The sequence below is a fragment of the Ascaphus truei genome, chromosome 4, assembly GCF_040206685.1.
Source record: "Ascaphus truei isolate aAscTru1 chromosome 4, aAscTru1.hap1, whole genome shotgun sequence".
NCBI classification, from domain to species: Eukaryota; Metazoa; Chordata; class Amphibia; order Anura; family Ascaphidae; genus Ascaphus; species Ascaphus truei.
The window spans coordinates 184,034,617-184,100,221 of NC_134486.1; positions in this window are offsets into that span (position 1 = coordinate 184,034,617).

Consider the following 65,605-nt stretch of genomic DNA (forward strand, 5'->3'; position numbering starts at 1 on the left):
CAGTCAGTCTCTTTCTCAGTCAGTCAGTCAGTAAGTCTCTCTCTAGTCAGTCAGTCACTCTCTCAGACAGTCAGTCAGTCAGTCTCTCTCTCTCAGTCAGTCAGTCAGTCACTCTCTAGTCAGTCAGTCACTCTCTCAGACAGTCAGTCAGTCAGTCTCTCTCAGTCAGTCAGTCAGTCTCTCTCTTAGTCAGTCTCTCTCTCAGTCAGTCAGACTCTCTCTCATTCAGTCAGTCAGTCAGTCAGTCACTCTCTCAGTCAGTCAGTTAGTCTGTCAGTCTCTCTCTCAGTCAGTCAGTCATTCAGTTTCTCTCTCATTCAGTCAGTAAGTCTCTCTCTCAGTCAGTCAGTCAGTCTCTCTCAGTCAGACAGTCAGTCAGTCTCTCTCTCAGTCAGTCAGTCTCTCTCTCATTCAGTCAGTCAGTCTCTCTCTCAGTCAGTCAGTCAGTCTCTCTCTCAGTCAGTCAGTCTCTCTCTCAGTCAGTCAGTCAGTCTCTCTCTCAGTCAGTCAGTCAGTCAGTCTCTCTCTAGTCAGTCAGTCACTCTCTCAGACAGTCAGTCAATCTCTCTCTCTCAGTCAGTCAGTCTCTCTCTAGTCAGTCAGTCACTCTGTCAGACAGTCAGTCAGTAAGTCTCTCTCTCAGTCAGTCAGTCAGTCTCCCTCTCAGTCAGTCAGTCTCTCTCTCAGTCAGTCTCTCTCTTAGTCAGTCAGTCTCCCTCTCATTGAGTCAGTCAGTCAGTCTCTCTCTCAGTCAGTCAGTCAGTCAGTCTCTCTGTCAGTCAGTCAGTCTCTCTCTCAGTCAGTCAGTCAGTCTCTCTCTCAGTCAGTCAGTCAGTCAGTCAGTCTCACTCTCAGTCAGTCAGTCTCTCTCTCATTCAGTCAGTCAGTCAGTCTCTCTTTCAGTCAGTCAGTCAGTCAGTCAGTCAGTATCTCTCTCATTCAGTCAGTCAGTCAGTCAGCCTCTCTCTCAGTAAGTCAGTCAGTCTCTCTCTCAGTCAGTCAATCTTTCAGTCTCTCTCTCAGTCAGTCAGTCAGTCAGTCTCTCTCTCAGTCAGTCAGTCTCTCTCTCAGTCTGTCAGTCAGTCAGTCAGACTCTCTCTCAGTTAGTAAGTCAGTCTCTCTCTCAGTCAGTCAGTCAGTCTGTCTCTCTCTCAGTCAGTCTGTCAGTCAGTCAGTCTCTCTCTCTCAGTCAGTCTCTCTCTCAGTCAGTCAGTCTCTCTCTCAGTCAGTCAGTCTATCTCTCAGTCAGTCAGTCTCTCTCTCAGTCAGTCAGTCATTTAGTCACTCTCTCAGTCTGTCAGTCTCTCCGTCTGTCAGTCAGTCTCTCTCTCAGTCAGTTAGTCAGTCAGTTAGTCTCTCTCTAGTCAGTCAGTCACTCTCTCAGACAGTCAGTCAGTCTCTCTCTCAGTCAGTCAGTCTCTCTCTCAGTCAGTCAGTCTCTCTCTCAGTCAGTCTCTCTCTTAGTCAGTCAGTCAGTCAGTCTCCCTCTCAGTCAGTTTGTCAGTCTCTCTCTCAGTCAGTCAGTCTTTCTCTCATTCAGTCAGTCAGTCAGTCTCTCTCTCAGTCAGTCAGTCTCTCACTCCATCAGTCAGTCAGTCAGTCAGAACGTCAGTCTCTCTCTCAGTCAGTCAGTCAGTCAGTCAGTCAGTCAGTCAGTCTCTCTTTAGTCAGTCAGTCACTCTCTCAGACAGTCAGTCAATCAGTCACTCTCTCAGTCAGTCAGTCAGTTAGTCAGTCAGTCTCTCAGTCAGTCAGTCTCTCTCTCAGTCAGTCAGTCTCTCTCTCTCAGTCAGTCAGTCATTATCTCTCAGTCAGTCAGTTAGTCTCTCTCTCAATCAGTCAGTCAGTCTGTCTCTCTCTCAGTCAGTCAGTCAGTCACTCTCTCAGCCAATCAGCCAGTCAGTCTCTCTCTCAGTCAGTCAGTCACTCTCTCAGTCAGTAAGTCAGTCAGTCAGTCAGTCTCTCTCTCAGTCAGTCAGTCAGTCTTTCTCTCTCTCAGTCAGTCAGTCAGTCTCTCTCTCAATCAGTCAGTCAGTCAGTCAGTCAGTCAGTCTCTCTCTAGTCAGTCAGTCACTCTCTCAGACAGTCAGTCAGTCAGTCTCTCTCTCAGTCAGTCAGTCAGTCACTCTCTAGTCAGTCAGTCTCTCTCTCATTCAGTCAGTCAGTCAGTCAGTCTCTCTCTCAGTCAGTCAGTCAGTCTCTCAGTCAGTCAGTCAGTCTCTCACTTATTTTGTCAGTCAGTCTCTCTCTCAGTCAGTCAGTCAGTCTCTCTCTCAGTCAGTCAGTCAGTCTCTCTCTCAGTCAGTCAGTCAGTCAGTCAGTCAGTCTCTCTCTCAGTCAGTCAGTCTCTCTCTCATTCAGTCAGTCAGTCAGTCTCACTCTCAGTCAGTCAGTCAGTCAGTCAGTCTCTCTCTCAGTCAGTCAGTCAGCCTCTCTCTCAGTCAGTCAGTCAGTCTCTCTCTCAGTCAGTCAGTCTGTCACTCTCTGTCTCAGACAGTCAGTCAGACTCTCTCTCAGTCAGTCAGTCTCTCTCTCAGTCAGTCAGTCAATCAGTCACTCTCTCAGTCAGTCAGTCAGTCAGTCAGTCTCTCAGTCAGTCAGTCTCTCTCTCAGTCAGTCAGTCTCTCTCTCTCAGTCAGTCAGTCATTATCTCTCAGTCAGTCAGTTAGTCTCTCTCTCAATCAGTCAGTCAGTCTGTCTCTCTCTCAGTCAGTCAGTCAGTCACTCTCTCAGCCAATCAGCCAGTCAGTCTCTCTCTCAGTCAGTCAGTCACTCTCACAGTCAGTAAGTCAGTCAGTCAGTCAGTCTCTCTCTCAATCAGTCAGTCAGTCTGTCTCTCTCTCAGTCAGTCAGTCAGTCTCTCTCTCAGTCAGTCAGTCAGTCAGTCTCTCTCTAGTCAGTCAGTCACTCTCTCAGACAGTCAGTAAGTCAGTCTCTCTCTCAGTCAGTCAGTCAGTCACTCTCTAGTCAGTCAGTCACTCTCTCAGACAGTCAGTCAGTCAGTCTCTCTCAGTCAGTCAGTCAGTCAGTCTTTCTCTCAGTCAGTCAGTCTCTCTCTCAGTCAGTCTCTCTCTCAGTCAGTCAGACTCTCTCTCATTCAGTCAGTCAGTCACTCTCTCAGTCAGTCAGTCATTCAGTCTCTCTCTCATTCAGTCAGTAAGTCTCTCTCTCAGTCAGTCAGTCAGTCTCTCTCAGTCAGACAGTCAGTCAGTCTCTCTCTCAGTCAGTCTCTCTCTCATTCAGTCAGTCAGTCTCTCTATCAGTCAGTCAGTCTCTCTCTCAGTCAGTCAGTCAGTCACTCTCTCAGTCAGTCAGTCAGTCAGTCTCTCAGTCAGTCAGTCTCTCTCTCAGTCAGTCAGTCTCTCTCTCAGTCAGTCAGTCATTATCTCTCTGTCAGTCAGTTAGTCTCTCTCTCAATCAGTCAGTCAGTCTGTCTCTCTCTCAGTCAGTCAGTCAGTCACTCTCTCAGCCAATCAGCCAGTCAGTCTCTCTCTCAGTCAGTCAGTCAGTCTCTCTCTCAGTCAGTCAGTCAGTCTGTCTCTCTCTCAGTCAGTCAGTCAGTCAGTCAGTCTCTCTCTCAGTCAGTCAGTCAGTCAGTCAGTCTCTCTCTAGTCAGTCAGTCACTCTCTCAGACAGTCAGTCAGTCAGTCTCTCTCTCAGTCAGTCAGTCACTCTCTAGTCAGTCAGTCACTCTCTCAGACAGTCAGTCAGTCAGTCTCTCTCAGTCAGTCAGTCAGTCTCTCTCTCAGTCAGTCAGTCTCTCTCTCAGTCAGTCTCTCTCTCAGTCAGTCAGACTCTCTCTCTTTCAGTCAGTCAGTCAGTCAGTCAGTCACTCTCTCAGTCAGTCAGTTAGTCTGTCAGTCTCTCTCTCAGTCAGTCAGTCAGTCATTCAGTCTCTCTCTCATTCAGTCAGTAAGTCTCTCTCTCAGTCAGTCAGTCAGTCTCTCTCAGTCAGACAGTCAGTCAGTCTCTCTCTCAATCAGTCAGTCAGTCTCTCTCTCATTCAGTCAGTCAGTCTCTCTCTCAGTCAGTCAGTCAGTCTCTCTCTCAGTCAGTCAGTCAGTCTCTCTCTCAGTCAGTCAGTCAGTCTCTCTCTCAGTCAGTCAGTCAGTCAGTCAGTCTCTCTCTAGTCAGTCAGTCACTCTCTCAGACAGTCAGTCAGTCTCTCTCTCAGTCAGTCAGTCAGTCAGTCAGTCAGTCTCTCTCTCTCAGTCAGTCTCTCTCTCAGTCAGTCAGTCTCTCTCTCAGTCAGTCAGTCTCTCTCTCTGTCAATCTCTCTCTCAGTCAGTCAGTCACTCTCTCAGTCAGTCAGTCAGTCAGTCTGTCAGTCTCTCAGTCAGTCAGTCTCTCTCTCAGTCATTCAGTCTCTCTCTCTCAGTCAGTCAGTCATTATCTCTCAGTCAGTCAGTTAGTCTCTCTCTCAATCAGTCAGTCAGTCTGTCTCTCTCTCAGTCAGTCAGTCAGTCAGTCAGTCAGTCACTCTCTCAGCCAATCAGCCAGTCAGTCTCTCTCTCAGTCAGTCAGTCACTCTCTCAGTCAGTAAGTCAGTCAATCAGTCAGTCTCTCTCTCAGTAAGTCAGTCTGTCTCTCTCTCAGTCAGTCAGTCAGTCAGTCAGTCTCTCTCTCAGTCAGTCAGTCAGTCAGTCAGTCTCTCTCTAGTCAGTCAGTCACTCTCTCAGACAGTCAGTCAGTGAGTCTCTCTCTCAGTCAGTCAGTCAGTCACACTCTAGTCAGTCAGTCACTCTCCCAGACAGTCAGTCAGTCAGTCTCTCTCAGTCAGTCAGTCAGTCAGTCTCTCTCTCTCTCAATCAGTCAGTCTCTCTCTCAGTCAGTCTCTCTCTCAGTCAGTCAGACTCACTCTCATTCAGTCAGTCAGTCAGTCAGTCAGTCACTCTCTCAGTCAGTCAGTTAGTCTGTCAGTCTCTCTCTCAGTCAGTCAGTCAGTCATTCAGTCTCTCTCTCATTCAGTCAGTAAGTCTCTCTCTCAGTCAGTCAGTCAGTCTCTCTCAGTCAGACAGTCAGTCAGTCTCTCTCTCATTCAGTCAGTCAGTCTCTCTCTCAGTCAGTCAGTCTCTTTCTCAGTCAGTCTCTCTCTCAGTCAGTCAGTCTCTCTCTCTCATTCAGTCAGTCAGTCAGTCAGTCAGTCTCTCTCTCAGTCAGTCTCTCTCAGTCAGTCAGTCTCTCACTTATTTAGTCAGTCAGTCTCTCTCTCAGTCAGTCAGTCAGTCTCTCTCTCAGTCAGTCAGTCAGTCTCTCTCTCAGTCAGTCAGTCAGTCAGTCAGTCTCACTCTCAGTCAGTCAGTCAGTCAGTCTCTCTCTCAGTCAATCAGTCAGCCTCTCTCTCAGTCAGTCAGTCAGTCTCTCTCTCAGTCAGTCAGTCTGTCAGTCTCTGTCTCAGTCAGTCAGTCAGACTCTCTCTCAGTCAGTCAGTCTCTCTCTCAGTCAGTCAGTCAATCAGTCACTCTCTCAGTCAGTCAGTCAGTCAGTCAGTCTCTCAGTCAGTCAGTCTCTCTCTCAGTCAGTCAGTCTCTCTCTCTCAGTCAGTCAGTCATTATCTCTCAGTCAGTCAGTTAGTCTCTCTCTCAATCAGTCAGTCAGTCTGTCTCTCTCTCAGTCAGTCAGTCAGTCACTCTCTCAGCCAATCAGCCAGTCAGTCTCTCTCTCAGTCAGTCAGTCACTCTCTCAGTCAGTAAGTCAGTCAGTCAGTCAGCCTCTCTCTCAGTCAGTCAGTCAGTCAGTCAGTCAGTCTCTCTCTCAGTCAGTCAGTCAGTAAGTCTCTCTCTAGTCAGTCAGTCACTCTCTCAGACAGTCAGTCAGTCAGTCTCTCTCTCAGTCAGTCAGTCAGTCAGTCACTCTCTAGTTAGTCAGTCACTCTCTCAGACAGTCAGTCAGTCAGTCTCTCTCAGTCAGTCAGTCAGTCTCTCTCTCAGTCAGTCTCACTCTCAGTCAGTCAGACTCTCTCTCATTCAGTCAGTCAGTCTGTCAGTCACTCTCTCAGTCAGTCAGTTAGTCTGTCAGTCTCTCTCTCAGTCAGTCAGTCATTCAGTTTCTCTCTCATTCAGTCAGTAAGTCTCTCTCAGTCAGTCAGTCAGTCTCTCTCAGTCAGACAGTCAGTCAGTCTCTCTCTCAGTCAGTCAGTCAGTCTCTCTCTCATTCAGTCAGTCAGTCTCTCTCTCAGTCAGTCAGTCACTCTCTCAGTCAGTAAGTCAGTCAGTCAGTCAGTCTCTCTCTCAGTCAGTCAGTCTGTCTCTCTCTCAGTCAGTCAGTCAGTCAGTCAGTCTCTCTCTCAGTCAGTCAGTCAGTCAGTCTCTCTCTAGTCAGTCAGTCACTCTCTCAGACAGTCAGTCAGTCAGTCTCTCTCTCAGTCAGTCAGTCACTCTCTAGTCAGTCAGTCACTCTCTCAGACAGTCAGTCAGTCAGTCTCTCTCAGTCAGTCAGTCAGTCTCTCTCTCAGTCAGTCAGTCTCTCTCTCAGTCAGTCTCTCTCTCAGTCAGTCAGACTCTCTCTCTTTCAGTCAGTCAGTCAGTCAGTCACTCTCTCAGTCAGTCAGTTAGTCTGTCAGTCTCTCTCTCAGTCAGTCAGTCAGTCATTCAGTCTCTCTCTCATTCAGTCAGTAAGTCTCTCTCTCAGTCAGTCAGTCAGTCTCTCTCAGTCAGACAGTCAGTCAGTCTCTCTCTCAATCAGTCAGTCAGTCTCTCTCTCATTCAGTCAGTCAGTCTCTCTCTCAGTCAGTCAGTCAGTCTCTCTCTCAGTCAGTCAGTCAGTCTCTCTCTCAGTCAGTCAGTCAGTCTCTCTCTCAGTCAGTCAGTCAGTCAGTCTCTCTCTAGTCAGTCAGTCACTCTCTAAGACAGTCAGTCAGTCTCTCTCTCTCAGTCAGTCAGTCAGTCAGTCAGTCTCTCTCTCTCAGTCAGTCTCTCTTTCAGTCAGTCAGTCTCTCTCTCAGTCAGTCAGTCTCTCTCTCTGTCAATCTCTCTCTCAGTCAGTCAGTCACTCTCTCAGTCAGTCAGTCAGTCAGTCAGTCAGTCAGTCTCTCAGTCAGTCAGTCTCTCTCTCAGTCAGTCAGTCTCTCTCTCTCAGTCAGTCAGTCATTATCTCTCAGTCAGTCAGTTAGTCTCTCTCTCAATCAGTCAGTCAGTCTGTCTCTCTCTCAGTCAGTCAGTCAGTCAGTCAGTCACTCTCTCAGCCAATCAGCCAGTCAGTCTCTCTCTCAGTCAGTCAGTCACTCTCTCAGTCAGTAAGTCAGTCAGTCAGTCTCTCTCTCAGTCAGTCAGTCTGTCTCTCTCTCAGTCAGTCAGTCAGTCAGTCAGTCTCTCTCTCAGTCAGTCAGTCAGTCAGTCAGTCAGTCAGTCAGTCTCTCTCTAGTCAGTCAGTCACTCTCTCAGACAGTCAGTCAGTGAGTCTCTCTCTCAGTCAGTCAGTCAGTCACACTCTAGTCAGTCAGTCACTCTCCCAGACAGTCAGTCAGTCAGTCTCTCTCAGTCAGTCAGTCAGTCAGTCAGTCAGTCTCTCTCTCTCTCAGTCAGTCAGTCTCTCTCTCAGTCAGTCTCTCTCTCAGTCAGTCAGACTCTCTCTCATTCAGTCAGTCAGTCAGTCAGTCAGTCAGTCAGTCACTCTCTCAGTCAATCAGTTAGTCTGTCAGTCTCTCTCTCAGTCAGTCAGTCAGTCATTCAGTCTCTCTCTCATTCAGTCAGTAAGTCTCTCTCTCAGTCAGTCAGTCAGTCTCTCTCAGTCAGACAGTCAGTCAGTCTCTCTCTCAATCAGTCAGTCAGTCTCTCTCTCATTCAGTCAGTCAGTCTCTCTCTCAGTCAGTCAGTCTCTTTCTCAGTCAGTCTCTCTCTCAGTCAGTCAGTCAGTCTCTCTCTCTCATTCAGTCAGTCAGTCAGTCAGTCAGTCTCTCTCTCAGTCAGTCTCTCTCAGTCAGTCAGTCTCTCACTTATTTAGTCAGTCAGTCTCTCTCTCAGTCAGTCAGTCTCTCTCTCAGTCAGTCAGTCAGTCTCTCTCTCAGTCAGTCAGTCAGTCAGTCAGTCAGTCAGTCTCACTCTCAGTCAGTCAGTCAGTCAGTCAGTCAGTCTCTCTCTCAGTCAATCAGTCAGCCTCTCTCTCAGTCAGTCAGTCAGTCTCTCTCTCAGTCAGTCAGTCTGTCAGTCTCTGTCTCAGTCAGTCAGTCAGACTCTCTCTCAGTCAGTCAGTCTCTCTCTCAGTCAGTCAGTCAATCAGTCACTCTCTCAGTCAGTAAGTCAGTCAGTCAGTCTCTCAGTCAGTCAGTCTCTCTCTCAGTCAGTCAGTCTCTCTCTCTCAGTCAGTCAGTCATTATCTCTCAGTCAGTCAGTTAGTCTCTCTCTCAATCAGTCAGTCAGTCTGTCTCTCTCTCAGTCAGTCAGTCAGTCACTCTCTCAGCCAATCAGCCAGTCAGTCTCTCTCTCAGTCAGTCAGTCACTCTCTCAGTCAGTAAGTCAGTCAGTCAGTCAGTCTCTCTCTCAGTCAGTCAGTCTGTCTCTCTCTCAGTCAGTCAGTCAGTCAGTCAGTCAGTCAGTCAGTCTCTCTCTCAGTCAGTCAGTCAGTCAGTCAGTCTCTCTCTAGTCAGTCAGTCACTCTCTCAGACAGTCAGTCAGTGAGTCTCTCTCTCAGTCAGTCAATCAGTCACACTCTAGTCAGTCAGTCACTCTCCCAGACAGTCAGTCAGTCAGTCTCTCTCAGTCAGTCAGTCATTCAGTCAGTCTCTCTCTCTCTCAGTCAGTCAGTCTCTCTCTCAGTCAGTCTCTCTCTCAGTCAGTCAGACTCTCTCTCATTCAGTCAGTCAGTCAGTCAGTCAGTCACTCTCTCAGTCAGTCAGTTAGTCTGTCAGTCTCTCTCTCAGTCAGTCAGTCAGTCATTCAGTCTCTCTCTCATTCAGTCAGTAAGTCTCTCTCTCAGTCAGTCAGTCAGTCTCTCTCAGTCAGACAGTCAGTCAGTCTCTCTCTCAATCAGTCAGTCAGTCTCTCTCTCATTCAGTCAGTCAGTCTCTCTCTCAGTCAGTCAGTCTCTTTCTCAGTCAGTCTCTCTCTCAGTCAGTCAGTCTCTCTCTCTCATTCAGTCAGTCAGTCAGTCAGTCAGTCTCTCTCTCAGTCAGTCTCTCTCAGTCAGTCAGTCTCTCACTTATTTAGTCAGTCAGTCTCTCTCTCAGTCAGTCAGTCAGTCTCTCTCTCAGTCAGTCAGTCAGTCTCTCTCTCAGTCAGTCAGTCAGTCAGTCAGTCAGTCAGTCTCACTCTCAGTCAGTCAGTCAGTCAGTCAGTCTCTCTCTCAGTCAATCAGTCAGCCTCTCCCTCAGTCAGTCAGTCAGTCTCTCTCTCAGTCAGTCAGTCTGTCAGTCTCTGTCTCAGTCAGTCAGTCAGACTCTCTCTCAGTCAGTCAGTCTCTCTCTCAGTCAGTCAGTCAATCAGTCACTCTCTCAGTCAGTCAGTCAGTCAGTCAGTCAGTCAGTCTCTCAGTCAGTCAGTCTCTCTCTCAGTCAGTCAGTCTCTCTCAGTCAGTCAGTCATTATCTCTCAGTCAGTCAGTTAGTCTCTCTCTCAATCAGTCAGTCAGTCTGTCTCTCTCTCAGTCAGTCAGTCAGTCACTCTCTCAGCCAATCAGCCAGTCAGTCTCTCTCTCAGTCAGTCAGTCACTCTCTCAGTCAGTAAGTCAGTCAGTCAGTCAGTCTCTCTCTCAGTCAGTCAGTCAGTCAGTCAGTCTCTCTCTCAGTCAGTCAGTCAGTAAGTTTCTCTCTAGTCAGTCAGTCACTCTCTCAGACAGTCAGTCAGTCAGTCTCTCTCTCTCAGTCAGTCAGTCAGTCACTCTCTAGTCAGTCAGTCACTCTCTGACAGTCAGTCAGTCAGTCTCTCTCAGTCAGTCAGTCAGTCTCTCTCTTAGTCAGTCTCTCTCTCAGTCAGTCAGACTCTCTCTCATTCAGTCAGTCAGTCAGTCAGTCACTCTCTCAGTCAGTCAGTTAGTCTGTCAGTCTCTCTCTCAGTCAGTCAGTCATTCAGTTTCTCTCTCATTCAGTCAGTAAGTCTCTCTCTCAGTCAGTCAGTCAGTCTCTCTCAGTCAGACAGTCAGTCAGTCTCTCTCTCAGTCAGTCAGTCTCTCTCTCATTCAGTCAGTCAGTCTCTCTCTCAGTCAGTCAGTCAGTCTCTCTCTCAGTCAGTCAGTCTCTCTCTCAGTCAGTCAGTCAGTCTCTCTCTCAGTCAGTCAGTCAGTCAGTCAGTCTCTCTCTAGTCAGTCAGTCACTCTCTCAGACAGTCAGTCAATCTCTCTCTCTCAGTCAGTCAGTCTCTCTCTAGTCAGTCAGTCACTCTGTCAGACAGTCAGTCAGTAAGTCTCTCTCTCAGTCAGTCAGTCAGTCTCCCTCTCAGTCAGTCAGTCTCTCTCTCAGTCAGTCTCTCTCTTAGTCAGTCAGTCTCCCTCTCATTCAGTCAGTCAGTCTCTCTCTCTCTCAGTCAGTCAGTCTCTCTCTCAGTCAGTCTCTCTCTCAGTCAGTCAGACTCTCTCTCATTCAGTCAGTCAGTCAGTCAGTCAGTCAGTCACTCTCTCAGTCAGTCAGTTAGTCTGTCAGTCTCTCTCTCAGTCAGTCAGTCAGTCATTCAGTCTCTCTCTCATTCAGTCAGTAAGTCTCTCTCTCAGTCAGTCAGTCAGTCTCTCTCAGTCAGACAGTCAGTCAGTCTCTCTCTCAATCAGTCAGTCAGTCTCTCTCTCATTCAGTCAGTCAGTCTCTCTCTCAGTCAGTCAGTCTCTTTCTCAGTCAGTCTCTCTCTCAGTCAGTCAGTCAGTCTCTCTCTCTCATTCAGTCAGTCAGTCAGTCAGTCTCTCTCTCAGTCAGTCTCTCTCAGTCAGTCAGTCTCTCACTTATTTAGTCAGTCAGTCTCTCTCTCAGTCAGTCAGTCAGTCTCTCTCTCAGTCAGTCAGTCAGTCTCTCTCTCAGTCAGTCAGTCAGTCAGTCAGTCAGTCTCACTCTCAGTCAGTCAGTCAGTCAGTCAGTCTCTCTCTCAGTCAATCAGTCAGCCTCTCTCTCAGTCAGTCAGTCAGTCTCTCTCTCAGTCAGTCAGTCTGTCAGTCTCTGTCTCAGTCAGTCAGTCAGACTCTCTCTCAGTCAGTCAGTCTCTCTCTCAGTCAGTCAGTCAATCAGTCACTCTCTCAGTCAGTAAGTCAGTCAGTCAGTCTCTCAGTCAGTCAGTCTCTCTCTCAGTCAGTCAGTCTCTCTCTCTCAGTCAGTCAGTCATTATCTCTCAGTCAGTCAGTTAGTCTCTCTCTCAATCAGTCAGTCAGTCTGTCTCTCTCTCAGTCAGTCAGTCAGTCACTCTCTCAGCCAATCAGCCAGTCAGTCTCTCTCTCAGTCAGTCAGTCACTCTCTCAGTCAGTAAGTCAGTCAGTCAGTCAGTCTCTCTCTCAGTCAGTCAGTCTGTCTCTCTCTCAGTCAGTCAGTCAGTCAGTCAGTCAGTCTCTCTCTCAGTCAGTCAGTCAGTCAGTCAGTCAGTCAGTCTCTCTCTAGTCAGTCAGTCACTCTCTCAGACAGTCAGTCAGTGAGTCTCTCTCTCAGTCAGTCAGTCAGTCACACTCTAGTCAGTCAGTCACTCTCCCAGACAGTCAGTCAGTCAGTCTCTCTCAGTCAGTCAGTCATTCAGTCAGTCTCTCTCTCTCTCAGTCAGTCAGTCTCTCTCTCAGTCAGTCTCTCTCTCAGTCAGTCAGACTCTCTCTCATTCAGTCAGTCAGTCAGTCAGTCAGTCAGTCACTCTCTCAGTCAGTCAGTTAGTCTGTCAGTCTCTCTCTCAGTCAGTCAGTCAGTCATTCAGTCTCTCTCTCATTCAGTCAGTAAGTCTCTCTCTCAGTCAGTCAGTCAGTCTCTCTCAGTCAGACAGTCAGTCAGTCTCTCTCTCAATCAGTCAGTCAGTCTCTCTCTCATTCAGTCAGTCAGTCTCTCTCTCAGTCAGTCAGTCTCTTTCTCAGTCAGTCTCTCTCAGTCAGTCAGTCTCTCACTTATTTAGTCAGTCAGTCTCTCTCTCAGTCAGTCAGTCAGTCTCTCTCTCAGTCAGTCAGTCAGTCTCTCTCTCAGTCAGTCAGTCAGTCAGTCAGTCAGTCAGTCAGTCTCACTCTCAGTCAGTCAGTCAGTCAGTCAGTCTCTCTCTCAGTCAATCAGTCAGCCTCTCTCTCAGTCAGTCAGTCAGTCTCTCTCTCTCATTCAGTCAGTCAGTCAGTCAGTCTCTCTCTCAGTCAGTCTCTCTCAGTCAGTCAGTCTCTCACTTATTTAGTCAGTCAGTCTCTCTCTCAGTCAGTCAGTCAGTCTCTCTCTCAGTCAGTCAGTCAGTCTCTCTCTCAGTCAGTCAGTCAGTCAGTCAGTCAGTCAGTCTCACTCTCAGTCAGTCAGTCAGTCAGTCAGTCTCTCTCTCAGTCAATCAGTCAGCCTCTCTCTCAGTCAGTCAGTCAGTCTCTCTCTCAGTCAGTCAGTCTGTCAGTCTCTGTCTCAGTCAGTCAGTCAGACTCTCTCTCAGTCAGTCAGTCTCTCTCTCAGTCAGTCAGTCAATCAGTCACTCTCTCAGTCAGTCAGTCAGTCAGTCAGTCAGTCTCTCAGTCAGTCAGTCTCTCTCTCAGTCAGTCAGTCTCTCTCAGTCAGTCAGTCATTATCTCTCAGTCAGTCAGTTAGTCTCTCTCTCAATCAGTCAGTCAGTCTGTCTCTCTCTCAGTCAGTCAGTCAGTCACTCTCTCAGCCAATCAGCCAGTCAGTCTCTCTCTCAGTCAGTCAGTCACTCTCTCAGTCAGTAAGTCAGTCAGTCAGTCAGTCTCTCTCTCAGTCAGTCAGTCAGTCAGTCAGTCTCTCTCTCAGTCAGTCAGTCAGTAAGTCTCTCTCTAGTCAGTCAGTCACTCTCTCAGACAGTCAGTCAGTCAGTCTCTCTCTCTCAGTCAGTCAGTCAGTCACTCTCTAGTCAGTCAGTCACTCTCTCAGACAGTCAGTCAGTCAGTCTCTCTCAGTCAGTCAGTCAGTCTCTCTCTTAGTCAGTCTCTCTCTCAGTCAGTCAGACTCTCTCTCATTCAGTCAGTCAGTCAGTCAGTCACTCTCTCAGTCAGTCAGTTAGTCTGTCAGTCTCTCTCTCAGTCAGTCAGTCATTCAGTTTCTCTCTCATTCAGTCAGTAAGTCTCTCTCTCAGTCAGTCAGTCAGTCTCTCTCAGTCAGACAGTCAGTCAGTCTCTCTCTCAGTCAGTCAGTCTCTCTCTCATTCAGTCAGTCAGTCTCTCTCTCAGTCAGTCAGTCAGTCTCTCTCTCAGTCAGTCAGTCTCTCTCTCAGTCAGTCAGTCAGTCTCTCTCTCAGTCAGTCAGTCAGTCAGTCAGTCTCTCTCTAGTCAGTCAGTCACTCTCTCAGACAGTCAGTCAATCTCTCTCTCTCAGTCAGTCAGTCTCTCTCTAGTCAGTCAGTCACTCTGTCAGACAGTCAGTCAGTAAGTCTCTCTCTCAGTCAGTCAGTCAGTCTCCCTCTCAGTCAGTCAGTCTCTCTCTCAGTCAGTCTCTCTCTTAGTCAGTCAGTCTCCCTCTCATTCAGTCAGTCAGTCTCTCTCTCTCTCAGTCAGTCAGTCTCTCTCTCAGTCAGTCTCTCTCTCAGTCAGTCAGACTCTCTCTCATTCAGTCAGTCAGTCAGTCAGTCAGTCAGTCACTCTCTCAGTCAGTCAGTTAGTCTGTCAGTCTCTCTCTCAGTCAGTCAGTCAGTCATTCAGTCTCTCTCTCATTCAGTCAGTAAGTCTCTCTCTCAGTCAGTCAGTCAGTCTCTCTCAGTCAGACAGTCAGTCAGTCTCTCTCTCAATCAGTCAGTCAGTCTCTCTCTCATTCAGTCAGTCAGTCTCTCTCTCAGTCAGTCAGTCTCTTTCTCAGTCAGTCTCTCTCTCAGTCAGTCAGTCAGTCTCTCTCTCTCATTCAGTCAGTCAGTCAGTCAGTCTCTCTCTCAGTCAGTCTCTCTCAGTCAGTCAGTCTCTCACTTATTTAGTCAGTCAGTCTCTCTCTCAGTCAGTCAGTCAGTCTCTCTCTCAGTCAGTCAGTCAGTCTCTCTCTCAGTCAGTCAGTCAGTCAGTCAGTCTCACTCTCAGTCAGTCAGTCAGTCAGTCAGTCTCTCTCTCAGTCAATCAGTCAGCCTCTCTCTCAGTCAGTCAGTCAGTCTCTCTCTCAGTCAGTCAGTCTGTCAGTCTCTGTCTCAGTCAGTCAGTCAGACTCTCTCTCAGTCAGTCAGTCTCTCTCTCAGTCAGTCAGTCAATCAGTCACTCTCTCAGTCAGTAAGTCAGTCAGTCAGTCTCTCAGTCAGTCAGTCTCTCTCTCAGTCAGTCAGTCTCTCTCTCTCAGTCAGTCAGTCATTATCTCTCAGTCAGTCAGTTAGTCTCTCTCTCAATCAGTCAGTCAGTCTGTCTCTCTCTCAGTCAGTCAGTCAGTCACTCTCTCAGCCAATCAGCCAGTCAGTCTCTCTCTCAGTCAGTCAGTCACTCTCTCAGTCAGTAAGTCAGTCAGTCAGTCAGTCTCTCTCTCAGTCAGTCAGTCTGTCTCTCTCTCAGTCAGTCAGTCAGTCAGTCAGTCAGTCTCTCTCTCAGTCAGTCAGTCAGTCAGTCAGTCAGTCAGTCAGTCTCTCTCTAGTCAGTCAGTCACTCTCTCAGACAGTCAGTCAGTGAGTCTCTCTCTCAGTCAGTCAGTCAGTCACACTCTAGTCAGTCAGTCACTCTCCCAGACAGTCAGTCAGTCAGTCTCTCTCAGTCAGTCAGTCATTCAGTCAGTCTCTCTCTCTCTCAGTCAGTCAGTCTCTCTCTCAGTCAGTCTCTCTCTCAGTCAGTCAGACTCTCTCTCATTCAGTCAGTCAGTCAGTCAGTCAGTCACTCTCTCAGTCAGTCAGTTAGTCTGTCAGTCTCTCTCTCAGTCAGTCAGTCAGTCATTCAGTCTCTCTCTCATTCAGTCAGTAAGTCTCTCTCTCAGTCAGTCAGTCAGTCTCTCTCAGTCAGACAGTCAGTCAGTCTCTCTCTCAATCAGTCAGTCAGTCTCTCTCTCATTCAGTCAGTCAGTCTCTCTCTCAGTCAGTCAGTCTCTTTCTCAGTCAGTCTCTCTCTCTCTCAGTCAGTCAGTCTCTCTCTCTCATTCAGTCAGTCAGTCAGTCAGTCTCTCTCTCAGTCAGTCTCTCTCAGTCAGTCAGTCTCTCACTTATTTAGTCAGTCAGTCTCTCTCTCAGTCAGTCAGTCAGTCTCTCTCTCAGTCAGTCAGTCAGTCTCTCTCTCAGTCAGTCAGTCAGTCAGTCAGTCAGTCAGTCTCACTCTCAGTCAGTCAGTCAGTCAGTCAGTCTCTCTCTCAGTCAATCAGTCAGCCTCTCTCTCAGTCAGTCAGTCAGTCTCTCTCTCAGTCAGTCAGTCTGTCAGTCTCTGTCTCAGTCAGTCAGTCAGACTCTCTCTCAGTCAGTCAGTCTCTCTCTCAGTCAGTCAGTCAATCAGTCACTCTCTCAGTCAGTAAGTCAGTCAGTCAGTCTCTCAGTCAGTCAGTCTCTCTCTCAGTCAGTCAGTCTCTCTCAGTCAGTCAGTCATTATCTCTCAGTCAGTCAGTTAGTCTCTCTCTCAATCAGTCAGTCAGTCTGTCTCTCTCTCAGTCAGTCAGTCAGTCACTCTCTCAGCCAATCAGCCAGTCAGTCTCTCTCTCAGTCAGTCAGTCACTCTCTCAGTCAGTAAGTCAGTCAGTCAGTCAGTCTCTCTCTCAGTCAGTCAGTCAGTCAGTCAGTCTCTCTCTCAGTCAGTCAGTCAGTAAGTCTCTCTCTAGTCAGTCAGTCACTCTCTCAGACAGTCAGTCAGTCAGTCTCTCTCTCTCAGTCAGTCAGTCAGTCACTCTCTAGTCAGTCAGTCACTCTCTCAGACAGTCAGTCAGTCAGTCTCTCTCAGTCAGTCAGTCAGTCTCTCTCTTAGTCAGTCTCTCTCTCAGTCAGTCAGACTCTCTCTCATTCAGTCAGTCAGTCAGTCAGTCACTCTCTCAGTCAGTCAGTTAGTCTGTCAGTCTCTCTCTCAGTCAGTCAGTCATTCAGTTTCTCTCTCATTCAGTCAGTAAGTCACTCTCTCAGTCAGTCAGTCAGTCTCTCTCAGTCAGACAGTCAGTCAGTCTCACTCTCAGTCAGTCAGTCAGTCAGTCAGTCTCTCTCTCAGTCAATCAGTCAGCCTCTCTCTCAGTCAGTCAGTCAGTCTCTCTCTCAGTCAGTCAGTCTGTCAGTCTCTGTCTCAGTCAGTCAGTCAGACTCTCTCTCAGTCAGTCAGTCTCTCTCTCAGTCAGTCAGTCAATCAGTCACTCTCTCAGTCAGTAAGTCAGTCAGTCAGTCTCTCAGTCAGTCAGTCTCTCTCTCAGTCAGTCAGTCTCTCTCTCTCAGTCAGTCAGTCATTATCTCTCAGTCAGTCAGTTAGTCTCTCTCTCAATCAGTCAGTCAGTCTGTCTCTCTCTCAGTCAGTCAGTCAGTCACTCTCTCAGCCAATCAGCCAGTCAGTCTCTCTCTCAGTCAGTCAGTCACTCTCTCAGTCAGTAAGTCAGTCAGTCAGTCAGTCTCTCTCTCAGTCAGTCAGTCTGTCTCTCTCTCAGTCAGTCAGTCAGTCAGTCAGTCAGTCTCTCTCTCAGTCAGTCAGTCAGTCAGTCAGTCAGTCAGTCTCTCTCTAGTCAGTCAGTCACTCTCTCAGACAGTCAGTCAGTGAGTCTCTCTCTCAGTCAGTCAGTCAGTCACACTCTAGTCAGTCAGTCACTCTCCCAGACAGTCAGTCAGTCAGTCTCTCTCAGTCAGTCAGTCATTCAGTCAGTCTCTCTCTCTCTCAGTCAGTCAGTCTCTCTCTCAGTCAGTCTCTCTCTCAGTCAGTCAGACTCTCTCTCATTCAGTCAGTCAGTCAGTCAGTCAGTCAGTCACTCTCTCAGTCAGTCAGTTAGTCTGTCAGTCTCTCTCTCAGTCAGTCAGTCAGTCATTCAGTCTCTCTCTCATTCAGTCAGTAAGTCTCTCTCTCAGTCAGTCAGTCAGTCTCTCTCAGTCAGACAGTCAGTCAGTCTCTCTCTCAATCAGTCAGTCAGTCTCTCTCTCATTCAGTCAGTCAGTCTCTCTCTCAGTCAGTCAGTCTCTTTCTCAGTCAGTCTCTCTCAGTCAGTCAGTCTCTCACTTATTTAGTCAGTCAGTCTCTCTCTCAGTCAGTCAGTCAGTCTCTCTCTCAGTCAGTCAGTCAGTCTCTCTCTCAGTCAGTCAGTCAGTCAGTCAGTCAGTCAGTCAGTCTCACTCTCAGTCAGTCAGTCAGTCAGTCAGTCTCTCTCTCAGTCAATCAGTCAGCCTCTCTCTCAGTCAGTCAGTCAGTCTCTCTCTCTCATTCAGTCAGTCAGTCAGTCAGTCTCTCTCTCAGTCAGTCTCTCTCAGTCAGTCAGTCTCTCACTTATTTAGTCAGTCAGTCTCTCTCTCAGTCAGTCAGTCAGTCTCTCTCTCAGTCAGTCAGTCAGTCTCTCTCTCAGTCAGTCAGTCAGTCAGTCAGTCAGTCAGTCAGTCTCACTCTCAGTCAGTCAGTCAGTCAGTCAGTCTCTCTCTCAGTCAATCAGTCAGCCTCTCTCTCAGTCAGTCAGTCAGTCTCTCTCTCAGTCAGTCAGTCTGTCAGTCTCTGTCTCAGTCAGTCAGTCAGACTCTCTCTCAGTCAGTCAGTCTCTCTCTCAGTCAGTCAGTCAATCAGTCACTCTCTCAGTCAGTCAGTCAGTCAGTCAGTCAGTCTCTCAGTCAGTCAGTCTCTCTCTCAGTCAGTCAGTCTCTCTCAGTCAGTCAGTCATTATCTCTCAGTCAGTCAGTTAGTCTCTCTCTCAATCAGTCAGTCAGTCTGTCTCTCTCTCAGTCAGTCAGTCAGTCACTCTCTCAGCCAATCAGCCAGTCAGTCTCTCTCTCAGTCAGTCAGTCACTCTCTCAGTCAGTAAGTCAGTCAGTCAGTCAGTCTCTCTCTCAGTCAGTCAGTCAGTCAGTCAGTCTCTCTCTCAGTCAGTCAGTCAGTAAGTCTCTCTCTAGTCAGTCAGTCACTCTCTCAGACAGTCAGTCAGTCAGTCTCTCTCTCTCAGTCAGTCAGTCAGTCACTCTCTAGTCAGTCAGTCACTCTCTCAGACAGTCAGTCAGTCAGTCTCTCTCAGTCAGTCAGTCAGTCTCTCTCTTAGTCAGTCTCTCTCTCAGTCAGTCAGACTCTCTCTCATTCAGTCAGTCAGTCAGTCAGTCACTCTCTCAGTCAGTCAGTTAGTCTGTCAGTCTCTCTCTCAGTCAGTCAGTCATTCAGTTTCTCTCTCATTCAGTCAGTAAGTCTCTCTCTCAGTCAGTCAGTCAGTCTCTCTCAGTCAGACAGTCAGTCAGTCTCTCTCTCAGTCAGTCAGTCTCTCTCTCATTCAGTCAGTCAGTCTCTCTCTCAGTCAGTCAGTCAGTCTCTCTCTCAGTCAGTCAGTCTCTCTCTCAGTCAGTCAGTCAGTCTCTCTCTCAGTCAGTCAGTCAGTCAGTCAGTCTCTCTCTAGTCAGTCAGTCACTCTCTCAGACAGTCAGTCAATCTCTCTCTCTCAGTCAGTCAGTCTCTCTCTAGTCAGTCAGTCACTCTGTCAGACAGTCAGTCAGTAAGTCTCTCTCTCAGTCAGTCAGTCAGTCTCCCTCTCAGTCAGTCAGTCTCTCTCTCAGTCAGTCTCTCTCTTAGTCAGTCAGTCTCCCTCTCATTCAGTCAGTCAGTCTCTCTCTCTCTCAGTCAGTCAGTCTCTCTCTCAGTCAGTCTCTCTCTCAGTCAGTCAGACTCTCTCTCATTCAGTCAGTCAGTCAGTCAGTCAGTCAGTCACTCTCTCAGTCAGTCAGTTAGTCTGTCAGTCTCTCTCTCAGTCAGTCAGTCAGTCATTCAGTCTCTCTCTCATTCAGTCAGTAAGTCTCTCTCTCAGTCAGTCAGTCAGTCTCTCTCAGTCAGACAGTCAGTCAGTCTCTCTCTCAATCAGTCAGTCAGTCTCTCTCTCATTCAGTCAGTCAGTCTCTCTCTCAGTCAGTCAGTCTCTTTCTCAGTCAGTCTCTCTCTCAGTCAGTCAGTCAGTCTCTCTCTCTCATTCAGTCAGTCAGTCAGTCAGTCTCTCTCTCAGTCAGTCTCTCTCAGTCAGTCAGTCTCTCACTTATTTAGTCAGTCAGTCTCTCTCTCAGTCAGTCAGTCAGTCTCTCTCTCAGTCAGTCAGTCAGTCTCTCTCTCAGTCAGTCAGTCAGTCAGTCAGTCTCACTCTCAGTCAGTCAGTCAGTCAGTCAGTCTCTCTCTCAGTCAATCAGTCAGCCTCTCTCTCAGTCAGTCAGTCAGTCTCTCTCTCAGTCAGTCAGTCTGTCAGTCTCTGTCTCAGTCAGTCAGTCAGACTCTCTCTCAGTCAGTCAGTCTCTCTCTCAGTCAGTCAGTCAATCAGTCACTCTCTCAGTCAGTAAGTCAGTCAGTCAGTCTCTCAGTCAGTCAGTCTCTCTCTCAGTCAGTCAGTCTCTCTCTCTCAGTCAGTCAGTCATTATCTCTCAGTCAGTCAGTTAGTCTCTCTCTCAATCAGTCAGTCAGTCTGTCTCTCTCTCAGTCAGTCAGTCAGTCACTCTCTCAGCCAATCAGCCAGTCAGTCTCTCTCTCAGTCAGTCAGTCACTCTCTCAGTCAGTAAGTCAGTCAGTCAGTCAGTCTCTCTCTCAGTCAGTCAGTCTGTCTCTCTCTCAGTCAGTCAGTCAGTCAGTCAGTCAGTCTCTCTCTCAGTCAGTCAGTCAGTCAGTCAGTCAGTCAGTCTCTCTCTAGTCAGTCAGTCACTCTCTCAGACAGTCAGTCAGTGAGTCTCTCTCTCAGTCAGTCAGTCAGTCACACTCTAGTCAGTCAGTCACTCTCCCAGACAGTCAGTCAGTCAGTCTCTCTCAGTCAGTCAGTCATTCAGTCAGTCTCTCTCTCTCTCAGTCAGTCAGTCTCTCTCTCAGTCAGTCTCTCTCTCAGTCAGTCAGACTCTCTCTCATTCAGTCAGTCAGTCAGTCAGTCAGTCACTCTCTCAGTCAGTCAGTTAGTCTGTCAGTCTCTCTCTCAGTCAGTCAGTCAGTCATTCAGTCTCTCTCTCATTCAGTCAGTAAGTCTCTCTCTCAGTCAGTCAGTCAGTCTCTCTCAGTCAGACAGTCAGTCAGTCTCTCTCTCAATCAGTCAGTCAGTCTCTCTCTCATTCAGTCAGTCAGTCTCTCTCTCAGTCAGTCAGTCTCTTTCTCAGTCAGTCTCTCTCTCTCTCAGTCAGTCAGTCTCTCTCTCTCATTCAGTCAGTCAGTCAGTCAGTCTCTCTCTCAGTCAGTCTCTCTCAGTCAGTCAGTCTCTCACTTATTTAGTCAGTCAGTCTCTCTCTCAGTCAGTCAGTCAGTCTCTCTCTCAGTCAGTCAGTCAGTCTCTCTCTCAGTCAGTCAGTCAGTCAGTCAGTCAGTCTCACTCTCAGTCAGTCAGTCAGTCAGTCAGTCTCTCTCTCAGTCAATCAGTCAGCCTCTCTCTCAGTCAGTCAGTCAGTCTCTCTCTCAGTCAGTCAGTCTGTCAGTCTCTGTCTCAGTCAGTCAGTCAGACTCTCTCTCAGTCAGTCAGTCTCTCTCTCAGTCAGTCAGTCAATCAGTCACTCTCTCAGTCAGTAAGTCAGTCAGTCAGTCTCTCAGTCAGTCAGTCTCTCTCTCAGTCAGTCAGTCTCTCTCAGTCAGTCAGTCATTATCTCTCAGTCAGTCAGTTAGTCTCTCTCTCAATCAGTCAGTCAGTCTGTCTCTCTCTCAGTCAGTCAGTCAGTCACTCTCTCAGCCAATCAGCCAGTCAGTCTCTCTCTCAGTCAGTCAGTCACTCTCTCAGTCAGTAAGTCAGTCAGTCAGTCAGTCTCTCTCTCAGTCAGTCAGTCAGTCAGTCAGTCTCTCTCTCAGTCAGTCAGTCAGTAAGTCTCTCTCTAGTCAGTCAGTCACTCTCTCAGACAGTCAGTCAGTCAGTCTCTCTCTCTCAGTCAGTCAGTCAGTCACTCTCTAGTCAGTCAGTCACTCTCTCAGACAGTCAGTCAGTCAGTCTCTCTCAGTCAGTCAGTCAGTCTCTCTCTTAGTCAGTCTCTCTCTCAGTCAGTCAGACTCTCTCTCATTCAGTCAGTCAGTCAGTCAGTCACTCTCTCAGTCAGTCAGTTAGTCTGTCAGTCTCTCTCTCAGTCAGTCAGTCATTCAGTTTCTCTCTCATTCAGTCAGTAAGTCACTCTCTCAGTCAGTCAGTCAGTCTCTCTCAGTCAGACAGTCAGTCAGTCTCTCTCTCAGTCAGTCAGTCTCTCTCTCATTCAGTCAGTCAGTCTCTCTCTCAGTCAGTCAGTCAGTCTCTCTCTCAGTCAGTCAGTCTCTCTCTCAGTCAGTCAGTCAGTCTCTCTCTCAGTCAGTCAGTCAGTCAGTCAGTCTCTCTCTAGTCAGTCAGTCACTCTCTCAGACAGTCAGTCAATCTCTCTCTCTCAGTCAGTCAGTCTCTCTCTAGTCAGTCAGTCACTCTGTCAGACAGTCAGTCAGTAAGTCTCTCTCTCAGTCAGTCAGTCAGTCTCCCTCTCAGTCAGTCAGTCTCTCTCTCAGTCAGTCTCTCTCTTAGTCAGTCAGTCTCCCTCTCATTCATTCAGTCAGTCTCTCTCTCAGTCAGTCAGTCAGTCAGTCAGTCTCTCTCTCAGTCAGTCAGTCAGTCTCTCTCTCAGTCAGTCAGTCAGTCTCTCTCTCAGTCAGTCAGTCAGTCAGTCAGTCTCACTCTCAGTCAGTCAGTCTCTCTCTCATTCAGTCAGTCAGTCAGTCTCTCTTTCAGTCAGTCAGTCAGTCAGTCAGTATCTCTCTCATTCAGTCAGTCAGTCAGCCTCTCTCTCAGTAAGTCAGTCAGTCTCTCTCTCAGTCAGTCAATCTGTCAGTCTCTCTCTCAGTCAGTCAGTCAGTCAGTCTCTCTCTCAGTCAGTCAGTCTCTCTCTCAGTCAGTCAGTCAGTCAGTCAGACTCTCTCTCAGTTAGTAAGTCAGTCTCTCTCTCAGTCAGTCTGTCAGTCAGTCAGTCTCTCTCTCTCAGTCAGTCTCTCTCTCAGTCAGTCAGTCTCTCTCTCAGTCAGTCAGTCTTTCTCTCAGTCAGTCAGTCTCTCTCTCAGTCAGTCAGTCATTTAGTCACTCTCTCAGTCTGTCAGTCTCTCCGTCAGTCAGTCAGTCTCTCTCTCAGTCAGTTAGTCAGTCAGTTAGTCTCTCTCTAGTCAGTCAGTCACTCTCTCAGACAGTCAGTCAGTCTCTCTCTCAGTCAGTCAGTCTCTCTCTCAGTCAGTCAGTCTCTCTCTCAGTAAGTCTCTCTCTTAGTCAGTCAGTCAGTCAGTCTCCCTCTCAGTCAGTTTGTCAGTCTCTCTCTCAGTCAGTCAGTCTTTCTCTCATTCAGTCAGTCAGTCAGTCTCTCTCTCAGTCAGTCAGTCTCTCACTCCATCAGTCAGTCAGTCAGTCAGAACGTCAGTCTCTCTCTCAGTCAGTCAGTCAGTCAGTCAGTCAGTCAGTCTCTCTTTAGTCAGTCAGTCACTCTCTCAGACAGTCAGTCAATCAGTCACTCTCTCAGTCAGTAAGTCAGTCAGTCAGTCTCTCAGTCAGTCAGTCTCTCTCTCAGTCAGTCAGTCTCTCTCTCTCAGTCAGTCAGTCATTATCTCTCAGTCAGTCAGTTAGTCTCTCTCTCAATCAGTCAGTCAGTCTGTCTCTCTCTCAGTCAGTCAGTCAGTCACTCTCTCAGCCAATCAGCCAGTCAGTCTCTCTCTCAGTCAGTCAGTCACTCTCTCAGTCAGTAAGTCAGTCAGTCAGTCTCTCTCTCAGTCAGTCAGTCTGTCTCTCTCTCAGTCAGTCAGTCAGTCAGTCAGTCAGTCAGTCAGTCAGTCTCTCTCTCAGTCAGTCAGTCAGTCAGTCAGTCTCTCTCTAGTCAGTCAGTCACTCTCTCAGACAGTCAGTCAGTGAGTCTCTCTCTCAGTCAGTCAATCAGTCACACTCTAGTCAGTCAGTCACTCTCCCAGACAGTCAGTCAGTCAGTCTCTCTCAGTCAGTCAGTCATTCAGTCAGTCTCTCTCTCTCTCAGTCAGTCAGTCTCTCTCTCAGTCAGTCTCTCTCTCAGTCAGTCAGACTCTCTCTCATTCAGTCAGTCAGTCAGTCAGTCAGTCAGTCACTCTCTCAGTCAGTCAGTTAGTCTGTCAGTCTCTCTCTCAGTCAGTCAGTCAGTCATTCAGTCTCTCTCTCATTCAGTCAGTAAGTCTCTCTCTCAGTCAGTCAGTCAGTCTCTCTCAGTCAGACAGTCAGTCAGTCTCTCTCTCAATCAGTCAGTCAGTCTCTCTCTCATTCAGTCAGTCAGTCTCTCTCTCAGTCAGTCAGTCTCTTTCTCAGTCAGTCTCTCTCTCAGTCAGTCAGTCTCTCTCTCTCATTCAGTCAGTCAGTCAGTCAGTCAGTCTCTCTCTCAGTCAGTCTCTCTCAGTCAGTCAGTCTCTCACTTATTTAGTCAGTCAGTCTCTCTCTCAGTCAGTCAGTCAGTCTCTCTCTCAGTCAGTCAGTCAGTCTCTCTCTCAGTCAGTCAGTCAGTCAGTCAGTCAGTCTCACTCTCAGTCAGTCAGTCAGTCAGTCAGTCTCTCTCTCAGTCAATCAGTCAGCCTCTCTCTCAGTCAGTCAGTCAGTCTCTCTCTCAGTCAGTCAGTCTGTCAGTCTCTGTCTCAGTCAGTCAGTCAGACTCTCTCTCAGTCAGTCAGTCTCTCTCTCAGTCAGTCAGTCAATCAGTCACTCTCTCAGTCAGTCAGTCAGTCAGTCAGTCAGTCAGTCTCTCAGTCAGTCAGTCTCTCTCTCAGTCAGTCAGTCTCTCTCAGTCAGTCAGTCATTATCTCTCAGTCAGTCAGTTAGTCTCTCTCTCAAACAGTCAGTCAGTCTGTCTCTCTCTCAGTCAGTCAGTCAGTCACTCTCTCAGCCAATCAGCCAGTCAGTCTCTCTCTCAGTCAGTCAGTCACTCTCTCAGTCAGTAAGTCAGTCAGTCAGTCAGTCTCTCTCTCAGTCAGTCAGTCAGTCAGTCAGTCTCTCTCTCAGTCAGTCAGTCAGTAAGTCTCTCTCTAGTCAGTCAGTCACTCTCTCAGACAGTCAGTCAGTCAGTCTCTCTCTCTCAGTCAGTCAGTCAGTCACTCTCTAGTCAGTCAGTCACTCTCTCAGACAGTCAGTCAGTCAGTCTCTCTCAGTCAGTCAGTCAGTCTCTCTCTTAGTCAGTCTCTCTCTCAGTCAGTCAGACTCTCTCTCATTCAGTCAGTCAGTCAGTCAGTCACTCTCTCAGACAGTCAGTCAGTCAGTCTCTCTCTCTCAGTCAGTCAGTCAGTCACTCTCTAGTCAGTCAGTCACTCTCTCAGACAGTCAGTCAGTCAGTCTCTCTCAGTCAGTCAGTCAGTCTCTCTCTTAGTCAGTCTCTCTCTCAGTCAGTCAGACTCTCTCTCATTCAGTCAGTCAGTCAGTCAGTCACTCTCTCAGTCAGTCAGTTAGTCTGTCAGTCTCTCTCTCAGTCAGTCAGTCATTCAGTTTCTCTCTCATTCAGTCAGTAAGTCACTCTCTCAGTCAGTCAGTCAGTCTCTCTCAGTCAGACAGTCAGTCAGTCTCTCTCTCAGTCAGTCAGTCTCTCTCTCATTCAGTCAGTCAGTCTCTCTCTCAGTCAGTCAGTCAGTCTCTCTCTCAGTCAGTCAGTCTCTCTCTCAGTCAGTCAGTCAGTCTCTCTCTCAGTCAGTCAGTCAGTCAGTCAGTCTCTCTCTAGTCAGTCAGTCACTCTCTCAGACAGTCAGTCAATCTCTCTCTCTCAGTCAGTCAGTCTCTCTCTAGTCAGTCAGTCACTCTGTCAGACAGTCAGTCAGTAAGTCTCTCTCTCAGTCAGTCAGTCAGTCTCCCTCTCAGTCAGTCAGTCTCTCTCTCAGTCAGTCTCTCTCTTAGTCAGTCAGTCTCCCTCTCATTCATTCAGTCAGTCTCTCTCTCAGTCAGTCAGTCAGTCAGTCAGTCTCTCTCTCAGTCAGTCAGTCAGTCTCTCTCTCAGTCAGTCAGTCAGTCTCTCTCTCAGTCAGTCAGTCAGTCAGTCAGTCTCACTCTCAGTCAGTCAGTCTCTCTCTCATTCAGTCAGTCAGTCAGTCTCTCTTTCAGTCAGTCAGTCAGTCAGTCAGTATCTCTCTCATTCAGTCAGTCAGTCAGCCTCTCTCTCAGTAAGTCAGTCAGTCTCTCTCTCAGTCAGTCAATCTGTCAGTCTCTCTCTCAGTCAGTCAGTCAGTCAGTCTCTCTCTCAGTCAGTCAGTCTCTCTCTCAGTCAGTCAGTCAGTCAGTCAGACTCTCTCTCAGTTAGTAAGTCAGTCTCTCTCTCAGTCAGTCTGTCAGTCAGTCAGTCTCTCTCTCTCAGTCAGTCTCTCTCTCAGTCAGTCAGTCTCTCTCTCAGTCAGTCAGTCTTTCTCTCAGTCAGTCAGTCTCTCTCTCAGTCAGTCAGTCATTTAGTCACTCTCTCAGTCTGTCAGTCTCTCCGTCAGTCAGTCAGTCTCTCTCTCAGTCAGTTAGTCAGTCAGTTAGTCTCTCTCTAGTCAGTCAGTCACTCTCTCAGACAGTCAGTCAGTCTCTCTCTCAGTCAGTCAGTCTCTCTCTCAGTCAGTCAGTCTCTCTCTCAGTAAGTCTCTCTCTTAGTCAGTCAGTCAGTCAGTCTCCCTCTCAGTCAGTTTGTCAGTCTCTCTCTCAGTCAGTCAGTCTTTCTCTCATTCAGTCAGTCAGTCAGTCTCTCTCTCAGTCAGTCAGTCTCTCACTCCATCAGTCAGTCAGTCAGTCAGAACGTCAGTCTCTCTCTCAGTCAGTCAGTCAGTCAGTCAGTCAGTCAGTCAGTCTCTCTTTAGTCAGTCAGTCACTCTCTCAGACAGTCAGTCAATCAGTCACTCTCTCAGTCAGTAAGTCAGTCAGTCAGTCTCTCAGTCAGTCAGTCTCTCTCTCAGTCAGTCAGTCTCTCTCTCTCAGTCAGTCAGTCATTATCTCTCAGTCAGTCAGTTAGTCTCTCTCTCAATCAGTCAGTCAGTCTGTCTCTCTCTCAGTCAGTCAGTCAGTCACTCTCTCAGCCAATCAGCCAGTCAGTCTCTCTCTCAGTCAGTCAGTCACTCTCTCAGTCAGTAAGTCAGTCAGTCAGTCTCTCTCTCAGTCAGTCAGTCTGTCTCTCTCTCAGTCAGTCAGTCAGTCAGTCAGTCAGTCAGTCAGTCTCTCTCTCAGTCAGTCAGTCAGTCAGTCAGTCTCTCTCTAGTCAGTCAGTCACTCTCTCAGACAGTCAGTCAGTGAGTCTCTCTCTCAGTCAGTCAATCAGTCACACTCTAGTCAGTCAGTCACTCTCCCAGACAGTCAGTCAGTCAGTCTCTCTCAGTCAGTCAGTCATTCAGTCAGTCTCTCTCTCTCTCAGTCAGTCAGTCTCTCTCTCAGTCAGTCTCTCTCTCAGTCAGTCAGACTCTCTCTCATTCAGTCAGTCAGTCAGTCAGTCAGTCACTCTCTCAGTCAGTCAGTTAGTCTGTCAGTCTCTCTCTCAGTCAGTCAGTCAGTCATTCAGTCTCTCTCTCATTCAGTCAGTAAGTCTCTCTCTCAGTCAGTCAGTCAGTCTCTCTCAGTCAGACAGTCAGTCAGTCTCTCTCTCAATCAGTCAGTCAGTCTCTCTCTCATTCAGTCAGTCAGTCTCTCTCTCAGTCAGTCAGTCTCTTTCTCAGTCAGTCTCTCTCTCAGTCAGTCAGTCTCTCTCTCTCATTCAGTCAGTCAGTCAGTCAGTCAGTCAGTCTCTCTCTCAGTCAGTCTCTCTCAGTCAGTCAGTCTCTCACTTATTTAGTCAGTCAGTCTCTCTCTCAGTCAGTCAGTCAGTCTCTCTCTCAGTCAGTCAGTCAGTCTCTCTCTCAGTCAGTCAGTCAGTCAGTCAGTCAGTCAGTCTCACTCTCAGTCAGTCAGTCAGTCAGTCAGTCTCTCTCTCAGTCAATCAGTCAGCCTCTCTCTCAGTCAGTCAGTCAGTCTCTCTCTCAGTCAGTCAGTCTGTCAGTCTCTGTCTCAGTCAGTCAGTCAGACTCTCTCTCAGTCAGTCAGTCTCTCTCTCAGTCAGTCAGTCAATCAGTCACTCTCTCAGTCAGTCAGTCAGTCAGTCAGTCAGTCAGTCTCTCAGTCAGTCAGTCTCTCTCTCAGTCAGTCAGTCTCTCTCAGTCAGTCAGTCATTATCTCTCAGTCAGTCAGTTAGTCTCTCTCTCAATCAGTCAGTCAGTCTGTCTCTCTCTCAGTCAGTCAGTCAGTCACTCTCTCAGCCAATCAGCCAGTCAGTCTCTCTCTCAGTCAGTCAGTCACTCTCTCAGTCAGTAAGTCAGTCAGTCAGTCAGTCTCTCTCTCAGTCAGTCAGTCAGTCAGTCAGTCTCTCTCTCAGTCAGTCAGTCAGTAAGTCTCTCTCTAGTCAGTCAGTCACTCTCTCAGACAGTCAGTCAGTCAGTCTCTCTCTCTCAGTCAGTCAGTCAGTCACTCTCTAGTCAGTCAGTCACTCTCTCAGACAGTCAGTCAGTCAGTCTCTCTCAGTCAGTCAGTCAGTCTCTCTCTTAGTCAGTCTCTCTCTCAGTCAGTCAGACTCTCTCTCATTCAGTCAGTCAGTCAGTCAGTCACTCTCTCAGTCAGTCAGTTAGTCTGTCAGTCTCTCTCTCAGTCAGTCAGTCATTCAGTTTCTCTCTCATTCAGTCAGTAAGTCTCTCTCTCAGTCAGTCAGTCAGTCTATCTCAGTCAGACAGTCAGTCAGTCTCTCTCTCAGTCAGTCAGTCTCTCTCTCATTCAGTCAGTCAGTCTCTCTCTCAGTCAGTCAGTCAGTCTCTCTCTCAGTCAGTCAGTCTCTCTCTCAGTCAGTCAGTCAGTCTCTCTCTCAGTCAGTCAGTCAGTCAGTCAGTCTCTCTCTAGTCAGTCAGTCACTCTCTCAGACAGTCAGTCAATCTCTCTCTCTCAGTCAGTCAGTCTCTCTCTAGTCAGTCAGTCACTCTGTCAGACAGTCAGTCAGTAAGTCTCTCTCTCAGTCAGTCAGTCAGTCTCCCTCTCAGTCAGTCAGTCTCTCTCTCAGTCAGTCTCTCTCTTAGTCAGTCAGTCTCCCTCTCATTCAGTCAGTCAGTCTCTCTCTCTCTCAGTCAGTCAGTCTCTCTCTCAGTCAGTCTCTCTCTCAGTCAGTCAGACTCTCTCTCATTCAGTCAGTCAGTCAGTCAGTCAGTCAGTCACTCTCTCAGTCAGTCAGTTAGTCTGTCAGTCTCTCTCTCAGTCAGTCAGTCAGTCATTTAGTCTCTCTCTCATTCAGTCAGTAAGTCTCTCTCTCAGTCAGTCAGTCAGTCTCTCTCAGTCAGACAGTCAGTCAGTCTCTCTCTCAATCAGTCAGTCAGTCTCTCTCTCATTCAGTCAGTCAGTCTCTCTCTCAGTCAGTCAGTCTCTTTCTCAGTCAGTCTCTCTCTCAGTCAGTCAGTCAGTCAGTCTCTCTCTCTCATTCAGTCAGTCAGTCAGTCAGTCTCTCTCTCAGTCAGTCTCTCTCAGTCAGTCAGTCTCTCACTTATTTAGTCAGTCAGTCTCTCTCTCAGTCAGTCAGTCAGTCTCTCTCTCAGTCAGTCAGTCAGTCTCTCTCTCAGTCAGTCAGTCAGTCAGTCAGTCAGTCTCACTCTCAGTCAGTCAGTCAGTCAGTCAGTCTCTCTCTCAGTCAATCAGTCAGCCTCTCTCTCAGTCAGTCAGTCAGTCTCTCTCTCAGTCAGTCAGTCTGTCAGTCTCTGTCTCAGTCAGTCAGTCAGACTCTCTCTCAGTCAGTCAGTCTCTCTCTCAGTCAGTCAGTCAATCAGTCACTCTCTCAGTCAGTAAGTCAGTCAGTCAGTCTCTCAGTCAGTCAGTCTCTCTCTCAGTCAGTCAGTCTCTCTCTCTCAGTCAGTCAGTCATTATCTCTCAGTCAGTCAGTTAGTCTCTCTCTCAATCAGTCAGTCAGTCTGTCTCTCTCTCAGTCAGTCAGTCACTCTCTCAGCCAATCAGCCAGTCAGTCTCTCTCTCAGTCAGTCAGTCACTCTCTCAGTCAGTAAGTCAGTCAGTCAGTCAGTCTCTCTCTCAGTCAGTCAGTCTGTCTCTCTCTCAGTCAGTCAGTCAGTCAGTCAGTCAGTCAGTCTCTCTCTCAGTCAGTCAGTCTGTCAGTCAGTCAGTCTCTCTCTAGTCAGTCAGTCACTCTCTCAGACAGTCAGTCAGTGAGTCTCTCTCTCAGTCAGTCAGTCAGTCACACTCTAGTCAGTCAGTCACTCTCCCAGACAGTCAGTCAGTCAGTCTCTCTCAGTCAGTCAGTCATTCAGTCAGTCTCTCTCTCTCTCAGTCAGTCAGTCTCTCTCTCAGTCAGTCTCTCTCTCAGTCAGTCAGACTCTCTCTCATTCAGTCAGTCAGTCAGTCACTCTCTCAGTCAGTCAGTTAGTCTGTCAGTCTCTCTCTCAGTCAGTCAGTCAGTCATTCAGTCTCTCTCTCATTCAGTCAGTAAGTCTCTCTCTCAGTCAGTCAGTCAGTCTCTCTCAGTCAGACAGTCAGTCAGTCTCTCTCTCAATCAGTCAGTCAGTCTCTCTCTCATTCAGTCAGTCAGTCTCTCTCTCAGTCAGTCAGTCTCTTTCTCAGTCAGTCTCTCTCTCAGTCAGTCAGTCTCTCTCTCTCATTCAGTCAGTCAGTCAGTCAGTCAGTCTCTCTCTCAGTCAGTCTCTCTCAGTCAGTCAGTCTCTCACTTATTTAGTCAGTCAGTCTCTCTCTCAGTCAGTCAGTCAGTCTCTCTCTCAGTCAGTCAGTCAGTCTCTCTCTCAGTCAGTCAGTCAGTCAGTCAGTCAGTCTCACTCTCAGTCAGTCAGTCAGTCAGTCAGTCTCTCTCTCAGTCAATCAGTCAGCCTCTCTCTCAGTCAGTCAGTCAGTCTCTCTCTCAGTCAGTCAGTCTGTCAGTCTCTGTCTCTGTCAGTCAGTCAGACTCTCTCTCAGTCAGTCAGTCTCTCTCTCAGTCAGTCAGTCAATCAGTCACTCTCTCAGTCAGTAAGTCAGTCAGTCAGTCTCTCAGTCAGTCAGTCTCTCTCTCAGTCAGTCAGTCTCTCTCAGTCAGTCAGTCATTATCTCTCAGTCAGTCAGTTAGTCTCTCTCTCAATCAGTCAGTCAGTCTGTCTCTCTCTCAGTCAGTCAGTCAGTCACTCTCTCAGCCAATCAGCCAGTCAGTCTCTCTCTCAGTCAGTCAGTCACTCTCTCAGTCAGTAAGTCAGTCAGTCAGTCAGTCTCTCTCTCAGTCAGTCAGTCAGTCAGTCAGTCTCTCTCTCAGTCAGTCAGTCAGTAAGTCTCTCTCTAGTCAGTCAGTCACTCTCTCAGACAGTCAGTCAGTCAGTCTCTCTCTCTCAGTCAGTCAGTCAGTCACTCTCTAGTCAGTCAGTCACTCTCTCAGACAGTCAGTCAGTCAGTCTCTCTCAGTCAGTCAGTCAGTCTCTCTCTTAGTCAGTCTCTCTCTCAGTCAGTCAGACTCTCTCTCATTCAGTCAGTCAGTCGGTCAGTCACTCTCTCAGTCAGTCAGTTAGTCTGTCAGTCTCTCTCTCAGTCAGTCAGTCATTCAGTTTCTCTCTCATTCAGTCAGTAAGTCACTCTCTCAGTCAGTCAGTCAGTCTCTCTCAGTCAGACAGTCAGTCAGTCTCTCTCTCAGTCAGTCAGTCTCTCTCTCATTCAGTCAGTCAGTCTCTCTCTCAGTCAGTCATTCAGTCTCTCTCTCAGTCAGTCAGTCTCTCTCTCAGTCAGTCAGTCAGTCTCTCTCTCAGTCAGTCAGTCAGTCAGTCTCTCTCTAGTCAGTCAGTCACTCTCTCAGACAGTCAGTCAATCTCTCTCTCTCAGTCAGTCAGTCTCTCTCTAGTCAGTCAGTCACTCTGTCAGACAGTCAGTCAGTAAGTCTCTCTCTCAGTCAGTCAGTCAGTCTCCCTCTCAGTCAGTCAGTCTCTCTCTCAGTCAGTCTCTCTCTTAGTCAGTCAGTCTCCCTCTCATTCATTCAGTCAGTCTCTCTCTCAGTCAGTCAGTCAGTCAGTCAGTCTCTCTCTCAGTCAGTCAGTCTCTCTCTCAGTCAGTCAGTCAGTCTCTCTCTCAGTCAGTCAGTCAGTCAGTCAGTCTCACTCTCAGTCAGTCAGTCTCTCTCTCATTCAGTCAGTCAGTCAGTCTCTCTTTCAGTCAGTCAGTCAGTCAGTCAGTATCTCTCTCATTCAGTCAGTCAGTCAGCCTCTCTCTCAGTAAGTCAGTCAGTCTCTCTCTCAGTCAGTCAATCTGTCAGTCTCTCTCTCAGTCAGTCAGTCAGTCAGTCTCTCTCTCAGTCAGTCAGTCTCTCTCTCAGTCAGTCAGTCAGTCAGTCAGACTCTCTCTCAGTTAGTAAGTCAGTCTCTCTCTCAGTCAGTCAGTCAGTCTGTCTCTCTCTCAGTCAGTCTGTCAGTCAGTCAGTCTCTCTCTCTCAGTCAGTCTCTCTCTCAGTCAGTCAGTCTCTCTCTCAGTCAGTCAGTCTTTCTCTCAGTCAGTCAGTCTCTCTCTCAGTCAGTCAGTCATTTAGTCACTCTCTCAGTCTGTCAGTCTCTCCGTCAGTCAGTCAGTCTCTCTCTCAGTCAGTTAGTCAGTCAGTTAGTCTCTCTCTAGTCAGTCAGTCACTCTCTCAGACAGTCAGTCAGTCTCTCTCTCAGTCAGTCAGTCTTTCTCTCAGTCAGTCAGTCTCTCTCTCAGTCAGTCTCTCTCTTAGTCAGTCAGTCAGTCAGTCTCCCTCTCAGTCAGTTTGTCAGTCTCTCTCTCAGTCAGTCAGTCTTTCTCTCATTCAGTCAGTCAGTCAGTCTCTCTCTCAGTCAGTCAGTCTCTCACTCCATCAGTCAGTCAGTCAGTCAGAACGTCAGTCTCTCTCTCAGTCAGTCAGTCAGTCAGTCATTCAGTCAGTCTCTCTTTAGTCAGTCAGTCACTCTCTCAGACAGTCAGTCAATCAGTCACTCTCTCAGTCAGTAAGTCAGTCAGTCAGTCTCTCAGTCAGTCAGTCTCTCTCTCAGTCAGTCAGTCTCTCTCTCTCAGTCAGTCAGTCATTATCTCTCAGTCAGTCAGTTAGTCTCTCTCTCAATCAGTCAGTCAGTCTGTCTCTCTCTCAGTCAGTCAGTCAGTCACTCTCTCAGCCAATCAGCCAGTCAGTCTCTCTCTCAGTCAGTCAGTCACTCTCTCAGTCAGTAAGTCAGTCAGTCAGTCAGTCTCTCTCTCAGTCAGTCAGTCAGTCAGTCAGTCAGTCAGTCTCTCTCTCAGTCAGTCAGTCAGTCAGTCACTCTCTAGTCAGTCAGTCACTCTCTCAGACAGTCAGTCAGTCAGTCTCTCTCAGTCAGTCAGTCAGTCTCTCTCTTAGTCAGTCTCTCTCTCAGTCAGTCAGACTCTCTCTCATTCAGTCAGTCAGTCAGTCAGTCACTCTCTCAGTCAGTCAGTTAGTCTGTCAGTCTCTCTCTCAGTCAGTCAGTCAGTCTCCCTCTCAGTCAGTCAGTCTCTCTCTCAGTCAGTCTCTCTCTTAGTCAGTCAGTCTCCCTCTCATTCATTCAGTCAGTCTCTCTCTCAGTCAGTCAGTCAGTCAGTCAGTCTCTCTCTCAGTCAGTCAGTCAGTCTCTCTCTCAGTCAGTCAGTCAGTCTCTCTCTCAGTCAGTCAGTCAGTCAGTCAGTCTCACTCTCAGTCAGTCAGTCTCTCTCTCATTCAGTCAGTCAGTCAGTCTCTCTTTCAGTCAGTCAGTCAGTCAGTCAGTATCTCTCTCATTCAGTCAGTCAGTCAGCCTCTCTCTCAGTAAGTCAGTCAGTCTCTCTCTCAGTCAGTCAATCTGTCAGTCTCTCTCTCAGTCAGTCAGTCAGTCAGTCTCTCTCTCAGTCAGTCAGTCTCTCTCTCAGTCAGTCAGTCAGTCAGTCAGACTCTCTCTCAGTTAGTAAGTCAGTCTCTCTCTCAGTCAGTCAGTCAGTCTGTCTCTCTCTCAGTCAGTCTGTCAGTCAGTCAGTCTCTCTCTCTCAGTCAGTCTCTCTCTCAGTCAGTCAGTCTCTCTCTCAGTCAGTCAGTCTTTCTCTCAGTCAGTCAGTCTCTCTCTCAGTCAGTCAGTCATTTAGTCACTCTCTCAGTCTGTCAGTCTCTCCGTCAGTCAGTCAGTCTCTCTCTCAGTCAGTTAGTCAGTCAGTTAGTCTCTCTCTAGTCAGTCAGTCACTCTCTCAGACAGTCAGTCAGTCTCTCTCTCAGTCAGTCAGTCTCTCTCTCAGTCAGTCAGTCTCTCTCTCAGTCAGTCTCTCTCTTAGTCAGTCAGTCAGTCAGTCTCCCTCTCAGTCAGTTTGTCAGTCTCTCTCTCAGTCAGTCAGTCTTTCTCTCATTCAGTCAGTCAGTCAGTCTCTCTCTCAGTCAGTCAGTCTCTCACTCCATCAGTCAGTCAGTCAGTCAGAACGTCAGTCTCTCTCTCAGTCAGTCAGTCAGTCAGTCAGTCTCTCTTTAGTCAGTCAGTCACTCTCTCAGTCAGTAAGTCAGTCAGTCAGTCTCTCAGTCAGTCAGTCTCTCTCTCAGTCAGTCAGTCTCTCTCTCTCAGTCAGTCAGTCATTTTCTCTCAGTCAGTCAGTTAGTCTCTCTCTCAATCAGTCAGTCAGTCTGTCTCTCTCTCAGTCAGTCAGTCAGTCACTCTCTCAGCCAATCAGCCAGTCAGTCTCTCTCTCAGTCAGTCAGTCACTCTCTCAGTCAGTAAGTCAGTCAGTCAGTCAGTCTCTCTCTCAGTCAGTCAGTCAGTCAGTCAGTCAGTCAGTCTCTCTCTCAGTCAGTCAGTCAGTAAGTCTCTCTCTAGTCAGTCAGTCACTCTCTCAGACAGTCAGTCAGTCAGTCTCTCTCTCTCAGTCAGTCAGTCAGTCACTCTCTAGTCAGTCAGTCACTCTCTCAGACAGTCAGTCAGTCAGTCTCTCTCAGTCAGTCAGTCAGTCTCTCTCTTAGTCAGTCTCTCTCTCAGTCAGTCAGTCATTCAGTTTCTCTCTCATTCAGTCAGTAAGTCTCTCTCTCAGTCAGTCAGTCAGTCTCTCTCAGTCAGACAGTCAGTCAGTCTCTCTCTCAGTCAGTCAGTCTCTCTCTCATTCAGTCAGTCAGTCTCTCTCTCAGTCAGTCAGTCAGTCTCTCTCTCAGTCAGTCAGTCTCTCTCTCAGTCAGTCAGTCAGTCTCTCTCTCAGTCAGTCATTCAGTCAGTCAGTCTCTCTCTAGTCAGTCAGTCACTCTCTCAGACAGTCAGTCAATCTCTCTCTCTCAGTCAGTCAGTCTCTCTCTAGTCAGTCAGTCACTCTGTCAGACAGTCAGTCAGTAAGTCTCTCTCTCAGTCAGTCAGTCAGTCTCCCTCTCAGTCAGTCAGTCTCTCTCTCAGTCAGTCTCTCTCTTAGTCAGTCAGTCTCCCTCTCATTCAGTCAGTCAGTCAGTCTCTCTCTCAGTCAGTCAGTCAGTCAGTCTCTCTTTCAGTCAGTCAGTCAGTCAGTCAGTATCTCTCTCATTCAGTCAGTCAGTCAGCCTCTCTCTCAGTAAGTCAGTCAGTCTCTCTCTCAGTCAGTCAATCTGTCAGTCTCTCTCTCAGTCAGTCAGTCAGTCAGTCTCTCTCTCAGTCAGTCAGTCTCTCTCTCAGTCAGTCAGTCAGTCAGTCAGACTCTCTCTCAGTTAGTAAGTCAGTCTCTCTCTCAGTCAGTCAGTCAGTCTGTCTCTCTCTCAGTCAGTCTGTCAGTCAGTCAGTCTCTCTCTCTCAGTCAGTCTCTCTCTCAGTCAGTCAGTCTCTCTCTCAGTCAGTCAGTCTTTCTCTCAGTCAGTCAGTCTCTCTCTCAGTCAGTCAGTCATTTAGTCACTCTCTCAGTCTGTCAGTCTCTCCGTCAGTCAGTCAGTCTCTCTCTCAGTCAGTTAGTCAGTCAGTTAGTCTCTCTCTAGTCAGTCAGTCACTCTCTCAGACAGTCAGTCAGTCTCTCTCTCAGTCAGTCAGTCTCTCTCTCAGTCAGTCAGTCTCTCTCTCAGTCAGTCTCTCTCTTAGTCAGTCAGTCAGTCAGTCTCCCTCTCAGTCAGTTTGTCAGTCTCTCTCTCAGTCAGTCAGTCTTTCTCTCATTCAGTCAGTCAGTCAGTCTCTCTCTCAGTCAGTCAGTCTCTCACTCCATCAGTCAGTCAGTCAGTCAGAACGTCAGTCTCTCTCTCAGTCAGTCAGTCAGTCAGTCATTCAGTCAGTCTCTCTTTAGTCAGTCAGTCACTCTCTCAGACAGTCAGTCAATCAGTCACTCTCTCAGTCAGTAAGTCAGTCAGTCAGTCTCTCAGTCAGTCAGTCTCTCTCTCAGTCAGTCAGTCTCTCTCTCTCAGTCAGTCAGTCATTATCTCTCAGTCAGTCAGTTAGTCTCTCTCTCAATCAGTCAGTCAGTCTGTCTCTCTCTCAGTCAGTCAGTCAGTCACTCTCTCAGCCAATCAGCCAGTCAGTCTCTCTCTCAGTCAGTCAGTCACTCTCTCAGTCAGTAAGTCAGTCAGTCAGTCAGTCTCTCTCTCAGTCAGTCAGTCAGTCAGTCAGTCAGTCAGTCTCTCTCTCAGTCAGTCAGTCAGTCAGTCACTCTCTAGTCAGTCAGTCACTCTCTCAGACAGTCAGTCAGTCAGTCTCTCTCAGTCAGTCAGTCAGTCTCTCTCTTAGTCAGTCTCTCTCTCAGTCAGTCAGACTCTCTCTCATTCAGTCAGTCAGTCAGTCAGTCACTCTCTCAGTCAGTCAGTTAGTCTGTCAGTCTCTCTCTCAGTCAGTCAGTCAGTCTCCCTCTCAGTCAGTCAGTCTCTCTCTCAGTCAGTCTCTCTCTTAGTCAGTCAGTCTCCCTCTCATTCATTCAGTCAGTCTCTCTCTCAGTCAGTCAGTCAGTCAGTCAGTCTCTCTCTCAGTCAGTCAGTCAGTCTCTCTCTCAGTCAGTCAGTCAGTCTCTCTCTCAGTCAGTCAGTCAGTCAGTCAGTCTCACTCTCAGTCAGTCAGTCTCTCTCTCATTCAGTCAGTCAGTCAGTCTCTCTTTCAGTCAGTCAGTCAGTCAGTCAGTATCTCTCTCATTCAGTCAGTCAGTCAGCCTCTCTCTCAGTAAGTCAGTCAGTCTCTCTCTCAGTCAGTCAATCTGTCAGTCTCTCTCTCAGTCAGTCAGTCAGTCAGTCTCTCTCTCAGTCAGTCAGTCTCTCTCTCAGTCAGTCAGTCAGTCAGTCAGACTCTCTCTCAGTTAGTAAGTCAGTCTCTCTCTCAGTCAGTCAGTCAGTCTGTCTCTCTCTCAGTCAGTCTGTCAGTCAGTCAGTCTCTCTCTCTCAGTCAGTCTCTCTCTCAGTCAGTCAGTCTCTCTCTCAGTCAGTCAGTCTTTCTCTCAGTCAGTCAGTCTCTCTCTCAGTCAGTCAGTCATTTAGTCACTCTCTCAGTCTGTCAGTCTCTCCGTCAGTCAGTCAGTCTCTCTCTCAGTCAGTTAGTCAGTCAGTTAGTCTCTCTCTAGTCAGTCAGTCACTCTCTCAGACAGTCAGTCAGTCTCTCTCTCAGTCAGTCAGTCTCTCTCTCAGTCAGTCAGTCTCTCTCTCAGTCATTCTCTCTCTTAGTCAGTCAGTCAGTCAGTCTCCCTCTCAGTCAGTTTGTCAGTCTCTCTCTCAGTCAGTCAGTCTTTCTCTCATTCAGTCAGTCAGTCAGTCTCTCTCTCAGTCAGTCAGTCTCTCACTCCATCAGTCAGTCAGTCAGTCAGAACGTCAGTCTCTCTCTCAGTCAGTCAGTCAGTCAGTCAGTCAGTCTCTCTTTAGTCAGTCAGTCACTCTCTCAGTCAGTAAGTCAGTCAGTCAGTCTCTCAGTCAGTCAGTCTCTCTCTCAGTCAGTCAGTCTCTCTCTCTCAGTCAGTCAGTCATTTTCTCTCAGTCAGTCAGTTAGTCTCTCTCTCAATCAGTCAGTCAGTCTGTCTCTCTCTCAGTCAGTCAGTCAGTCACTCTCTCAGCCAATCAGCCAGTCAGTCTCTCTCTCAGTCAGTCAGTCACTCTCTCAGTCAGTAAGTCAGTCAGTCAGTCAGTCTCTCTCTCAGTCAGTCAGTCAGTCAGTCAGTCAGTCAGTCTCTCTCTCAGTCAGTCAGTCAGTAAGTCTCTCTCTAGTCAGTCAGTCACTCTCTCAGACAGTCAGTCAGTCAGTCTCTCTCTCTCAGTCAGTCAGTCAGTCACTCTCTAGTCAGTCAGTCACTCTCTCAGACAGTCAGTCAGTCAGTCTCTCTCAGTCAGTCAGTCAGTCTCTCTCTTAGTCAGTCTCTCTCTCAGTCAGTCAGACTCTCTCTCATTCAGTCAGTCAGTCAGTCAGTCACTCTCTCAGTCAGTCAGTTAGTCTGTCAGTCTCTCTCTCAGTCAGTCAGTCATTCAGTTTCTCTCTCATTCAGTCAGTAAGTCTCTCTCTCAGTCAGTCAGTCAGTCTCTCTCAGTCAGACAGTCAGTCAGTCTCTCTCTCAGTCAGTCAGTCTCTCTCTCATTCAGTCAGTCAGTCTCTCTCTCAGTCAGTCAGTCAGTCTCTCTCTCAGTCAGTCAGTCTCTCTCTCAGTCAGTCAGTCAGTCTCTCTCTCAGTCAGTCATTCAGTCAGTCAGTCTCTCTCTAGTCAGTCAGTCACTCTCTCAGACAGTCAGTCAATCTCTCTCTCTCAGTCAGTCAGTCTCTCTCTTGTCAGTCAGTCACTCTGTCAGACAGTCAGTCAGTAAGTCTCTCTCTCAGTCAGTCAGTCAGTCTCCCTCTCAGTCAGTCAGTCTCTCTCTCAGTCAGTCTCTCTCTTAGTCAGTCAGTCTCCCTCTCATTCAGTCAGTCAGTCAGTCTCTCTCTCAGTCAGTCAGTCAGTCAGTCAGTCTCTCTCTCAGTCAGTCAGTCAGTCTCTCTCTCAGTCAGTCAGTCAGTCTCTCTCTCAGTCAGTCAGTCAGTCAGTCAGTCAGTCTCACTCTCAGTCAGTCAGTCTCTCTCTCATTCAGTCAGTCAGTCTCTCTTTCAGTCAGTCAGTCAGTCAGTCAGTATCTCTCTCATTCAGTCAGTCAGTCAGCCTCTCTCTCAGTAAGTCAGTCAGTCTCTCTCTCAGTCAGTCAATCTGTCAGTCTCTCTCTCAGTCAGTCAGTCAGTCAGTCTCTCTCTCAGTCAGTCAGTCTCTCTCTCAGTCAGTCAGTCAGTCAGTCAGACTCTCTCTCAGTTAGTAAGTCAGTCTCTCTCTCAGTCAGTCAGTCAGTCTGTCTCTCTCTCAGTCAGTCTGTCAGTCAGTCAGTCTCTCTCTCTCAGTCAGTCTCTCTCTCAGTCAGTCAGTCTCTCTCTCAGTCAGTCAGTCTCTCTCTCAGTCAGTCAGTCTCTCTCTCAGTCAGTCAGTCATTTAGTCACTCTCTCAGTCTGTCAGTCTCTCTCAGTCAGTCAGTCAGTCTCTCTCTTAGTCAGTCTCTCTCTCAGTCAGTCAGACTCTCTCTCATTCAGTCAGTCAGTCAGTCAGTCACTCTCTCAGTCAGTCAGTTAGTCTGTCAGTCTCTCTCTCAGTCAGTCAGTCATTCAGTTTCTCTCTCATTCAGTCAGTAAGTCTCTCTCTCAGTCAGTCAGTCAGTCTCTCTCAGTCAGACAGTCAGTCAGTCTCTCTCTCAGTCAGTCAGTCTCTCTCTCATTCAGTCAGTCAGTCTCTCTCTCAGTCAGTCAGTCAGTCTCTCTCTCAGTCAGTCAGTCTCTCTCTCAGTCAGTCAGTCAGTCTCTCTCTCAGTCAGTCATTCAGTCAGTCAGTCTCTCTCTAGTCAGTCAGTCACTCTCTCAGACAGTCAGTCAATCTCTCTCTCTCAGTCAGTCAGTCTCTCTCTAGTCAGTCAGTCACTCTGTCAGACAGTCAGTCAGTAAGTCTCTCTCTCAGTCAGTCAGTCAGTCTCCCTCTCAGTCAGTCAGTCTCTCTCTCAGTCAGTCTCTCTCTTAGTCAGTCAGTCTCCCTCTCATTCAGTCAGTCAGTCAGTCTCTCTCTCAGTCAGTCAGTCAGTCAGTCAGTCTCTCTCTCAGTCAGTCAGTCAGTCTCTCTCTCAGTCAGTCAGTCAGTCTCTCTCTCAGTCAGTCAGTCAGTCAGTCAGTCTCACTCTCAGTCAGTCAGTCTCTCTCTCATTCAGTCAGTCAGTCTCTCTTTCAGTCAGTCAGTCAGTCAGTCAGTCAGTATCTCTCTCATTCAGTCAGTCAGTCAGCCTCTCTCTCAGTAAGTCAGTCAGTCTCTCTCTCAGTCAGTCAATCTGTCAGTCTCTCTCTCAGTCAGTCAGTCAGTCAGTCTCTCTCTCAGTCAGTCAGTCTCTCTCTCAGTCAGTCAGTCAGTCAGTCAGACTCTCTCTCAGTTAGTAAGTCAGTCTCTCTCTCAGTCAGTCAGTCAGTCTGTCTCTCTCTCAGTCAGTCTGTCAGTCAGTCAGTCTCTCTCTCTCAGTCAGTCTCTCTCTCAGTCAGTCAGTCTCTCTCTCAGTCAGTCAGTCTCTCTCTCAGTCAGTCAGTCTCTCTCTCAGTCAGTCAGTCATTTAGTCACTCTCTCAGTCTGTCAGTCTCTCCGTCAGTCAGTCAGTCTCTCTCTCAGTCAGTTAGTCAGTCAGTTTGTCTCTCTCTAGTCAGTCAGTCACTCTCTCAGACAGTCAGTCAGTCTGTCAGTCTCTCTCTCTCAGTCAGTCTCTCTCTCAGTCAGTCAGTCTCTCTCTCAGTCAGTCAGTCTCTCTCTCTGTCAATCTCTCTCTCAGTCAGTCAGTCACTCTCTCAGTCAGTCAGTCAGTCAGTCTGTCAGTCTCTCAGTCAGTCAGTCTGTCAGTCTCTGTCTCAGTCAGTCAGTCAGACTATCTCTCAGTCAGTCAGTCTCTCTCTCAGTCAGTCAGTCAATCAGTCACTCTCTCAGTCAGTAAGTCAGTCAGTCAGTCTCTCAGTCAGTCAGTCTCTCTCTCAGTCAGTCAGTCTCTCTCTCTCAGTCAGTCAGTCATTATCTCTCAGTCAGTCAGTTAGTCTCTCTCTCAATCAGTCAGTCAGTCTGTCTCTCTCTCAGTCAGTCAGTCAGTCACTCTCTCAGCCAATCAGCCAGTCAGTCTCTCTCTCAGTCAGTCAGTCACTCTCTCAGTCAGTAAGTCAGTCAGTCAGTCAGTCTCTCTCTCAGTCAGTCAGTCTGTCTCTCTCTCAGTCAGTCAGTCAGTCAGTCAGTCAGTCAGTCTCTCTCTCAGTCAGTCAGTCAGTCAGTCAGTCAGTCAGTCTCTCTCTAGTCAGTCAGTCACTCTCTCAGACAGTCAGTCAGTGAGTCTCTCTCTCAGTCAGTCAGTCAGTCACACTCTAGTCAGTCAGTCACTCTCCCAGACAGTCAGTCAGTCAGTCTCTCTCAGTCAGTCAGTCATTCAGTCAGTCTCTCTCTCTCTCAGTCAGTCAGTCTCTCTCTCAGTCAGTCTCTCTCTCAGTCAGTCAGACTCTCTCTCATTCAGTCAGTCAGTCAGTCAGTCACTCTCTCAGTCAGTCAGTTAGTCTGTCAGTCTCTCTCTCAGTCAGTCAGTCAGTCATTCAGTCTCTCTCTCATTCAGTCAGTAAGTCTCTCTCTCAGTCAGTCAGTCAGTCTCTCTCAGTCAGACAGTCAGTCAGTCTCTCTCTCAATCAGTCAGTCAGTCTCTCTCTCATTCAGTCAGTCAGTCTCTCTCTCAGTCAGTCAGTCTCTTTCTCAGTCAGTCTCTCTCTCAGTCAGTCAGTCTCTCTCTCTCATTCAGTCAGTCAGTCAGTCAGTCAGTCTCTCTCTCAGTCAGTCTCTCTCAGTCAGTCAGTCTCTCACTTATTTAGTCAGTCAGTCTCTCTCTCAGTCAGTCAGTCAGTCTCTGTCTCAGTCAGTCAGTCAGTCTCACTCTCAGTCAGTCAGTCAGTCAGTCAGTCAGTCTCTCTCTCAGTCAATCAGTCAGCCTCTCTCTCAGTCAGTCAGTCAGTCTCTCTCTCAGTCAGTCAGTCTGTCAGTCTCTGTCTCAGTCAGTCAGTCAGACTCTCTCTCAGTCAGTCAGTCTCTCTCTCAGTCAGTCAGTCAATCAGTCACTCTCTCAGTCAGTAAGTCAGTCAGTCAGTCTCTCAGTCAGTCAGTCTCTCTCTCAGTCAGTCAGTCTCTCTCAGTCAGTCAGTCATTATCTCTCAGTCAGTCAGTTAGTCTCTCTCTCAATCAGTCAGTCAGTCTGTCTCTCTCTCAGTCAGTCAGTCAGTCACTCTCTCAGCCAATCAGCCAGTCAGTCTCTCTCTCAGTCAGTCAGTCACTCTCTCAGTCAGTAAGTCAGTCAGTCAGTCAGTCTCTCTCTCAGTCAGTCAGTCAGTCAGTCAGTCTCTCTCTCAGTCAGTCAGTCAGTAAGTCTCTCTCTAGTCAGTCAGTCACTCTCTCAGACAGTCAGTCAGTCTCTCTCTCTCAGTCAGTCAGTCAGTCACTCTCTAGTCAGTCAGTCACTCTCTCAGACAGTCAGTCAGTCAGTCTCTCTCAGTCAGTCAGTCAGTCTCTCTCTTAGTCAGTCTCTCTCTCAGTCAGTCAGACTCTCTCTCATTCAGTCAGTCAGTCAGTCAGTCACTCTCTCAGTCAGTCAGTTAGTCTGTCAGTCTCTCTCTCAGTCAGTCAGTCATTCAGTTTCTCTCTCATTCAGTCAGTAAGTCACTCTCTCAGTCAGTCAGTCAGTCTCTCTCAGTCAGACAGTCAGTCAGTCTCTCTCTCAGTCAGTCAGTCTCTCTCTCATTCAGTCAGTCAGTCTCTCTCTCAGTCAGTCAGTCAGTCAGTCTCTCTCTCAGTCAGTCAGTCTCTCTCTCAGTCAGTCAGTCAGTCTCTCTCTCAGTCAGTCAGTCAGTCAGTCAGTCTCTCTCTAGTCAGTCAGTCACTCTCTCAGACAGTCAGTCAATCTCTCTCTCTCAGTCAGTCAGTCTCTCTCTAGTCAGTCAGTCACTCTGTCAGACAGTCAGTCAGTAAGTCTCTCTCTCAGTCAGTCAGTCAGTCTCCCTCTCAGTCAGTCAGTCTCTCTCTCAGTCAGTCTCTCTCTTAGTCAGTCAGTCTCCCTCTCATTCAGTCAGTCAGTCTCTCTCTCAGTCAGTCAGTCAGTCAGTCAGTCTCTCTCTCAGTCAGTCAGTCAGTCTCTCTCTCAGTCAGTCAGTCAGTCTCTCTCTCAGTCAGTCAGTCAGTCAGTCAGTCTCACTCTCAGTCAGTCAGTCTCTCTCTCATTCAGTCAGTCAGTCAGTCTCTCTTTCAGTCAGTCAGTCAGTCAGTCAGTATATCTCTCATTCAGTCAGTCAGTCAGCCTCTCTCTCAGTAAGTCAGTCAGTCTCTCTCTCAGTCAGTCAATCTGTCAGTCTCTCTCTCAGTCAGTCAGTCAGTCAGTCTCTCTCTCAGTCAGTCAGTCTCTCTCTCAGTCAGTCAGTCAGTCAGTCAGACTCTCTCTCAGTTAGTAAGTCAGTCTCTCTCTCAGTCAGTCAGTCAGTCTGTCTCTCTCTCAGTCAGTCTGTCAGTCAGTCAGTCTCTCTCTCTCAGTCAGTCTCTCTCTCAGTCAGTCAGTCTCTCTCTCAGTCAGTCAGTCTTTCTCTCAGTCAGTCAGTCTCTCTCTCAGTCAGTCAGTCATTTAGTCACTCTCTCAGTCTGTCAGTCTCTCCGTCAGTCAGTCAGTCTCTCTCTCAGTCAGTTAGTCAGTCAGTTAGTCTCTCTCTAGTCAGTCAGTCACTCTCTCAGACAGTCAGTCAGTCTCTCTCTCAGTCAGTCAGTCTCTCTCTCAGTCAGTCAGTCTCTCTCTCAGTCAGTCTCTCTCTTAGTCAGTCAGTCAGTCAGTCTCCCTCTCAGTCAGTTTGTCAGTCTCTCTCTCAGTCAGTCAGTCTTTCTCTCATTCAGTCAGTCAGTCAGTCTCTCTCTCAGTCAGTCAGTCTCTCACTCCATCACTCAGTCAGTCAGTCAGAACGTCAGTCTCTCTCTCAGTCAGTCAGTCAGTCAGTCAGTCAGTCTCTCTTTAGTCAGTCAGTCACTCTCTCAGACAGTCAGTCAATCAGTCACTCTCTCAGTCAGTAAGTCAGTCAGTCAGTCTCTCAGTCAGTCAGTCTCTCTCTCAGTCAGTCTCTCTCTCTCAGTCAGTCAGTCATTATCTCTCAGTCAGTCAGTTAGTCTCTCTCTCAATCAGTCAGTCAGTCTGTCTCTCTCTCAGTCAGTCAGTCACTCTCTCAGCCAATCAGCCAGTCAGTCTCTCTCTCAGTCAGTCAGTCACTCTCTCAGTCAGTAAGTCAGTCAGTCAGTCAGTCTCTCTCTCAGTCAGTCAGTCAGTCAGTCTCTCTCTCAGTCAGTCAGTCAGTAAGTCTCTCTCTAGTCAGTCAGTCACTCTCTCAGACAGTCAGTCAGTCAGTCTCTCTCTCTCAGTCAGTCAGTCAGTCACTCTCTAGTCAGTCAGTCACTCTCTCAGACAGTCAGTCAGTCAGTCTCTCTCAGTCAGTCAGTCAGTCTCTCTCTTAGTCAGTCTCTCTCTCAGTCAGTCAGACTCTCTCTCATTCAGTCAGTCAGTCAGTCAGTCACTCTCTCAGTCAGTCAGTTAGTCTGTCAGTCTCTCTCTCAGTCAGTCAGTCATTCAGTTTCTCTCTCATTCAGTCAGTAAGTCTCTCTCTCAGTCAGTCAGTCAGTCTCTCTCAGTCAGACAGTCAGTCAGTCTCTCTCTCATTCAGTCAGTCAGTCTCTCTCTCAGTCAGTCAGTCAGTCTCTCTCTCAGTCAGTCAGTCTCTCTCTCAGTCAGTCAGTCAGTCTCTCTCTCAGTCAGTCATTCAGTCAGTCAGTCTCTCTCTAGTCAGTCAGTCACTCTCTCAGACAGTCAGTCAATCTCTCTCTCTCAGTCAGTCAGTCTCTCTCTAGTCAGTCAGTCACTCTGTCAGACAGTCAGTCAGTAAGTCTCTCTCTCAGTCAGTCAGTCAGTCTCCCTCTCAGTCAGTCAGTCTCTCTCTCAGTCAGTCTCTCTCTTAGTCAGTCAGTCTCCCTCTCATTCAGTCAGTCAGTCAGTCTCTCTCTCAGTCAGTCAGTCAGTCAGTCTCTCTCTCAGTCAGTCAGTCAGTCTCTCTCTCAGTCAGTCAGTCAGTCTCTCTCTCAGTCAGTCAGTCAGTCAGTCTCACTCTCAGTCAGTCAGTCTCTCTCTCATTCAGTCAGTCAGTCTCTCTTTCAGTCAGTCAGTCAGTCAGTCAGTATCTCTCTCATTCAGTCAGTCAGTCAGCCTCTCTCTCAGTAAGTCAGTCAGTCTCTCTCTCAGTCAGTCAATCTGTCAGTCTCTCTCTCAGTCAGTCAGTCAGTCTCTCTCTCAGTCAGTCAGTCTCTCTCTCAGTCAGTCAGTCAGTCAGTCAGACTCTCTCTCAGTTAGTAAGTCAGTCTCTCTCTCAGTCAGTCAGTCAGTCTGTCTCTCTCTCAGTCAGTCTGTCAGTCAGTCAGTCTCTCTCTCTCAGTCAGTCTCTCTCTCAGTCAGTCAGTCTCTCTCTCAGTCAGTCAGTCTCTCTCTCAGTCAGTCAGTCTCTCTCTCAGTCAGTCAGTCATTTAGTCACTCTCTCAGTCTGTCAGTCTCTCTCAGTCAGTCAGTCAGTCTCTCTCTTAGTCAGTCTCTCTCTCAGTCAGTCAGACTCTCTCTCATTCAGTCAGTCAGTCAGTCAGTCACTCTCTCAGTCAGTCAGTTAGTCTGTCAGTCTCTCTCTCAGTCAGTCAGTCATTCAGTTTCTCTCTCATTCAGTCAGTAAGTCTCTCTCTCAGTCAGTCAGTCAGTCTCTCTCAGTCAGACAGTCAGTCAGTCTCTCTCTCAGTCAGTCAGTCTCTCTCTCATTCAGTCAGTCAGTCTCTCTCTCAGTCAGTCAGTCAGTCTCTCTCTCAGTCAGTCAGTCTCTCTCTCAGTCAGTCAGTCAGTCTCTCTCTCAGTCAGTCATTCAGTCAGTCAGTCTCTCTCTAGTTAGTCAGTCACTCTCTCAGACAGTCAGTCAATCTCTCTCTCAGTCAGTCAGTCTCTCTCTAGTCAGTCAGTCACTCTGTCAGACAGTCAGTCAGTAAGTCTCTCTCTCAGTCAGTCAGTCAGTCTCCCTCTCAGTCAGTCAGTCTCTCTCTCAGTCAGTCTCTCTCTTAGTCAGTCAGTCTCCCTCTCATTCAGTCAGTCAGTCAGTCTCTCTCTCAGTCAGTCAGTCAGTCAGTCAGTCTCTCTCTCAGTCAGTCAGTCAGTCTCTCTCTCAGTCAGTCAGTCAGTCTCTCTCTCAGTCAGTCAGTCAGTCAGTCAGTCTCACTCTCAGTCAGTCAGTCTCTCTCTCATTCAGTCAGTCAGTCTCTCTTTCAGTCAGTCAGTCAGTCAGTCAGTATCTCTCTCATTCAGTCAGTCAGTCAGCCTCTCTCTCAGTAAGTCAGTCAGTCTCTCTCTCAGTCAGTCAATCTGTCAGTCTCTCTCTCAGTCAGTCAGTCAGTCAGTCTCTCTCTCAGTCAGTCAGTCTCTCTCTCAGTCAGTCAGTCAGTCAGTCAGACTCTCTCTCAGTTAGTAAGTCAGTCTCTCTCTCAGTCAGTCAGTCAGTCTGTCTCTCTCTCAGTCAGTCTGTCAGTCAGTCAGTCTCTCTCTCTCAGTCAGTCTCTCTCTCAGTCAGTCAGTCTCTCTCTCAGTCAGTCAGTCTCTCTCTCAGTCAGTCAGTCTCTCTCTCAGTCAGTCAGTCATTTAGTCACTCTCTCAGTCTGTCAGTCTCTCCGTCAGTCAGTCAGTCTCTCTCTCAGTCAGTTAGTCAGTCAGTTAGTCTCTCTCTAGTCAGTCAGTCACTCTCTCAGACAGTCAGTCAGTCTGTCAGTCTCTCTCTCTCAGTCAGTCTCTCTCTCAGTCAGTCAGTCTCTCTCTCAGTCAGTCAGTCTCTCTCTCTGTCAATCTCTCTCTCAGTCAGTCAGTCACTCTCTCAGTCAGTCAGTCAGTCAGTCTGTCAGTCTCTCAGTCAGTCAGTCTCTCTCTCAGTCATTCAGTCTCTCTCTCTCAGTCAGTCAGTCATTATCTCTCAGTCAGTCAGTTAGTCTCTCTCTCAATCAGTCAGTCAGTCTGTCTCTCTCTCAGTCAGTCAGTCAGTCAGTCAGTCAGTCAGTCAGTCACTCTCTCAGCCAATCAGCCAGTCAGTCTCTCTCTCAGTCAGTCAGTCACTCTCTCAGTCAGTAAGTCAGTCAATCAGTCAGTCTCTCTCTCAGTAAGTCAGTCTGTCTCTCTCTCAGTCAGTCAGTCAGTCAGTCAGTCTCTCTCTCAGTCAGTCAGTCTCTCTCTCAGTCAGTCAGTCAGTCTCTCTCTCAGTCAGTCAGTCAGTCAGTCTCTCTCTAGTCAGTCAGTCACTCTCTCAGACAGTCAGTCAATCTCTCTCTCTCAGTCAGTCAGTCTCTCTCTAGTCAGTCAGTCACTCTGTCAGACAGTCAGTCAGTAAGTCTCTCTCTCAGTCAGTCAGTCAGTCTCCCTCTCAGTCAGTCAGTCTCTCTCTCAGTCAGTCTCTCTCTTAGTCAGTCAGTCTCCCTCTCATTCAGTCAGTCAGTCTCTCTCTCAGTCAGTCAGTCAGTCAGTCAGTCTCTCTCTCAGTCAGTCAGTCAGTCTCTCTCTCAGTCAGTCAGTCAGTCTCTCTCTCAGTCAGTCAGTCAGTCAGTCAGTCTCACTCTCAGTCAGTCAGTCTCTCTCTCATTCAGTCAGTCAGTCAGTCTCTCTTTCAGTCAGTCAGTCAGTCAGTCAGTATCTCTCTCATTCAGTCAGTCAGTCAGCCTCTCTCTCAGTAAGTCAGTCAGTCTCTCTCTCAGTCAGTCAATCTGTCAGTCTCTCTCTCAGTCAGTCAGTCAGTCAGTCTCTCTCTCAGTCAGTCAGTCTCTCTCTCAGTCAGTCAGTCAGTTAGTCAGACTCTCTCTCAGTTAGTAAGTCAGTCTCTCTCTCAGTCAGTCAGTCAGTCTGTCTCTCTCTCAGTCAGTCTGTCAGTCAGTCAGTCTCTCTCTCTCAGTCAGTCTCTCTCTCAGTCAGTCAGTCTCTCTCTCAGTCAGTCAGTCTTTCTCTCAGTCAGTCAGTCTCTCTCTCAGTCAGTCAGTCATTTAGTCACTCTCTCAGTCTGTCAGTCTCTCCGTCAGTCAGTCAGTCTCTCTCTCAGTCAGTTAGTCAGTCAGTTAGTCTCTCTCTAGTCAGTCAGTCACTCTCTCAGACAGTCAGTCAGTCTCTCTCTCAGTCAGTCAGTCTCTCTCTCAGTCAGTCAGTCTCTCTCTCAGTCAGTCTCTCTCTTAGTCAGTCAGTCAGTCAGTCTCCCTCTCAGTCAGTTTGTCAGTCTCTCTCTCAGTCAGTCAGTCTTTCTCTCATTCAGTCAGTCAGTCAGTCTCTCTCTCAGTCAGTCAGTCTCTCACTCCATCAGTCAGTCAGTCAGTCAGAACGTCAGTCTCTCTCTCAGTCAGTCAGTCAGTCAGTCAGTCAGTCAGTCTCTCTTTAGTCAGTCAGTCACTCTCTCAGACAGTCAGTCAATCAGTCACTCTCTCAGTCAGTAAGTCAGTCAGTCAGTCTCTCAGTCAGTCAGTCTCTCTCTCAGTCAGTCAGTCTCTCTCTCTCAGTCAGTCAGTCATTATCTCTCAGTCAGTCAGTTAGTCTCTCTCTCAATCAGTCAGTCAGTCTGTCTCTCTCTCAGTCAGTCAGTCAGTCACTCTCTCAGCCAATCAGCCAGTCAGTCTCTCTCTCAGTCAGTCAGTCACTCTCTCAGTCAGTAAGTCAGTCAGTCAGTCAGTCTCTCTCTCATTCAGTCAGTCAGTCAGTCTCTCTCTCAGTCAGTCAGTCAGTAAGTCTCTCTCTAGTCAGTCAGTCACTCTCTCAGACAGTCAGTCAGTCAGTCTCTCTCTCTCAGTCAGTCAGTCAGTCACTCTCTAGTCAGTCAGTCACTCTCTCAGACAGTCAGTCAGTCAGTCTCTCTCAGTCAGTCAGTCAGTCTCTCTCTTAGTCAGTCTCTCTCTCAGTCAGTCAGACTCTCTCTCATTCAGTCAGTCAGTCAGTCAGTCACTCTCTCAGTCAGTCAGTTAGTCTGTCAGTCTCTCTCTCAGTCAGTCAGTCATTCAGTTTCTCTCTCATTCAGTCAGTAAGTCTCTCTCTCAGTCAGTCAGTCAGTCTCTCTCAGTCAGACAGTCAGTCAGTCTCTCTCTCAGTCAGTCAGTCTCTCTCTCATTCAGTCAGTCAGTCTCTCTCTCAGTCAGTCAGTCAGTCTCTCTCTCAGTCAGTCAGTCTCTCTCTCAGTCAGTCAGTCAGTCTCTCTCTCAGTCAGTCATTCAGTCAGTCAGTCTCTCTCTAGTCAGTCAGTCACTCTCTCAGACAGTCAGTCAATCTCTCTCTCTCAGTCAGTCAGTCTCTCTCTAGTCAGTCAGTCACTCTGTCAGACAGTCAGTCAGTAAGTCTCTCTCTCAGTCAGTCAGTCAGTCTCCCTCTCAGTCAGTCAGTCTCTCTCTCAGTCAGTCTCTCTCTTAGTCAGTCAGTCTCCCTCTCATTCAGTCAGTCAGTCAGTCTCTCTCTCAGTCAGTCAGTCAGTCAGTCTCTCTCTCAGTCAGTCAGTCAGTCTCTCTCTCAGTCAGTCAGTCAGTCTCTCTCTCAGTCAGTCAGTCAGTCAGTCTCACTCTCAGTCAGTCAGTCTCTCTCTCATTCAGTCAGTCAGTCTCTCTTTCAGTCAGTCAGTCAGTCAGTCAGTATCTCTCTCATTCAGTCAGTCAGTCAGCCTCTCTCTCAGTAAGTCAGTCAGTCTCTCTCTCAGTCAGTCAATCTGTCAGTCTCTCTCTCAGTCAGTCAGTCAGTCTCTCTCTCAGTCAGTCAGTCTCTCTCTCAGTCAGTCAGTCAGTCAGTCAGACTCTCTCTCAGTTAGTAAGTCAGTCTCTCTCTCAGTCAGTCAGTCAGTCTGTCTCTCTCTCAGTCAGTCTGTCAGTCAGTCAGTCTCTCTCTCTCAGTCAGTCTCTCTCTCAGTCAGTCAGTCTCTCTCTCAGTCAGTCAGTCTCTCTCTCAGTCAGTCAGTCTCTCTCTCAGTCAGTCAGTCATTTAGTCACTCTCTCAGTCTGTCAGTCTCTCTCAGTCAGTCAGTCAGTCTCTCTCTTAGTCAGTCTCTCTCTCAGTCAGTCAGACTCTCTCTCATTCAGTCAGTCAGTCAGTCAGTCACTCTCTCAGTCAGTCAGTTAGTCTGTCAGTCTCTCTCTCAGTCAGTCAGTCATTCAGTTTCTCTCTCATTCAGTCAGTAAGTCTCTCTCTCAGTCAGTCAGTCAGTCTCTCTCAGTCAGACAGTCAGTCAGTCTCTCTCTCAGTCAGTCAGTCTCTCTCTCATTCAGTCAGTCAGTCTCTCTCTCAGTCAGTCAGTCAGTCTCTCTCTCAGTCAGTCAGTCTCTCTCTCAGTCAGTCAGTCAGTCTCTCTCTCAGTCAGTCATTCAGTCAGTCAGTCTCTCTCTAGTTAGTCAGTCACTCTCTCAGACAGTCAGTCAATCTCTCTCTCAGTCAGTCAGTCTCTCTCTAGTCAGTCAGTCACTCTGTCAGACAGTCAGTCAGTAAGTCTCTCTCTCAGTCAGTCAGTCAGTCTCCCTCTCAGTCAGTCAGTCTCTCTCTCAGTCAGTCTCTCTCTTAGTCAGTCAGTCTCCCTCTCATTCAGTCAGTCAGTCAGTCTCTCTCTCAGTCAGTCAGTCAGTCAGTCAGTCTCTCTCTCAGTCAGTCAGTCAGTCTCTCTCTCAGTCAGTCAGTCAGTCTCTCTCTCAGTCAGTCAGTCAGTCAGTCAGTCTCACTCTCAGTCAGTCAGTCTCTCTCTCATTCAGTCAGTCAGTCTCTCTTTCAGTCAGTCAGTCAGTCAGTCAGTATCTCTCTCATTCAGTCAGTCAGTCAGCCTCTCTCTCAGTAAGTCAGTCAGTCTCTCTCTCAGTCAGTCAATCTGTCAGTCTCTCTCTCAGTCAGTCAGTCAGTCAGTCTCTCTCTCAGTCAGTCAGTCTCTCTCTCAGTCAGTCAGTCAGTCAGTCAGACTCTCTCTCAGTTAGTAAGTCAGTCTCTCTCTCAGTCAGTCAGTCAGTCTGTCTCTCTCTCAGTCAGTCTGTCAGTCAGTCAGTCTCTCTCTCTCAGTCAGTCTCTCTCTCAGTCAGTCAGTCTCTCTCTCAGTCAGTCAGTCTCTCTCTCAGTCAGTCAGTCTCTCTCTCAGTCAGTCAGTCATTTAGTCACTCTCTCAGTCTGTCAGTCTCTCCGTCAGTCAGTCAGTCTCTCTCTCAGTCAGTTAGTCAGTCAGTTAGTCTCTCTCTAGTCAGTCAGTCACTCTCTCAGACAGTCAGTCAGTCTGTCAGTCTCTCTCTCTCAGTCAGTCTCTCTCTCAGTCAGTCAGTCTCTCTCTCAGTCAGTCAGTCTCTCTCTCTGTCAATCTCTCTCTCAGTCAGTCAGTCACTCTCTCAGTCAGTCAGTCAGTCAGTCTGTCAGTCTCTCAGTCAGTCAGTCTCTCTCTCAGTCATTCAGTCTCTCTCTCTCAGTCAGTCAGTCATTATCTCTCAGTCAGTCAGTTAGTCTCTCTCTCAATCAGTCAGTCAGTCTGTCTCTCTCTCAGTCAGTCAGTCAGTCAGTCAGTCAGTCAGTCAGTCACTCTCTCAGCCAATCAGCCAGTCAGTCTCTCTCTCAGTCAGTCAGTCACTCTCTCAGTCAGTAAGTCAGTCAATCAGTCAGTCTCTCTCTCAGTAAGTCAGTCTGTCTCTCTCTCAGTCAGTCAGTCAGTCAGTCAGTCTCTCTCTCAGTCAGTCAGTCTCTCTCTCAGTCAGTCAGTCAGTCTCTCTCTCAGTCAGTCAGTCAGTCAGTCTCTCTCTAGTCAGTCAGTCACTCTCTCAGACAGTCAGTCAATCTCTCTCTCTCAGTCAGTCAGTCTCTCTCTAGTCAGTCAGTCACTCTGTCAGACAGTCAGTCAGTAAGTCTCTCTCTCAGTCAGTCAGTCAGTCTCCCTCTCAGTCAGTCAGTCTCTCTCTCAGTCAGTCTCTCTCTTAGTCAGTCAGTCTCCCTCTCATTCAGTCAGTCAGTCTCTCTCTCAGTCAGTCAGTCAGTCAGTCAGTCTCTCTCTCAGTCAGTCAGTCAGTCTCTCTCTCAGTCAGTCAGTCAGTCTCTCTCTCAGTCAGTCAGTCAGTCAGTCAGTCTCACTCTCAGTCAGTCAGTCTCTCTCTCATTCAGTCAGTCAGTCAGTCTCTCTTTCAGTCAGTCAGTCAGTCAGTCAGTATCTCTCTCATTCAGTCAGTCAGTCAGCCTCTCTCTCAGTAAGTCAGTCAGTCTCTCTCTCAGTCAGTCAATCTGTCAGTCTCTCTCTCAGTCAGTCAGTCAGTCAGTCTCTCTCTCAGTCAGTCAGTCTCTCTCTCAGTCAGTCAGTCAGTTAGTCAGACTCTCTCTCAGTTAGTAAGTCAGTCTCTCTCTCAGTCAGTCAGTCAGTCTGTCTCTCTCTCAGTCAGTCTGTCAGTCAGTCAGTCTCTCTCTCTCAGTCAGTCTCTCTCTCAGTCAGTCAGTCTCTCTCTCAGTCAGTCAGTCTTTCTCTCAGTCAGTCAGTCTCTCTCTCAGTCAGTCAGTCATTTAGTCACTCTCTCAGTCTGTCAGTCTCTCCGTCAGTCAGTCAGTCTCTCTCTCAGTCAGTTAGTCAGTCAGTTAGTCTCTCTCTAGTCAGTCAGTCACTCTCTCAGACAGTCAGTCAGTCTCTCTCTCAGTCAGTCAGTCTCTCTCTCAGTCAGTCAGTCTCTCTCTCAGTCAGTCTCTCTCTTAGTCAGTCAGTCAGTCAGTCTCCCTCTCAGTCAGTTTGTCAGTCTCTCTCTCAGTCAGTCAGTCTTTCTCTCATTCAGTCAGTCAGTCAGTCTCTCTCTCAGTCAGTCAGTCTCTCACTCCATCAGTCAGTCAGTCAGTCAGAACGTCAGTCTCTCTCTCAGTCAGTCAGTCAGTCAGTCAGTCAGTCAGTCTCTCTTTAGTCAGTCAGTCACTCTCTCAGACAGTCAGTCAATCAGTCACTCTCTCAGTCAGTAAGTCAGTCAGTCAGTCTCTCAGTCAGTCAGTCTCTCTCTCAGTCAGTCAGTCTCTCTCTCTCAGTCAGTCAGTCATTATCTCTCAGTCAGTCAGTTAGTCTCTCTCTCAATCAGTCAGTCAGTCTGTCTCTCTCTCAGTCAGTCAGTCAGTCACTCTCTCAGCCAATCAGCCAGTCAGTCTCTCTCTCAGTCAGTCAGTCACTCTCTCAGTCAGTAAGTCAGTCAGTCAGTCAGTCTCTCTCTCATTCAGTCAGTCAGTCAGTCTCTCTCTCAGTCAGTCAGTCAGTAAGTCTCTCTCTAGTCAGTCAGTCACTCTCTCAGACAGTCAGTCAGTCAGTCTCTCTCTCTCAGTCAGTCAGTCAGTCACTCTCTAGTCAGTCAGTCACTCTCTCAGACAGTCAGTCAGTCAGTCTCTCTCAGTCAGTCAGTCAGTCTCTCTCTTAGTCAGTCTCTCTCTCAGTCAGTCAGACTCTCTCTCATTCAGTCAGTCAGTCAGTCAGTCACTCTCTCAGTCAGTCAGTTAGTCTGTCAGTCTCTCTCTCAGTCAGTCAGTCATTCAGTTTCTCTCTCATTCAGTCAGTAAGTCTCTCTCTCAGTCAGTCAGTCAGTCTCTCTCAGTCAGACAGTCAGTCAGTCTCTCTCTCAGTCAGTCAGTCTCTCTCTCATTCAGTCAGTCAGTCTCTCTCTCAGTCAGTCAGTCAGTCTCTCTCTCAGTCAGTCAGTCTCTCTCTCAGTCAGTCAGTCAGTCTCTCTCTCAGTCAGTCATTCAGTCAGTCAGTCTCTCTCTAGTCAGTCAGTCACTCTCTCAGACAGTCAGTCAATCTCTCTCTCTCAGTCAGTCAGTCTCTCTCTAGTCAGTCAGTCACTCTGTCAGACAGTCAGTCAGTAAGTCTCTCTATCAGTCAGTCAGTCAGTCTCCCTCTCAGTCAGTCAGTCTCTCTCTCAGTCAGTCTCTCTCTTAGTCAGTCAGTCTCCCTCTCATTCAGTCAGTCAGTCAGTCAGTCTCTCTCTCAGTCAGTCAGTCAGTCAGTCAGTCTCTCTCTCAGTCAGTCAGTCAGTCTCTCTCTCAGTCAGTCAGTCAGTCTCTCTCTCAGTCAGTCAGTCAGTCAGTCTCACTCTCAGTCAGTCAGTCTCTCTCTCATTCAGTCAGTCAGTCTCTCTTTCAGTCAGTCAGTCAGTCAGTCAGTATCTCTCTCATTCAGTCAGTCAGTCAGCCTCTCTCTCAGTAAGTCAGTCAGTCTCTCTCTCAGTCAGTCAATCTGTCAGTCTCTCTCTCAGTCAGTCAGTCAGTCAGTCTCTCTCTCAGTCAGTCAGTCTCTCTCTCAGTCAGTCAGTCAGTCAGTCAGACTCTCTCTCAGTTAGTAAGTCAGTCTCTCTCTCAGTCAGTCAGTCAGTCTGTCTCTCTCTCAGTCAGTCTGTCAGTCAGTCAGTCTCTCTCTCTCAGTCAGTCTCTCTCTCAGTCAGTCAGTCTCTCTCTCAGTCAGTCAGTCTCTCTCTCAGTCAGTCAGTCTCTCTCTCAGTCAGTCAGTCATTTAGTCACTCTCTCAGTCTGTCAGTCTCTCTCAGTCAGTCAGTCAGTCTCTCTCTTAGTCAGTCTCTCTCTCAGTCAGTCAGACTCTCTCTCATTCAGTCAGTCAGTCAGTCAGTCAGTCACTCTCTCAGTCAGTCAGTTAGTCTGTCAGTCTCTCTCTCAGTCAGTCAGTCATTCAGTTTCTCTCTCATTCAGTCAGTAAGTCTCTCTCTCAGTCAGTCAGTCAGTCTCTCTCAGTCAGACAGTCAGTCAGTCTCTCTCTCAGTCAGTCAGTCTCTCTCTCATTCAGTCAGTCAGTCTCTCTCTCAGTCAGTCAGTCAGTCTCTCTCTCAGTCAGTCAGTCTCTCTCTCAGTCAGTCAGTCAGTCTCTCTCTCAGTCAGTCATTCAGTCAGTCAGTCTCTCTCTAGTCAGTCAGTCACTCTCTCAGACAGTCAGTCAATCTCTCTCTCTCAGTCAGTCAGTCTCTCTCTAGTCAGTCAGTCACTCTGTCAGACAGTCAGTCAGTAAGTCTCTCTCACAGTCAGTCAGTCAGTCTCCCTCTCAGTCAGTCAGTCTCTCTCTCAGTCAGTCTCTCTCTTAGTCAGTCAGTCTCCCTCTCATTCAGTCAGTCAGTCAGTCTCTCTCTCAGTCAGTCAGTCAGTCAGTCAGTCTCTCTCTCAGTCAGTCAGTCAGTCTCTCTCTCAGTCAGTCAGTCAGTCTCTCTCTCAGTCAGTCAGTCAGTCAGTCAGTCTCACTCTCAGTCAGTCATTCTCTCTCTCATTCAGTCAGTCAGTCTCTCTTTCAGTCAGTCAGTCAGTCAGTCAGTATCTCTCTCATTCAGTCAGTCAGTCAGTCAGCCTCTCTCTCAGTAAGTCAGTCAGTCTCTCTCTCAGTCAGTCAATCTGTCAGTCTCTCTCTCAGTCAGTCAGTCAGTCAGTCTCTCTCTCAGTCAGTCAGTCTCTCTCTCAGTCAGTCAGTCAGTCAGTCAGTCAGACTCTCTCTCAGTTAGTAAGTCAGTCTCTCTCTCAGTCAGTCAGTCAGTCTGTCTCTCTCTCAGTCAGTCTGTCAGTCAGTCAGTCTCTCTCTCTCAGTCAGTCTCTCTCTCAGTCAGTCAGTCTCTCTCTCAGTCAGTCAGTCTCTCTCTCAGTCAGTCAGTCTCTCTCTCAGTCAGTCAGTCATTTAGTCACTCTCTCAGTCTGTCAGTCTCTCCGTCAGTCAGTCAGTCTCTCTCTCAGTCAGTTAGTCAGTCAGTTAGTCTCTCTCTAGTCAGTCAGTCACTCTCTCAGACAGTCAGTCAGTCTGTCAGTCTCTCTCTCTCAGTCAGTCTCTCTCTCAGTCAGTCAGTCTCTCTCTCAGTCAGTCAGTCTCTCTCTCTGTCAATCTCTCTCTCAGTCAGTCAGTCACTCTCTCAGTCAGTCAGTCAGTCTGTCAGTCTCTCAGTCAGTCAGTCTCTCTCTCAGTCATTCAGTCTCTCTCTCTCAGTCAGTCAGTCATTATCTCTCAGTCAGTCAGTTAGTCTCTCTCTCAATCAGTCAGTCAGTCTGTCTCTCTCTCAGTCAGTCAGTCAGTCAGTCAGTCAGTCAGTCACTCTCTCAGCCAATCAGCCAGTCAGTCTCTCTCTCAGTCAGTCAGTCACTCTCTCAGTCAGTAAGTCAGTCAATCAGTCAGTCTCTCTCTCAGTAAGTCAGTCTGTCTCTCTCTCAGTCAGTCAGTCAGTCAGTCAGTCTCTCTCTCAGTCAGTCAGTCAGTCAGTCAGTCTCTCTCTAGTCAGTCAGTCACTCTCTCAGACAGTCAGTCAGTGAGTCTCTCTCTCAGTCAGTCAGTCAGTCACACTCTAGTCAGTCAGTCACTCTCCCAGACAGTCAGTCAGTCAGTCTCTCTCAGTCAGTCAGTCAGTCAGTCTCTCTCTCTCTCAATCAGTCAGTCTCTCTCTCAGTCAGTCTCTCTCTCAGTCAGTCAGACTCACTCTCTTTCAGTCAGTCAGTCAGTCAGTCAGTCACTCTCTCAGTCAGTCAGTTAGTCTGTCAGTCTCTCTCTCAGTCAGTCAGTCAGTCATTCAGTCTCTCTCTCATTCAGTCAGTAAGTCTCTCTCTCAGTCAGTCAGTCTCTCTCAGTCAGACAGTCAGTCAGTCTCTCTCTCATTCAGTCAGTCAGTCTCTCTCTCAGTCAGTCAGTCTCTTTCTCAGTCAGTCTCTCTCTCAGTCAGTCAGTCTCTCTCACTTATTTAGTCAGTCAGTCTCTCTCTCAGTCAGTCAGTCAGTCTCTCTCTCAGTCAGTCAGTCAGTCTCTCTCTCACTCAGTCAGTCAGTCAGTCAGTCTCACTCTCAGTCAGTCAGTCAGTCAGTCAGTCTCTCTCTCAGTCAATCAGTCAGCCTCTCTCTCAGTCAGTCAGTCAGTCTCTCTCTCAGTCAGTCAGTCTGTCAGTCTCTGTCTCAGTCAGTCAGTCAGACTCTCTCTCAGTCAGTCAGTCTCTCTCTCAGTCAGTCAGTCAATCAGTCACTCTCTCAGTCAGTCAGTCAGTCAGTCAGTCAGTCAGTCTCTCAGTCAGTCAGTCTCTCTCTCAGTCAGTCAGTCTCTCTCTCTCAGTCAGTCAGTCATTATCTCTCAGTCAGTCAGTTAGTCTCTCTCTCAATCAGTCAGTCAGTCTGTCTCTCTCTCAGTCAGTCAGTCAGTCACTCTCTCAGCCAATCAGCCAGTCAGTCTCTCTCTCAGTCAGTCAGTCACTCTCTCAGTCAGTAAGTCAGTCAGTCAGTCAGCCTCTCTCTCAGTCAGTCAGTCAGTCAGTCAGTCTCTCTCTCAGTCAGTCAGTCAGTAAGTCTCTCTCTAGTCAGACAGTCACTCTCTCAGACAGTCAGTCAGTCAGTCTCTCTCTCAGTCAGTCAGTCAGTCAGTCACTCTCTAGTTAGTCAGTCACTCTCTCAGACAGTCAGTCAGTCAGTCTCTCTCAGTCAGTCAGTCAGTCTCTCTCTCAGTCAGTCTCTCTCTCAGTCAGTCAGACTCTCTCTCATTCAGTCAGTCAGTCTGTCAGTCACTCTCTCAGTCAGTCAGTTAGTCTGTCAGTCTCTCTCTCAGTCAGTCAGTCATTCAGTTTCTCTCTCATTCAGTCAGTAAGTCTCTCTCTCAGTCAGTCAGTCAGTCTCTCTCAGTCAGACAGTCAGTCACTCTCTCTCTCAGTCAGTCAGTCAGTCTCTCTCTCATTCAGTCAGTCAGTCTCTCTCTCAGTCAGTCAGTCACTCTCTCAGTCAGTAAGTCAGTCAGTCAGTCAGTCTCTCTCTCAGTCAGTCAGTCTGTCTCTCTCTCAGTCAGTCAGTCAGTCAGTCAGTCAGTCTCTCTCTCAGTCAGTCAGTCAGTCAGTCTCTCTCTAGTCAGTCAGTCACTCTCTCAGACAGTCAGTCAGTCAGTCTCTCTCTCAGTCAGTCAGTCACTCTCTAGTCAGTCAGTCACTCTCTCAGACAGTCAGTCAGTCTCTCTCAGTCAGTCAGTCAGTCTCTCTCTCAGTCAGTCAGTCTCTCTCTCAGTCAGTCTCTCTCTCAGTCAGTCAGACTCTCTCTCTTTCAGTCAGTCAGTCAGTCAGTCACTCTCTCAGTCAGTCAGTTAGTCTGTCAGTCTCTCTCTCAGTCAGTCAGTCAGTCATTCAGTCTCTCTCTTATTCAGTCAGTAAGTCTCTCTCTCAGTCAGTCAGTCAGTCTCTCTCAGTCAGACAGTCAGTCAGTCTCTCTCTCAATCAGTCAGTCAGTCTCTCTCTCATTCAGTCAGTCAGTCTCTCTCTCAGTCAGTCAGTCAGTCTCTCTCTCAGTCAGTCAGTCAGTCTCTCTCTCAGTCAGTCAGTCAGTCTCTCTCTCAGTCAGTCAGTCAGTCAGTCTCTCTCTAGTCAGTCAGTCACTCTCTCAGACAGTCAGTCAGTCTCTCTCTCAGTCAGTCAGTCAGTCAGTCAGTCTCTCTCTCTCAGTCAGTCTCTCTCTCAGTCAGTCAGTCTCTCTCTCAGTCAGTCAGTCTCTCTCTCTGTCAATCTCTCTCTCAGTCAGTCAGTCACTCTCTCAGTCAGTCAGTCAGTCAGTCAGTCAGTCAGTCAGTCTCTCAGTCAGTCAGTCTCTCTCTCAGTCAGTCAGTCTCTCTCTCTCAGTCAGTCAGTCATTATCTCTCAGTCAGTCAGTTAGTCTCTCTCTCAATCAGTCAGTCAGTCTGTCTCTCTCTCAGTCAGTCAGTCAGTCTGTCACTCTCTCAGCCAATCAGCCAGTCAGTCTCTCTCTCAGTCAGTCAGTCACTCTCTCAGTCAGTAAGTCAGTCAGTCAGTCTCTCTCTCAGTCAGTCAGTCTGTCTCTCTCTCAGTCAGTCAGTCAGTCAGTCAGTCAGTCTCTCTCTCAGTCAGTCAGTCAGTCAGTCAGTCAGTCTCTCTCTAGTCAGTCAGTCAGTCACACTCTAGTCAGTCAGTCACTCTCCCAGACAGTCAGTCAGTCAGTCTCTCTCAGTCAGTCAGTCAGTCAGTCAGTCAGTCTCTCTCTCTCTCAGTCAGTCAGTCTCTCTCTCAGTCAGTCTCTCTCTCAGTCAGTCAGACTCTCTCTCATTCAGTCAGTCAGTCAGTCAGTCAGTCAGTCAGTCACTCTCTCAGTCAGTCAGTTAGTCTGTCAGTCTCTCTCTCAGTCAGTCAGTCAGTCATTCAGTCTCTCTCTCATTCAGTCAGTAAGTCTCTCTCTCAGTCAGTCAGTCAGTCTCTCTCAGTCAGACAGTCAGTCAGTCTCTCTCTCAATCAGTCAGTCAGTCTCTCTCTCATTCAGTCAGTCAGTCTCTCTCTCAGTCAGTCAGTCTCTTTCTCAGTCAGTCTCTCTCTCAGTCAGTCAGTCAGTCTCTCTCTCTCATTCAGTCAGTCAGTCAGTCAGTCAGTCTCTCTCTCAGTCAGTCTCTCTCAGTCAGTCAGTCTCTCACTTATTTAGTCAGTCAGTCTCTCTCTCAGTCAGTCAGTCAGTCTCTCTCTCAGTCAGTCAGTCAGTCTCTCTCTCAGTCAGTCAGTCAGTCAGTCAGTCAGTCTCACTCTCAGTCAGTCAGTCAGTCAGTCAGTCAGTCTCTCTCTCAGTCAATCAGTCAGCCTCTCTCTCAGTCAGTCAGTCAGTCTCTCTCTCAGTCAGTCAGTCTGTCAGTCTCTGTCTCAGTCAGTCAGTCAGACTCTCTCTCAGTCAGTCAGTCTCTCTCTCAGTCAGTCAGTTAATCAGTCACTCTCTCAGTCAGTAAGTCAGTCAGTCAGTCTCTCAGTCAGTCAGTCTCTCTCTCAGTCAGTCAGTCTCTCTCTCTCAGTCAGTCAGTCATTATCTCTCAGTCAGTCAGTTAGTCTCTCTCTCAATCAGTCAGTCAGTCTGTCTCTCTCTCAGTCAGTCAGTCAGTCACTCTCTCAGCCAATCAGCCAGTCAGTCTCTCTCTCAGTCAGTCAGTCACTCTCTCAGTCAGTAAGTCAGTCAGTCAGTCAGTCTCTCTCTCAGTCAGTCAGTCTGTCTCTCTCTCAGTCAGTCAGTCAGTCAGTCAGTCAGTCTCTCTCTCAGTCAGTCAGTCAGTCAGTCAGTCAGTCTCTCTCTAGTCAGTCAGTCACTCTCTCAGACAGTCAGTCAGTGAGTCTCTCTCTCAGTCAGTCAGTCAGTCACACTCTAGTCAGTCAGTCACTCTCCCAGACAGTCAGTCAGTCAGTCTCTCTCAGTCAGTCAGTCATTCAGTCAGTCTCTCTCTCTCTCAGTCAGTCAGTCTCTCTCTCAGTCAGTCTCTCTCTCAGTCAGTCAGACTCTCTCTCATTCAGTCAGTCAGTCAGTCAGTCAGTCACTCTCTCAGTCAGTCAGTTAGTCTGTCAGTCTCTCTCTCAGTCAGTCAGTCAGTCATTCAGTCTCTCTCTCATTCAGTCAGTAAGTCTCTCTCTCAGTCAGTCAGTCAGTCTCTCTCAGTCAGACAGTCAGTCAGTCTCTCTCTCAATCAGTCAGTCAGTCTCTCTCTCATTCAGTCAGTCAGTCTCTCTCTCAGTCAGTCAGTCTCTTTCTCAGTCAGTCTCTCTCTCAGTCAGTCAGTCTCTCTCTCTCATTCAGTCAGTCAGTCAGTCAGTCAGTCTCTCTCTCAGTCAGTCTCTCTCAGTCAGTCAGTCTCTCACTTATTTAGTCAGTCAGTCTCTCTCTCAGTCAGTCAGTCAGTCTCTCTCTCTCAGTCAGTCAGTCAGTCAGTCAGTCAGTCTCACTCTCAGTCAGTCAGTCAGTCAGTCAGTCTCTCTCTCAGTCAATCAGTCAGCCTCTCTCTCAGTCAGTCAGTCAGTCTCTCTCTCAGTCAGTCAGTCTGTCAGTCTCTGTCTCAGTCAGTCAGTCAGACTCTCTCTCAGTCAGTCAGTCTCTCTCTCAGTCAGTCAGTCAATCAGTCACTCTCTCAGTCAGTAAGTCAGTCAGTCAGTCTCTCAGTCAGTCAGTCTCTCTCTCAGTCAGTCAGTCTCTCTCTCTCAGTCAGTCAGTCATTATCTCTCAGTCAGTCAGTTAGTCTCTCTCTCAATCAGTCAGTCAGTCTGTCTCTCTCTCAGTCAGTCAGTCAGTCACTCTCTCAGCCAATCAGCCAGTCAGTCTCTCTCTCAGTCAGTCAGTCACTCTCTCAGTCAGTAAGTCAGTCAGTCAGTCAGTCTCTCTCTCAGTCAGTCAGTCTGTCTCTCTCTCAGTCAGTCAGTCAGTCAGTCAGTCAGTCAGTCTCTCTCTCAGTCAGTCAGTCAGTCAGTCAGTCAGTCTCTCTCTAGTCAGTCAGTCACTCTCTCAGACAGTCAGTCAGTGAGTCTCTCTCTCAGTCAGTCAGTCAGTCACACTCTAGTCAGTCAGTCACTCTCCCAGACAGTCAGTCAGTCAGTCTCTCTCAGTCAGTCAGTCATTCAGTCAGTCTCTCTCTCTCTCAGTCAGTCAGTCTCTCTCTCAGTCAGTCTCTCTCTCAGTCAGTCAGACTCTCTCTCATTCAGTCAGTCAGTCAGTCAGTCAGTCACTCTCTCAGTCAGTCAGTTAGTCTGTCAGTCTCTCTCTCAGTCAGTCAGTCAGTCATTCAGTCTCTCTCTCATTCAGTCAGTAAGTCTCTCTCTCAGTCAGTCAGTCAGTCTCTCTCAGTCAGACAGTCAGTCAGTCTCTCTCTCAATCAGTCAGTCAGTCTCTCTCTCATTCAGTCAGTCAGTCTCTCTCTCAGTCAGTCAGTCTCTTTCTCAGTCAGTCTCTCTCTCAGTCAGTCAGTCTCTCTCTCTCATTCAGTCAGTCAGTCAGTCAGTCAGTCTCTCTCTCAGTCAGTCTCTCTCAGTCAGTCAGTCTCTCACTTATTTAGTCAGTCAGTCTCTCTCTCAGTCAGTCAGTCAGTCTCTCTCTCAGTCAGTCAGTCAGTCTCTCTCTCAGTCAGTCAGTCAGTCAGTCAGTCTCTCTCTCAGTCAGTCAGTCAGTCTCTCTCTCAGTCAGTCAGTCAGTCTCTCTCTCAGTCAGTCAGTCAGTCAGTCAGTCTCACTCTCAGTCAGTCATTCTCTCTCTCATTCAGTCAGTCAGTCTCTCTTTCAGTCAGTCAGTCAGTCAGTCAGTATCTCTCTCATTCAGTCAGTCAGTCAGTCAGCCTCTCTCTCAGTAAGTCAGTCAGTCTCTCTCTCAGTCAGTCAATCTGTCAGTCTCTCTCTCAGTCAGTCAGTCAGTCAGTCTCTCTCTCAGTCAGTCAGTCTCTCTCTCAGTCAGTCAGTCAGTCAGTCAGTCAGACTCTCTCTCAGTTAGTAAGTCAGTCTCTCTCTCAGTCAGTCAGTCAGTCTGTCTCTCTCTCAGTCAGTCTGTCAGTCAGTCAGTCTCTCTCTCTCAGTCAGTCTCTCTCTCAGTCAGTCAGTCTCTCTCTCAGTCAGTCAGTCTCTCTCTCAGTCAGTCAGTCTCTCTCTCAGTCAGTCAGTCATTTAGTCACTCTCTCAGTCTGTCAGTCTCTCCGTCAGTCAGTCAGTCTCTCTCTCAGTCAGTTAGTCAGTCAGTTAGTCTCTCTCTAGTCAGTCAGTCACTCTCTCAGACAGTCAGTCAGTCTGTCAGTCTCTCTCTCTCAGTCAGTCTCTCTCTCAGTCAGTCAGTCTCTCTCTCAGTCAGTCAGTCTCTCTCTCTGTCAATCTCTCTCTCAGTCAGTCAGTCACTCTCTCAGTCAGTCAGTCAGTCTGTCAGTCTCTCTCTCAGTCATTCAGTCTCTCTCTCTCAGTCAGTCAGTCATTATCTCTCAGTCAGTCAGTTAGTCTCTCTCTCAATCAGTCAGTCAGTCTGTCTCTCTCTCAGTCAGTCAGTCAGTCAGTCAGTCAGTCAGTCAGTCACTCTCTCAGCCAATCAGCCAGTCAGTCTCTCTCTCAGTCAGTCAGTCACTCTCTCAGTCAGTAAGTCAGTCAATCAGTCAGTCTCTCTCTCAGTAAGTCAGTCTGTCTCTCTCTCAGTCAGTCAGTCAGTCAGTCAGTCTCTCTCTCAGTCAGTCAGTCAGTCAGTCAGTCTCTCTCTAGTCAGTCAGTCACTCTCTCAGACAGTCAGTCAGTGAGTCTCTCTCTCAGTCAGTCAGTCAGTCACACTCTAGTCAGTCAGTCACTCTCCCAGACAGTCAGTCAGTCAGTCTCTCTCAGTCAGTCAGTCAGTCAGTCTCTCTCTCTCTCAATCAGTCAGTCTCTCTCTCAGTCAGTCTCTCTCTCAGTCAGTCAGACTCACTCTCTTTCAGTCAGTCAGTCAGTCAGTCACTCTCTCAGTCAGTCAGTTAGTCTGTCAGTCTCTCTCTCAGTCAGTCAGTCAGTCATTCAGTCTCTCTCTCATTCAGTCAGTAAGTCTCTCTCTCAGTCAGTCAGTCTCTCTCAGTCAGACAGTCAGTCAGTCTCTCTCTCATTCAGTCAGTCAGTCTCTCTCTCAGTCAGTCAGTCTCTTTCTCAGTCAGTCTCTCTCTCAGTCAGTCAGTCTCTCTCACTTATTTAGTCAGTCAGTCTCTCTCTCAGTCAGTCAGTCAGTCTCTCTCTCAGTCAGTCAGTCAGTCTCTCTCTCACTCAGTCAGTCAGTCAGTCAGTCTCACTCTCAGTCAGTCAGTCAGTCAGTCAGTCTCTCTCTCAGTCAATCAGTCAGCCTCTCTCTCAGTCAGTCAGTCAGTCTCTCTCTCAGTCAGTCAGTCTGTCAGTCTCTGTCTCAGTCAGTCAGTCAGACTCTCTCTCAGTCAGTCAGTCTCTCTCTCAGTCAGTCAGTCAATCAGTCACTCTCTCAGTCAGTCAGTCAGTCAGTCAGTCAGTCTCTCAGTCAGTCAGTCTCTCTCTCAGTCAGTCAGTCTCTCTCTCTCAGTCAGTCAGTCATTATCTCTCAGTCAGTCAGTTAGTCTCTCTCTCAATCAGTCAGTCAGTCTGTCTCTCTCTCAGTCAGTCAGTCAGTCACTCTCTCAGCCAATCAGCCAGTCAGTCTCTCTCTCAGTCAGTCAGTCACTCTCTCAGTCAGTAAGTCAGTCAGTCAGTCAGCCTCTCTCTCAGTCAGTCAGTCAGTCAGTCAGTCTCTCTCTCAGTCAGTCAGTCAGTAAGTCTCTCTCTAGTCAGACAGTCACTCTCTCAGACAGTCAGTCAGTCAGTCTCTCTCTCAGTCAGTCAGTCAGTCAGTCACTCTCTAGTTAGTCAGTCACTCTCTCAGACAGTCAGTCAGTCAGTCTCTCTCAGTCAGTCAGTCAGTCTCTCTCTCAGTCAGTCTCTCTCTCAGTCAGTCAGACTCTCTCTCATTCAGTCAGTCAGTCTGTCAGTCACTCTCTCAGTCAGTCAGTTAGTCTGTCAGTCTCTCTCTCAGTCAGTCAGTCATTCAGTTTCTCTCTCATTCAGTCAGTAAGTCTCTCTCTCAGTCAGTCAGTCAGTCTCTCTCAGTCAGACAGTCAGTCACTCTCTCTCTCAGTCAGTCAGTCAGTCTCTCTCTCATTCAGTCAGTCAGTCTCTCTCTCAGTCAGTCAGTCACTCTCTCAGTCAGTAAGTCAGTCAGTCAGTCAGTCTCTCTCTCAGTCAGTCAGTCTGTCTCTCTCTCAGTCAGTCAGTCAGTCAGTCAGTCAGTCTCTCTCTCAGTCAGTCAGTCAGTCAGTCTCTCTCTAGTCAGTCAGTCACTCTCTCAGACAGTCAGTCAGTCAGTCTCTCTCTCAGTCAGTCAGTCACTCTCTAGTCAGTCAGTCACTCTCTCAGACAGTCAGTCAGTCTCTCTCAGTCAGTCAGTCAGTCTCTCTCTCAGTCAGTCAGTCTCTCTCTCAGTCAGTCTCTCTCTCAGTCAGTCAGACTCTCTCTCTTTCAGTCAGTCAGTCAGTCAGTCACTCTCTCAGTCAGTCAGTTAGTCTGTCAGTCTCTCTCTCAGTCAGTCAGTCAGTCATTCAGTCTCTCTCTTATTCAGTCAGTAAGTCTCTCTCTCAGTCAGTCAGTCAGTCTCTCTCAGTCAGACAGTCAGTCAGTCTCTCTCTCAATCAGTCAGTCAGTCTCTCTCTCATTCAGTCAGTCAGTCTCTCTCTCAGTCAGTCAGTCAGTCTCTCTCTCAGTCAGTCAGTCAGTCTCTCTCTCAGTCAGTCAGTCAGTCTCTCTCTCAGTCAGTCAGTCAGTCAGTCTCTCTCTAGTCAGTCAGTCACTCTCTCAGACAGTCAGTCAGTCTCTCTCTCAGTCAGTCAGTCAGTCAGTCAGTCTCTCTCTCTCAGTCAGTCTCTCTCTCAGTCAGTCAGTCTCTCTCTCAGTCAGTCAGTCTCTCTCTCTGTCAATCTCTCTCTCAGTCAGTCAGTCACTCTCTCAGTCAGTCAGTCAGTCAGTCAGTCAGTCAGTCAGTCTCTCAGTCAGTCAGTCTCTCTCTCAGTCAGTCAGTCTCTCTCTCTCAGTCAGTCAGTCATTATCTCTCAGTCAGTCAGTTAGTCTCTCTCTCAATCAGTCAGTCAGTCTGTCTCTCTCTCAGTCAGTCAGTCAGTCTGTCACTCTCTCAGCCAATCAGCCAGTCAGTCTCTCTCTCAGTCAGTCAGTCACTCTCTCAGTCAGTAAGTCAGTCAGTCAGTCTCTCTCTCAGTCAGTCAGTCTGTCTCTCTCTCAGTCAGTCAGTCAGTCAGTCAGTCAGTCTCTCTCTCAGTCAGTCAGTCAGTCAGTCAGTCAGTCTCTCTCTAGTCAGTCAGTCAGTCACACTCTAGTCAGTCAGTCACTCTCCCAGACAGTCAGTCAGTCAGTCTCTCTCAGTCAGTCAGTCAGTCAGTCAGTCAGTCTCTCTCTCTCTCAGTCAGTCAGTCTCTCTCTCAGTCAGTCTCTCTCTCAGTCAGTCAGACTCTCTCTCATTCAGTCAGTCAGTCAGTCAGTCAGTCACTCTCTCAGTCAGTCAGTTAGTCTGTCAGTCTCTCTCTCAGTCAGTCAGTCAGTCATTCAGTCTCTCTCTCATTCAGTCAGTAAGTCTCTCTCTCAGTCAGTCAGTCAGTCTCTCTCAGTCAGACAGTCAGTCAGTCTCTCTCTCAATCAGTCAGTCAGTCTCTCTCTCATTCAGTCAGTCAGTCTCTCTCTCAGTCAGTCAGTCTCTTTCTCAGTCAGTCTCTCTCTCAGTCAGTCAGTCAGTCTCTCTCTCTCATTCAGTCAGTCAGTCAGTCAGTCAGTCTCTCTCTCAGTCAGTCTCTCTCAGTCAGTCAGTCTCTCACTTATTTAGTCAGTCAGTCTCTCTCTCAGTCAGTCAGTCAGTCTCTCTCTCAGTCAGTCAGTCAGTCTCTCTCTCAGTCAGTCAGTCAGTCAGTCAGTCAGTCTCACTCTCAGTCAGTCAGTCAGTCAGTCAGTCTCTCTCTCAGTCAATCAGTCAGCCTCTCTCTCAGTCAGTCAGTCAGTCTCTCTCTCAGTCAGTCAGTCTGTCAGTCTCTGTCTCAGTCAGTCAGTCAGACTCTCTCTCAGTCAGTCAGTCTCTCTCTCAGTCAGTCAGTTAATCAGTCACTCTCTCAGTCAGTAAGTCAGTCAGTCAGTCTCTCAGTCAGTCAGTCTCTCTCTCAGTCAGTCAGTCTCTCTCTCTCAGTCAGTCAGTCATTATCTCTCAGTCAGTCAGTTAGTCTCTCTCTCAATCAGTCAGTCAGTCTGTCTCTCTCTCAGTCAGTCAGTCAGTCACTCTCTCAGCCAATCAGCCAGTCAGTCTCTCTCTCAGTCAGTCAGTCACTCTCTCAGTCAGTAAGTCAGTCAGTCAGTCAGTCTC